Source organism: Rhamphochromis longiceps, linkage group LG3, assembly GCF_057381845.1.
Source record: "Rhamphochromis longiceps isolate RC_006_pf linkage group LG3, R_longiceps_female_GT1.1, whole genome shotgun sequence".
Classification (NCBI taxonomy): domain Eukaryota; kingdom Metazoa; phylum Chordata; class Actinopteri; order Cichliformes; family Cichlidae; genus Rhamphochromis; species Rhamphochromis longiceps.
In genome coordinates, this window is record NC_140559.1 from 9,404,058 (window position 1) to 9,476,146 (window position 72,089).

Below are 72,089 nucleotides of genomic sequence, written 5' to 3' on the forward strand. Positions count from 1 at the left end.
TTTGAATAGCATCTTTGTTAAGGGAAAACCTGAAATTGGGTATCCCACTACAACCTGTTCTGGGTTACCCTTTGAACAGACATAACAGTTACTGTTTCTTAAGTCACGAGCGGCTATTCTGGCATTTTCATACCAGGCGTTAGCTCCTGCTCTAGGGGGTGCAAAAAATGGTTTATTAGTGGCGTCTATGTTGTCATTTACTGATTTTAGGGAGCGTGAGGAGTGCATTAAGTAGGTGTCTTGCAAAATAGAGCATGAGGTATCGTCAGCAAAATATGACCTGCAGAAATGTGAACATGGTTGCAGTTTACAATACAAAATAGCAAAGAAAAATCCTAAGGTTAATGCGATCGATATGATAAAGAACCTAAATATATAAGAAAATATATAAGGAAAAACACAGTTCTTCAGTCGTCTCCTGGCCTGGTCCCAGGTTCGAGAGACATTCAATAAGCGCCGTGTGATGACAATGGGCATTTCATTTTCTCCATTATCAGGATGAAATGAGTCTAGCTTTATCAGATTAGACATCATGTGGTACTCTTGGCTTTCTATTCCTGCTGGATGCTCGAGTACCTTGCTGTGGCTCTTTCAGGCTTTGTGTGTTAATCAGCGATTGCATGTGTGTAGGTGGTTTGGATCCGGGCGCTGGCTCGCCTGAGATGTCATCCACCCGTGTGTGTTTATTTGTTCTGGTTCCCGGCGCTGGCCCGCCTGAGTCGTCGTCTGCTTGATCCGACACCTGAGGTGGTCTGATTGGGCTGGTCTTAACCCTGCTGGCGTGTATCCACTGAGGTTGTCCGTCCGTAAGGATGCTGGTTCTCGTCACTGCCAGTACAGTCTGGGGGCTGGAAAACGCGGCCTCCCCGAGTGTCCTTGGTTTTAGCGACTTCACCAACACCGCATCTCCTGGTCTCCACTGGTGCGTTGGAGCTGTGGGGGGAGAGGCTGGGAGAGACAAACTTTCTGATAGTTATTATTCAGTGTTTCTACCAGATTGTGAACATAGTCGGACAATGCAGTATCTACATCACCTTCTAATAGCGGTGCCCCTCTGGAAGCTGACCATGGTGTTGGAAATGGTCTTCCCATGATTATTTCAAATGGAGATAATTTGGTTGCTGCAGATGGAGTCATTCTAATCTCGCAGAGGACTTGAGGAAGTAATTTGATCCAGGTCATTCCTGTTTCTATCATTGCTTTAGTCAGGCGATTTTTTTATGGTCCTATTCATTCTTTCTACAACTCCTGAACTCTGAGGGTGGTATGGCACATGATATTTCCAGTCTATTTCTAAAGTTTTAGCACACTTTTGAATTACTTCTGATGTAAATGAGGGTCCTCTATCACTGTTAATCTGGTGAGGTATTCCAAATCTGGGTATTATTTCATTGCACAACTTTTGACAGACTACTTGTGCAGTTTCTTTTGAGGTTGGATAAGCTTCTACCCATTTACTAAATTGATCCACTATTACCAGTAAGTACTTGATGCTTCCTTGTGCTGGCATGTGTGTGAAATCAATTTGTAATGTATGAAATGGAAAATCTGGTTGTGGTAAATGCTGATGTTTTGCTTTTGGTTTTCCTACATTAGTTCGTGCACATGTTAGACAGGTTGCTAATATGCTTTTTACTGCATGCAATGTTTTCTCAATTACAAATCTTGATTTTATTGCCCCTATTACCCCTCTTTGTCCGACATGACTCACACCGTGAAAATGTCGGACAAGGACTGGCAGCAGGGAAGATGGGAGGGCAATCAAACCCTCAAGATTTTTGTATAGGCCATCCCTGTCATCTAAGGTACAGTCATTATTTTCCCAATAGGTGTAATCACATGCAGAGGCTTGCTCTTGTATGAATTTTAAATCAACATTTGTGTCTAAATAGTCTGGGAGTGTAACAAGTGGCAGCTGTAGGGGCACAGATAATACTTCCTTTGGAGGTGGGAGCTGTGACGCAGCTGCAGCCTTGGCAGTCACGTCTGCTAGGGCATTACCTGTTGCTTCGTCTGTGTCAGCTGTACTGTGTCCTTTTGTTTTTACAACTGCAACGGCCGATGGTAGCTGTATAGCCTGCAAAAGTCTTTGCACAAGATCAGAATTAGCAATCGGTTTTCCATCAGCAGATCTAAATCCTCTTTGTCTCCACAATGTGCCAAAGTCATGTACGACGCCAAACGCATAGCGGCTGTCTGTGTAAATCGTCACACGCCTATCCACATGGAGCTCACAAGCGCGTATTAAAGCCATGAGCTCTGCTTTTTGTGCTGAGTGAAATGGTAATGAGTGAGCCTCTAGTATGATGTCAGGCAATGTCACCACTGAATAGCCACAAAGAAATGAGCTGTCATTCGGCCTTGAACAGGACCCGTCCACATAAACCGTGGCTGAGTCTGGGATAGGTGTTTGCTCTAAATCTGGACGTGGTGCTGTGGATTCCTGTATACGCGTCATGCAGTCATGATCGTCAAGCCTGTCTGAGCCATCCTGTCGGTCAGAAGAACACAGCATATGGATCAATAAATGTGCTGGCGAATTGGGTGTGCTGCTCGCTTTTATGGTGAGGTTTGCTGTGGAGGTCAGTGTAGCTTCATAACCTGAGCGACGTTGTGCAGTCATATGTTGTGTAGTTATGTTTGCTAGAATGGTCGTGACCTGGTGATTGGTGTGTAGAATAGTGTCATGTGAGAGTGTGAGCTTCTCGCAGTCCCTTATCATGATAGAGCAAGCTGCTACTGCCCTCAGGCAGGCTGGCATTCCCTGAACAACCACAGGCAGTACTTTCGAATAGAAGGCTACTGGACGGTAGCCACTGCCATGCTCTTGGGCCAGTACACCTGTGCAGGTTGTGCCGTTCTCTGTGACGTACAGATGGAATGGTAAGTGGTAGTCAGGCAGACCCAAACAAGGGGCGGAGGTCAGCGCTCCCTTTAATGCATTGAAAGAGGCAGTCATTTCTGTGGACCACAGTATTCGAGGAGGCTTGTCTTTTTTTCCACACGTTCTGGATACGTAATCATGGAAGTCTTCACCGACTCGCGGGAGTGGGTTGCACGTAACCGGAAGTGGGAGGCGCACTGAGCCGTTATTTGAGACTTTATATTTTATTTTTTTTGGTTTTACAGTTGATTTCGATTTTTTCTCGGACCTGTCTGAGTTTTTTGAATTATTCTGACCCATGTTCAGTGATTTCCAGAGGGGTTTACACGCTTGAAGGATTTATGTTAGTATTTTGCTGTGGCACAGCTGAGGTTACTTTAAATTTATTGCTAGCAATTTTTGTTTGGGTGAGCAACTTCTCACTTAACGAGCAGCTTCTCGCAATACAACAGGCAACTTCCTGTGTCTTTCTGCTTTTAATTTACTTTATTCGGGGACTAAGGAAGTCGTTAGTGTATCTCTCTGGATCACTAAGTGAAACTTCGTCAGCATATCCCGTTTCTTTATGGATCGATCACTGAGAGAGGTATAATACGGTCTTATAAAAATATAAAAGACGCATATTTACCTTCGTCAGCAATCCCACTTCTTGACACCAAATTGAAGGGAAAATCTCCGTCCCGGGTTTCCTCCGTGGATCGGGTTTCCTCCGAGGCGTGAGCGATAAGCAGAGTTTTGTCCTTTCCTTATAAGACTCCTAATTATTCAAAGTAACACTCAGGTATGCCGTTCTGCTGGGTTAGTTACGACGTCGGGAGCAGTTAGGAGAACAAAGTGATACAGAGACTGTTCAGGTTGCTCTCCCACAATCAACTCAAAGGTTTATTAAGTATACAACAGCTTATATAGAGGAAAAAAAGGTTCGTGTGTCAGCAGGTTCTCAGTTCAAACCGGTACAGACCAAATAAGGAAACGTCTTCCTGCCTTCTGAGCAAAGAAGTATCCTTTGTGTAGTTTATCAGTTCAGCAACAATTTATGATCATCCCAGCAAAATACACTCCTAGACATAGAATACAGAGTTCTTTCATTAGTGAATTCTGAAACAAACCACCTGGCCTTTAACAAGCTCTTTTCTAAAAGATAAGGAAGGGAGGATGGGAGTAAGGAAGTGGTCTCGTCTCTGTGGTATTTTCGACCTTGGGGTACCAGCCTGTGATTCTTACACATCAATTCTTGGGTCAGAGAGAAAGAGAAAAACAACTAGTAAATGGGCCTTATTGAGTAACAGTTCTCCTGTATAATATTCCTACAAAACAATATCCTGTAAATTCTAACCGTAGTGCTAAAATTCACAACAGTTACCTACGTGTAGAAAACGGAATATTCCACAGCACTTAGGCGAGGGATCTTCAACTTGCGGCTCTAAAGCAACATGTGGCTCTCCGGCCCCTCCACTGCTTTTAAAAGTGATTTAATGTTTCTTAGGTTCAAATCTGTTTACTGTAATTTTCAAGTTGGTTGCCCATCTTTCCTAATTTTCAATTATTATGGAAAGGACTCACGTAGCTGGCTTCATTTTAACAAATACTTTTTTCCGTTATAAAGCTTTGATGATTCATTGTCTTATCAAATCTAAAAATAAACATTTTTATTTACATTTCCATAGCTTACACGATACAACAACTCATTTTCTAGATATTTATAGGCTCTTTCTTTTTCTTAGGCTCTAGACAGGTTTTGTAGCAGCAGGGGGAAAAGGGGCCCTTTGAAATGAAAAGGATGCTGACCCCTGACTTAAGCCACCAGGTAAACACAAAAGAAATACTGGAAAATTATTGACAGAAAAATGGAACAGTTACTTTCAAGGCTATGGGTGAAGGTGACTTGGTGTGTAAAAGCAAATATACATCAGACTGACAAAGAAAAGAGTGTTAAAATATTTTTAATTTAGAACTTTAACTTTATGTGCAAAACTGAACTTACTGATAACACACACTAGCCATTTGAACACATGTAACTGTAATGAACGAAATAAAACAGAAAAATGCAGGCAGCACTCAATATACTGTGTATAACACAGCATGGGGTTGTATTTTTTTCTTTTCAGATGCTCCTGTCACTCCATTTCCCAGGTCATCATAGCACTCCCACACACATGGAGCTCTCCTGCAGTATGCAGTGTAATGCCCCAAACCATCACTGGTCATCTTTCCATGGAAAGCAATTAATGCCCTCAAAGTGAACGACTTTCCTTGGAGAACCAGGTTGGAGGGAAATTCATTCAGTGGAAATTCTGTATGGTTTGCAAGGTCACTATCAATCCACACGATATCTCCAATGTTGTAGCTGTGAGTAACTGTCCCTGCACAGAGCTCATTTCCTGTGGTGCTGTCTTCTGTTTTGAATTCTGATGGACACAGAGCTGGATTGGAGAGTGGCCTGAGGCAGGTAGACTCAGGTAGGCCAAGTCCTGCTTCCACAGCCGTGCCAAGATGAGCCATACCAGACTCTTTGAGGACAGAGATGGCAGGAGAAACAAATGGCACTTCCCTTGTCATCCCTTTGCTGAGGTAGCAGTGCTGTGAAGAGCAGTGTTTGGTAAAATAAACACTTGAGATGTTCCTCATTGTCTTAGCAATTACAGCGGAGATATTGCACTGAGCATCAATTTGGATCGCAGCAGACCTCAACGAGACAGCTTCAAACATTACACTAAGCAGCTCTGCTCTCCTTCTGTAGGTTTGTTGGGTCACACTATCTGTGGCAATGGCTTTCACCAGCTGCAGGACTGGGTTTTCACTGTCTTTCAGAACAGCATTTTGAAATGTGCAGCTGTCACAGAAGGCACAACATAAGCACTGAAAAAATGCATCAAATGCACAGGTATTGAGCACAGAGATTGTCGATTCCCCTAATCTAATAGGCTTATGGAGGTTTCCATTTTTTAATAATCCCACTTTCACTCTTTTGGCCCCAAAAGTTTCATCTGCATGGAGCCATTCGGTACATGAAGAGAGGTAGGAAGTCCTCTTCCTTTTTTTCGGTGGAACAGCTAGGCCCCTCCAGTTCTCAACTGCATCCCCATCAGCCGGAAGAATGTTTGTGGTAGCATCAGATCCCACAAATGGGTGAGCATCCATTTTTATTTTGTCTTCTGCATTGTGAGTCGTCATGGATCCAGAATTGGCATCTGCGACTTTCAGTGATCCCACTGTTGCCTCATCTTTGGACTTTTCTTTTGCAGAACAAATCCGCATATTTCCCTCGATGAAGGAAAGATGACGAGCAATGAAGCGATCGACTCGAAGAGGCAAGTTGTCATGTTTGAAAAGGCCATGTTTTATGTTTTTGAAATCAGCTTCAACAGTGGCTGAACTTGCTGTGATGCTGGTGCTTTGGAAGAGAGGGACCATTATTCCTGTCCAGAGTGGCAAGTAACTTGCCAGTCTTATTATATGAGGAATAATCTCAGGGAGAAAGTGAATATTATCTCTATCCCCGTTTGCTGCAGCAAGTGACCTGCTCTCCTCACATATTTCTGTTACCCACTGTCGTAGGTCAGTCTGGATCTCATCCACTGAATCCACTCTCTCACTTTCCTCCGTCTGTTCATCTGGAATGATGATGGAGTCTTGAGCAATTTGGGCTTTCAAGTATTTCTTGCACCTTTCTGAAGGAAGAGGTGCTCCAGAACTGTCATCACCTTCTGCCTCACTGAGGGCCACAACAGTGATAGCATGTAGGAGCTGTTTTGCATGGTCCAAACATTGAGACTGAAGAAGTTTTGCTAATGACCTGACAAAGAAATCTTTAACACGATGTGTTTTCTTCTTCAGGCAATCCCACTGGCATATCATCTTGATGCAGTGCGCAACATCAACCCTGATATAACAAGGGGAGAGTTTGGCAGACTGGGTTCCAAGAAGGACATGAAAGCATTCATTAAGGTAGGACTTCAGATCAGGATGAGGAGTGAAAGCCTTGACCAGAGCTCCCAGAATTGCCAGAGAAAAGTCACTCACAGCTTCCTTTGGCACAGGTGCACCTGCACGAATCCATTCTGTCAACCAGTTTGCGATGGCATTAACATCATGTTTCTCTGACTGCATTTGCTCCACTGGGACACTGGGGCAATTGTTTTCTTTCAGAATACCTTGATAAAGGAAGATATGGCCAGATTTGCCATTTGGTCTCAGCAGTTTTTTCACAACTGAACCGGTTGCATCAAAACACACAGTTGGGGGAGAATTTTTTGACAATATCTTATAAACATGCATCTGTGTTTGACTCCAGTAGTGACAGAAAAACTTGTCCAGTCCAATATCTCGGATGCTACCACTGTGAGGAACACTATATTTTAACAATTGCAGAGATGCAATGGGGTCCTTATCTCCTAATTCCAATTCTTTTCTCTCTTGTTTGGCTTTTCGCAGAGTGGCCAAATTTGGAAGGTGGCTTGGCTCAGGATCTCCAACATCCATCAGATCTGCTGCCCTCGCTGACCTCCATACAGCCGGTTCCATTCTGCCCTCACACAGCTCTTTAGCGATCTGTTCACGCAGGTTTCCAGACATGAACCGCTTGGAGTGGCCAGTGTGCAGGGAGAAATCTGTATTTCTCATGAAACACTGGAGCACCATTGGACTATTAATTGCTGGCTGTCTGTCACATGACATTTCTAACTGGCCATGACACTCCTTACAGTTGCCTCTGATGTCCAGATAATTATTGTTGACAGTTGGATGGACCTTTGCTCTACGGAACACAAGTGTACATGTATTTTTGATATTCTTCCATATAAGATCGTTGATGATATGAGTCCAAGTGCCAGGTTTCAAAATTGTGTATTCCCTTTTTTGGGTAGGAGAAAACTAGTCATTGTATTCAACCTTTTCAGGAATAAATTTAACCCAGTCCTCAAAAGGGACTTCTAGTTCAAAAGCTTGACAGTTTTCTTGTCCAGGAGAAATGTAATGTGAATCTAACTCTCCTTCATTATTACTTTCCTGATCACTGATTTCCAAAGCTGACCAGATGTTGTGTCTATTTAGCTTCACAAAAGTGTACAGGGCCTTTGCTGACATCTTGTCTTCTAGCTGCTGACTCAGCTCTTTCCAGACTGATGCAGCTGGAGTGGCTATTTTGCCATTTTGGACTATGGCCTCTTTTGAATTGCAAAGAACTGCAAAAATGGAAACCTTGTCTACAGATGGCTTTCGAGGCATCTAAAAAAAAAACCACACTATGATTATGATGGAGCAAAATGTGATTTCTGAACTATATACACAGCCAGGAGCAACCCCTCCCCCAAGTTCTCCACCAATCTACACTTTCATATTTTGTGGAATTATTGTTTTTAAGATGGAGCTATTGAATTTGTGTACTGTACAGCACTTTAGTCCAGTGTGCTACATGTTTTAAAGTGCTTTAGAAACTTTTTTCTTGGACATTTTTGAAAATGTTTAACATTGGAAAAAAATCATTTTGATCCAGACAGTTAGCTATATCATGTATTAACTCAGTAACTAAAACCTCAGTATTTTAAATGTAAGCTTACCTTGTTCAGAAATCAGATGAACGCTGTTCTAAGAATCCTTCAGACACAGTAATGCCAAATAATAGTTTTTTCTGCCAGAAAATGTGTATTTGATGCAAAAGACTGCTAGCTTGTTCGTTTCTCAAAAAGTGTTCATGGGAGTGTAAAATGTTCAAATGTAGTTTTCAATAAAGTTTTTTTAATCCACTCTAAAAAAAAATAAATACTCAAGCATTTGCATCGTGGTTTTATGAACAAAAAGTGATTGAAGTAAAGAAATTGAAGTAAAAAAAAATACACTCATTACAAATTTAGCTGATTAAATACAACAAGAGGGTTTTTTTTAACAGAACTTTATTGAACAAGTGAACACACAAAGTGAAAGGTCATTTGAAAAAGACATTTTTCAGCAGTAAACCATAACAGGATATCTCAAATCATAGCAGCACAACCTCTAATTTTACCTGCACAAATCAGCACAAACGTGGCACTTAAAAAGTAGACCATTTTGGCCTGTTTTGGAGCAGTCTGGGGGGATGGTGACCTTTGAATGACCTATAAAATAAAGTTTAATATCTCGGAAACCGTAGCAGCACAAACGCTAATTTTACCTGCACAAATCTGCACAAACGTAGCACTAACCGCTCTGCCTATTTGCCTTTACGTTTCAAGTGGGTGGGGGGTCAGCTTCACTCTGCTGCTGAAGCGAGCTGTGACCGGGGCACACATGCACGCGCGTACGTCACCACGCAGCGCGCACACACACACGAACGCACACAGACTCAGATCTCACAGGTAGGAGAGTGAGATGCAAAATGACATATTTAATTTAAAAAAAAGGGTGTTTTGGGTGAAATTCAAAAGTATTTAACACAAATGTTACATTCGTCTGATTGACTTGATTTGCGTCTTATATCTGAATCATGTCGTCATGAGACTGTCAATGTATCTTAAACATACTGCTTCACAAACACTGTTGTGACAGTGATGTACACTGTCTCGTTTGTATATATGTATGATTTCTATACAGTTTACACCAGATTGTCACGGCTGCCGAGGCGAGCCGTGTGGATATAGAAGGAGGACCCAAGATGCAGGCAGTGGATGAGATACCGGTGGTTTTATTTACAGAGGTGTAGTGGCAAACAAACAGTGGGGCATAACAAACAACTAAAGACACCTAAGCTGGGAGAACTAAAATAACACACCTGGGAGCATATGACAACGGATGATGAATAGCAGAGAGACGCAGACGAGGAACAGGACACCGTGGAACACAGGGTAACAGACTGACACAGAGTTACACAGACTGACACGGAGGAACACAGACGAACCGGCAACAGGCAGGAGAACACACAGGGCTTAAATACACACACCAGTAATCAGGGGATGAGAGACAGGAGGGCAACACAGCTGGGAGGAATCTGGGCTGACGGGACAGGGGAAACGTAAACTGATCACACTCACATACGACACGGACCTTCACAATAAAACAGGAAACTCAGATACATGGAACCAGACAAGACATTGAACTAAACAGACAGATTCAGATGCAGACTCAGAGGCAGATCGAAAATATAACACACAGAACTCAAACAACAATAATCATCATCATCATAAACTAGAAAATGATAACTAAAAGCGCTGGGTCACCGACCCAGGACCATGACACAGATGACCACTTAAGGACATCTCCTGGTTTCATCTTCATGTTTCCCTCTCACCACATATCCAACCCGATATCATGACCAGCAGCTTTTATAGCTGTGGCTCCAACAAACATCAGCTGATACTAGAAATTAATATTAAATAAATTCTAACAACAGCTGATCAAGCTTAAACGCTGCTGTTGTTCATCGTGACATCTGCTTGTTTCCTCTTTTCGGCGCAAAGTGGGTGATAAACAAACAAGACCGACAGGACTTGCGAAAGAAAAGCCGATCAGCTGATCATTGATCAGTTTCATGATTGAAGTGGCAACAGGAGAGGGAGGGGGAGAGGAGGAGAGAAGAGGCAGCTGTGCAGCAAAGACAGAATAACTCCAGCTTTGTGTCAAATGCCCAGTATGCCCGATGGCCAGTCCAGCTGTGAGGTCAGCTGGTGGGTAACAGGCATCTTTGAAAATGTTAGAGCACTTTTGCAAAAATGTGATGTCCTGACAGCAACAATCTATCCTGAAAATATCTTTTTTTTTGTGACCCAGAAAGAAATATGTATATTTCAAATTCTGCGTTCCTCCACCACTGCCTCAATTTGAGTTGTGGATGAAATGCATTCTGGGATATTTGCCTGGGCTTAGCTACAGTAGCTAGCAAGCTGATTGGAGACCAAAACAGCCAATCAGAATTTTTGCATCCGAGTCTGTGATTGGTTGGTTTTGTGGCACGCTTATAACGGTGTACAGAAGCTGTCTCCGTTATCATGGCTACTCGGCAACAGAACTCAAAAGTCTGGGAGAATTTTCACAAAACAAAAGAAAAGAAGGTCCAATGCAAAATCTGCAAAATGGAACTTGCCTTGCATGACAGTATGACGGCGATGCATGAGCATCTGAAAAGGAAGCACGTCGTGTAGAACAAGCACTTTGCAATAATTTAGAGATCTCAGACCTACCATTTATCAGCTCAAACATCCAACGACATGAATGCTTTAAAAGCATCGACATCAGCTCTTCTCTGACAGCATGGTGGGAGTTTCTAAAATTGACGGCATCTTCATTAATCCCATGCAAACGTACACCTATCTGGAACAACCCTGACATATTACAAAACAATAATATGATAAACTTTTCAGATTGGAGTGGTAAAGGAATCAAATATTTAGAACATATACTAGAAGGAACAGAATTTATTTCATTTGACGGACTAGTTACACAATATGGGATCAACAAGAAAAGATTTTTAGAATATCAACAAATTAAATCCATAGTAAAAAAGAAATTTAAACCGGGTCAAGTTGAACTACAAACACCACCAAGTGCGGCACCAAGTGTGGTTCAATTTCTTACTCTTAAAACCCCCAAATTACTATCCAAAATATATAGAATGCTTTCTAAAACAGATGAATCAATATCACTTCCTATTGTAAAATGGGAAGCGGATTTATCAGTTAACTTAGACCAAAACTTCTGGTCTCAGACTTGCTTAAAAACCTTTCATCTAATCAGAAATCCCAGTCTTCAATTAATTCAATACAAAATATTACATAGAGTGCACTATACAGGTCATCGGATGTTCAAGATGGGCTTTACGTCTACCAACAACTGCTCACACTGCCAAACCAATTCACCGGACAATTATATCCACGCTCTTTGGTTCTGTCCACCAGTTCAGAAGTTTTGGCGCGAGGTATGTGAAGACTTATCAAAGTGTCTGAAATGTAACATTCCAACTTCCCCCTTAGTGTGTTTGTTGGGCAGCTTAGATAATGTCACTTCAGAAAAGAATATAGCCCATATGGTTTTCACTGCCCTATGCATAGCCAAGAAATTGTTACCCAAATAACAAGCCGTGGGTGACTAAGGACATCAAAGCCCTCCTCAACAACAAGAAGAGGGCTTTCAGAGGGGGCAACAAAGAGGAGGTGAGGAAGATCCAGGTGTTACTAAAGGACAAGATCAGAGAGGCTAAGGACAATTACAGGAGGAAGCTGGAGTGGAAACTCCAGCAGAACAGCATGAGAGAGGTGTGGAGGGGCATGAAGACCATCACTGGATTCAGGCCAACCAACAGCAGGGGAGCTGAGGGAGGTGAGAATAGAGCCGACGAGTTGAATCTGTTTTTCAATAGATTCGACACCACAGTGTCTGCTCCCACCCCCACAACCTCACCTGCAGTCAGCCTGGAATCCAGAGCCACACCACTGTGCCAGCCTCTCTCTTCACATGTTGCCTCCTGTGAGATTCCTGACACCCCTCCCCCACCCATCACCTTCACTCAATACCAGGTTGAGATGCAAATGAGGAGACTTCACTCAGGCAAGTCTGCTGGACCAGACGGAGTGAGTCCCCTTGTCCTCAAGACCTGTGCCCCCCAGCTGTGTGGAGTCTTTCATAAACTGTTTATGCTGAGTCTGAGTCTGCAGAGGGTCCCGGTGATGTGGAAGACATCATGCCTCGTCCGTGTACCAAAGACGCCTCGTCCCAGTGGCCCCCAGGATTACAGGCCCGTGGCACTGACCTCCCACATCATGAAGACCCTGGAAAGGCTCATCCTGGACCAGCTGCGACCCATAGTAAGACCACATCTGGATCCCCTTCAGTTCGCTTATCAGCCTCGTCTCGGAACAGAGGACGCCATCATCTACCTGCTCAATCGTGTCTACACCCATCTGGACCAGCCGGCGAGCACTGTGAGGGTCATGTTTTTTGACTTTTCCAGTGCTTTCAACACCATCAGGCCGACCCTCCTGGGTGATAAGTTAGCAGCGATGCAGGTGGATGCTTCTCTGGTGTCCTGGATTGTTTATTACCTGACAGGAAGACCACAATATGTACGTCTCCCACAGTGTGTGTCTGACAAGGTGATTAGCAACACAGGGGCACCACAGGGGACTGTCCTCTCCCCCTTCCTCTTCACCCTCTACACCACAGACTTCAGCCACTGCACAGAGACCTGCCATCTTCAGAAGTTTTCTGATGACTCTGCGGTGGTTGGATGCATCAGCAGGGATGATGAGACAGAGTACCGGGCTGTGGTCGACTCCTTTGTCACGTGGTGTGAGCAGAATCATCTGCAGCTCAACGTGGCAAAGACCAAGGAACTGATCGTGGACTTCAGGAAGACCAGGAAACACTTGACCCCTGTTTCAATCCAGGGGGTCAGTGTTGACATTGTGGAGGACTATAAATACCTTGGAGTACACATTGACAATAAACTGGACTGGGCTAAAAACACCACAGCACTTTACAGGAAGGGCCAGAGTCGTCTCTATTTTTTGAGGCGACTGAGGTCCTTCAACATCTGCCAGAAAATGCTGAGGATTTTCTATGAGTCTGTTGTGGCCAGTGCGATCCTCTATGCTGTTGCATGCTGGGGGAGCAGGCTGAGGGTCGCAGATGCCAACAGACTTAATAAACTGATCCGTAAGGCCAGCAATGTTGTGGGGATGGAGCTGGACTCCCTCAAGGTGGTGTCGGAGAGGCGGATGCTGTCCAAGATAAAGACAATGTTGGATAACACCTCCCACCCACTCCATGACATGTTGGTCAGTCACAGGAGCTCGTTCAGTGAGAGACTGAGATTACCGAAAAGCACCACTGAACGACACAGGAAATCATTCCTGCCTGTGGCCATCTCCCTGTACAACGCATCCACTTAACACACTGTTTGCTGCTACAACTACACATGTTTCTTTTCCAAATATTTATTTATAAGTGACTTATGTATGTATGTATGTATATATATGTATATATTGTACTATTCTTAGTTAGCGTATTGTCTGTCTTGTCTTAATGTTGGTTTAAAATGGAGCACTGTAACAAAAAATAATTTCCCCCAGGGATCAATAAAGTATTCTGATTCTGATTCTGATTCTGAAAACTGTCCTCATGAAAAATAAGAATAATCTTAATTCTAACCAATATAGAAATTATCTATTAGATTACATTAGTCTTGATACAGCCTCTGCCACCACACCAGATCAATTGCTCTGGGCTCCTTTGATCAGCTCCATCACCTAGTGGGGGTGGGGGGTCATAGTTTGTCCGGTTAGGGGCTCTGTTGGCTCTTTTCTGACTGTTTCCTCGTGGCTGCGTGCAGCGGGGCTAGGGGAGGGTCTGTGCTGACGGACGTGGGTTACTGACCTGGTAGCCTGGCTGCCCCTGGGTGGGTCCGGGATGGGCGTGAGGTTCTGGGGGCGCTCCGTCTCTGGGCTGGGGCCCTGGCCGGGCCTCGGGAGCTTGGGTCCTGGTTGGTGTGTTGCCGGGGTTGTGGGCGGGTGGGTGCATGGGGGCCCAGCCCTGGCGCAGGGTGCCGCCGGTGCGTCGAGCCACCTGGGGGGCTCTTCAACTGGTGGGGGAGATTGTCACACCTTGCAGGAGCTTTCCTCCCCTCAGGAACTCTCTCTGCAGGAGGGGGAGATACAGGAGAGGTGGAGGAAGATCTCAGCCTGGGCATCTATCGTCTTATGTAGTCTGGAAGATGAGTGGATGGTGGGGTGAGTGCAGTTTTCTCTGTGGTGGGGTTGGGTGGACTGTCCCGGGCTCTGTGGGGCCGGGGGGCACTGCTGCACTGGGCCCCGGTCTGGATGGGCCTGGGCCCCCTTTCCCTGGCGGGTCGCGGAGTATGGGGGTGCCTACTGGGGTCAGCGGGGGAGCTGGCCCCAGGGAGGGGTCACTTGCCCCTCCCTTCCTTCCCTCCCCATTTCCAGCTGCCTCCCTCTTCCCGCTCCACCACAACCACCCACACATGCAGGGCCTTGGAGTAGGGGTATGTCACCAGGGTGCAGAGGAGGCTACCCCCCCCCCCCCCCCCCCCCTCTGTCCCCTTCTGGCTGCCTCTGCCTCAATTTTATCCCACAACTTAGACATTCACATTACTCACACTCTCATTACACATACATATAGGATCTTGGGGGTGGGCACGACACACGGAGTCCAAATTACCATCAGGGTGTACACCTCACCCCTGGCGTCGTTGCCCACCTCTCAATTTTAAATACACGTAGACATTGAGGGCTAGCAGGAGGGACTATGCGCTTACCTGCTGCTCTCTGGCAGGTAGCTCCATGCCCTCCTGGGTTTTAAATGCACCTTAGAACACACATGCATCAACACTACAATGAGCGGGTGGAGGGAGGTTTGGAGTCTTCTCTCACCCCTGTTCTCTGCGGCCCGCTGGAGCAGGGGGGCTAGGAGGAGTTGGCCGTCCAACTACGGTCTGGGGTGTGGGGCCTCCCTGCTGCTGCGGAGTCGGGGCGGTCTGCCTCTCCCCACCGCAGGGAAAAGGGTAACACCACCTGGGTCTGGGTGCAGTTCCCCCCTCCAGGGGCAAGGGTACCTAGACCCGGTTCGTAGAGTACGCTTGGGGAGTGTGATCGTGTGTACAGCGTCTCTTTATGTCTGTCTCCATGTCGGTTGAGTGTGGTGTAAGTGCATATGAGAGCATGAGGGTGGGAATGGATGTTTGTGTCTGTGTGTGCCTGTATGTCTGTGTCTATATGTCAGGTTGGGTATCAGACGCCACCTCTCTGGGGACATCTCAGGCCCTCCAAGGTTTGGAGGCCTATCTCCCACCACCACCACTTCCCCTGCCAGTGGCGGACTCCCTCAGACATCGGTGCGTTGGTGGTTCTTTGTGTCTGGGGATGGGCGTCCGGGTACACACTGGCTCACTCCTTGGCGGCCGCTTGTCGGGGACTGGGGCTCGCTCGGGCCACTTCGGAGGTGGGGTGCCCCCGGCCTCTCGGCTGACTTCTTTTACTGAGGTTATATTTATCGGTGTTTCATTTCCTGATGTTCTTATGTGTCCTACGTGTTTCAGTCGCCAATTCTGAATTATAACTAACATTAAAAACATGTTTAAGGAGGAGAGAGAGCAAATAAATCTGTTTAACATCTGATCTTTGGGTTTTTGTTCAGTAATCAGCGTGACCTGTGTATAAACGCATAAAAGAGATAACGTTGGTGTTTCTGTCATGTAGTAACTGCTGGCTTTAACTGTACAAAGGTTGTTTGACACTATGAAACACATACAGACTTCATGATGTTCGGCTAATATTTTTATTGTGAATATTAATCATGCTGACCTCGCTCTGTACACCACGGAGCGAGGTCAGCAAACCTGTTCCGACAATTTGAGTTTGTATTCCCTCAGCTGCAGACTCGCTGCTGTTAAAATGTTTGAAAAGGAAGATTAGACATAAACAAACGTCAAACATAGACTCAGTCTGCCTTCACATTTGATATGAGGCCAGCACGTATAGTGGCTGTGTCCTGTTTTAAGATCATACGTGTAAAATTGTTGTCTGACCTCCGTCGATCCATTCGCTCAGAGTCCGTGGTTACCATGGTTACTGCATAAGCAGCTATAATGTTAACAGCTGGCACTGAGGAAACCTACCGGCAGCATGGGTGTTTATGTTTTTCATTGCAAAAGAACCGTCTGAATGGTTAACTGAAGTTAACTTGGATAAATTATAGTTAAGGAATATCACAGATAACGCCTACGTGAGCTGTGCGACTGTTCACCACTACACTGAAATCAGCAGGCTATTACTGAAATACACGTGCTATATCATAAACTATGATATAAATAGGGAGGTCCTATTAACATGTTTAGTTTTAAAGGACACCTTCCTGCCTTTAGTCTCCTTCATGAGCAGTATTAGTTTTCTTCTAACATCCAGAAGTCTGCACGATGTGTTTCATAGTTTGTAACAAGCCTTTGACAGTTAAACATAACATGACCGAAAAAGCAAAAAAAAAAACAAAAAAAAGAGAGAGAGAGAGAGAGTGTTGACATAAGAAGAGAAAATGCTCTCAATTATGGAGACAGGCAAATGGTTCATTTATGTTTGACGTGTGTTTATTCCTCCCTAAATATCGTCGGTGAAGTTTGCCATGCACGTCAGATTTTCCTGCGCATTTTTATACCTCTGCCAACAGAGAGAGAAAAAAAAATCACATTCTGACAGACAGCTGGTGCTTAGAATACAGTTGAATAACTATTAAAAAACAGATGATATAATATTTCTGTCCAGGTTGCAGACTTCATGATGAACATGCTGTTGCAAACCCTGCTCCTCTTGGTGGAAATGCACCTTCTCTTTCCGCTTTGTATAAAAACATTTTAAAAGTCAGTTTAATCTCAAAATTCACTGTTAAATCCAAAACACACCAGATAAAGAAAAGCGAATAGTTCAGTCTAACACATGTGCCAGTGAACCATTAAACATCTGTGAAACTATGCAGTTATGAAACGTAACTTTAACCTCAGCCAAACCGATTTGCTCAGTTGTAAATAAAACAGCGAAGTAAACGTGACCCGACAGACAGAACCTGAGTGAATGAAGTCCAGCGTTTAACCACTGAGAGCTAAAACTCAGCTGAGGTTTCAAAGCTGTGTGCCGGTGATTGGACATCAGCCGCTGATGAAGTGCTCTGTAAGGAAACGAGCTCCAGCAGCTCTGCGCTGGGGGAAAACACTATATTTACTTATCTTGTGCAGAAAAATGCGCTGACATTGCTTTATATCGAGCACCGGCTGCCAAGTTAAACTGTGACTATCACCAGGTAACGTAGGTGTGTTTCTTGAATTAGCAGCAGGTGTTAAACAGCTGACAGATGAGGAGGAGGATGCATGCAGGTAAACTGAGGGTCTGTTGAGCTGATCGCTGGTTTCGTGAGGAAAATGTCAGCTTGTTCTTTATGTTACAGAAGCACAGAGACACAAGACCAGGCGGAAAGAGACGATCGTTCGGTGAAAATGAGAATCTGCGAATGCAACATGTGGAACACGGAGAGTGGAATATGTAAACAAACCGGTTAACGTAACCCCCTGGGTGCACTCTGCATGCTGACTGTTAGCAGAGCTAGTGAAATCTCTGAAAACATCTGAGCACTTTTGCAAACATGTTCTATGTTGACAACCTGACCAGACATGCGGCGCGACATTCGCGGCTAAAACACTGTTAAAAGTGTAGCTGGTGACAGAAAAACGGGGTATTTTAAAACTACACCACCACCGTTGCTGCCTGTGATTTGATCTGCATTCTGGGATACCTGGCTGCCCCAAGTCTACACAAGCAATCGATTATCTAGGATCGACCTGTTTTGACTTACTTTGCACGGCAACCAATCAAATGTTAGAGAAGCTGCATGGGCAGCGTTAACCCCGCCCCCTGAGTTTGATGGGTGAGGCTGACAGATAAAATTATTTCAAGATGAGAGCCAGGCGCCAGGACTGCCAAAATGAAATAAATAAATATATCATTAAATAATTAATTAAATGTGTCAATAATTAATTAAATGTGTCAATAATTAATTAAAAGTGTCAATAATTAATTAAAATGTGAAATACATAAATAATTAATTAAATGTGTCAATAATTAATTGATTAAATGTGTCAATAATTAATTAATTACATGTGTCATAACTATTTATTTAATTAATTAATTCCAATTTTAATTAATTATTGCCATCAAAGTCAGGGGGCGGGGTTAATGCGGATCAAGTCAAAACCATTGCTTTGGTCTGGTGGGCGTTCATTTAGTGGGCTTTTCTGCCACGGCCTGCGTGGCAGACTATGATGAGGGGAAGGAGGACCCAAATGCCAACACGTTCTCACTCCCAACTCGTCAAATGTGTGACGCATGGTCAGGCTCCCTCTGCTTCAGGCACGTGCAGAGGGGGGGGGGGGGGGCTAGAGGGGCTTGAGCACCCGCCCCTTTCCTGATGGGTGCCCAAAGTGCCCTTTTGTTGAGGCAACTTTTTTTTTAAAAATTATTATTATTATTTTTTTTATGTGGGTGTGCGTGCGGAGTCCTGTCTGTGCCCCTCAACAATAATATTTAACTATTAATCACAGTTTTGCTAAATAAAAGGATCTGGCTCGCATCAGTCACATGATCACATTTAACCAATGGTCGCCCTTGGCGGCAGAACGCGCTGGTTACGAGCCGGGAACGAGCTCACAAAGAGCACGCGCATTTTTAGCGGTCCGGAGCTGTAGGAGAAACACAAGTGAACTCAGAGACGCAGACTGATGCGACAAAACCAGTAAGTAGGTGTACAGCGTACACTGTAGTGTGTAGCACCCAGGAGTATCAGCTTATTACGTACACGTTGGTAAGCTGTCTTGTTGCAACTGACAAACTGAAACAAACGAGCGTGCTGTGTGTGCAACAGCGCGACAAACCTTACCTGTCCTTTTATTAACTGTACAGGTAGTGCTGGTCACAGCTGCTGGCTACCTGGCTGTCATGGGTCTGTAGCTCTGTCACCGTTTTAGGGAACATATTTAGTTTTAAAGTAAGTTTCTGGGCTTTTCCTGCCTTTGTGGAGGGATTATATTTCACTAAAAAACGATCTAATATGCATGTCCACATAATTATGCATTATTATAATATTTTAAAAAACACACGCTGTATTTTAAAAAACATACATTAAGAAGCAGGTTATATTAGATTTATATTTTAAATAAGACAAAAGTTGGATTTTACAGCAGTAAAATGATTGTATCTCTACAGTTTAAACATGTAATAAGCTTTGCCCTGCACAGAGTGGATAGTGAAACACATGGAATCATCATAAATACATTATTTCATATTTATTACTTCCCCCTCCTCATTGCTTTATTATTGTAGCTCTAGTAATAAATATGTAAGGATTCTGGATCAGTGCGATGCCCATAGTATATACAGTATTCTGAAGAAGGTCTAACATGTCACTGTGTGTGCGTGCATGTGTGTGTTTTATTTAGATGGATTTTAAAAAAAAAATATTACTCATGATATAACATTGTGCAGACATGCCTGGTAAGGACATGAGGAGGAAACAGTAGGAGCTGTGTGAGGCTACTAAAGGCAGGGCTATAACATTTTTCTGTCATCATTTAGATTAAGTGCTGGAGTTGTTAGGTGTGGATTATTAGATTATAGTTTATTGCAATAGCAAGTTGTGCCTTGTTCTCACATAGACAGCAAGTGGAGAGTGATATATGAAATGATGGGATGGAAGGAAGAAGAGAAGCAAAGAGTGATTCACAGGCAGAGCCTAAATTATTTCTCACAGTTTTTTGTTGCCTTATGGTTCCAAGCGCTGTCACCAATCTTTGCATTTTGTTATTATCTCATGACACTTGTTTAATCAGCTACCACCTCTCCTATGGACTTTTTAATGTCTACAGTCTCAGACCAACACAGCCCTGCCCTCCAGCACTATCCACAGCAACCCCTCAACAGCAACATTGTACTGTGTGTAACCCCATGTTTGCCTACTGGCGTTGGTCAGAGGGCCCGGTGGCGCCTGTGTCCGGCAGCCTCGCCTCTGTCAGTGTGCCCCAGGGTGGCTGTGGCTACAATGTAGCTGCCATCACCAGTGTGTGAATGTGTGTGTGAATGTGTGAATGACTGAATGTAGTGTGAAGCGCTTTGGGGTCCTTAAGGACTAGAAAAGCACTATACAAATGCAGGCCATTTACCATGTACCCATCAGGTAAAACATCGGTGACATTTGCTTTGCCTTGTTGCCCATATTAGATTCTTGATGAATGTGTGTTGTTGTTATTCAGCCTGGTTCAATGTGTCCCTTTTTAACTTTGAGCACCCGTCCCTTTAAACCTCTCTGCACGGCCCTGCTCTGCTTCACTTATCGACGCGCGGGGTACATATGCTTAATAGTTTAACTAGATTTCATTTGTCAGTGTGGGACTGCTGAGTCACCTGAAGAACTCATTCATTCTCCACATGATGTTCATTTACAGAAATGTTTCACAGGAACTGATTCCTCCCAAAGGGTGAACTAGTGTGTTTCCATAGATTACCTCTGTATGAATGTACTTCTTAAATGAAGGCAAGTGTTTGTCCTTTACGTGATATCAAGGGCAGGCGGTCAACACTGGGGGACGACAAGAAGCAGACGTACTTCCAAGAGGGAGCTGCAGTGAGGACACAGCCAGGTTACTGAGGTCAGAGGTCAGAATCTGAAACAGCTCAGGTTTATATTTTAGGGGTTATAAAAAAATCAAAATGTATTTATAAAGAAACCTTTAAATAATAGTCATAATTATGATTATTATAAGAAATATCAAACATTTAAGTGGATTTTCTGTTACACATATTGTGTTAGCCCTGCGATAAACTGGCAGCCTGTCTTTGTCCTGTATCAGCTGGGATAGGCTTCATCCTCCCGCAACCCTGAATTGGATACATGAATTGTATTGAATTGTATTCCAATTATGTAATCTGATCATTTACAAACTCAAGGTATCTAATCAAAATGTAAGTAATAATTATAAAATGGGAAAGCAGAAATAAGTGTGACATGAATGTAAATGTGTGAGCTGACATAGAGGACAGCTACATGCAGTCTGAAAAACCTTTGTTGTCAAGTTTGCAGGTCTATCAGCACGAGACATTCTTACATAGAAGAGACTGTTAAAGTCTCTGACTCAGTGAAGCATTATTGGTCCCGTCTGTTTGGATAAATATAGTAAGCTGATGTTTGTCCATTTATTGACACATTTTCTTAAGTGCTTATCCAGTTCAGGATCACAGTGGAGCTGCAGCTGGATATGTTCAGTAAATAAACCTTACAAAAGTTAACAATAAACCTGCATCTCTGTTCGTTGTTGTCCACAGGATGAGAAAATCAAGCTGGAAGACTGTGGAACATGTTAATAAATGTTTGTGTTTATGCCTGTGTCTTTCACAGGAGGCGCTGGAAGGTTTCCCTAATAGTTCCTGGTGAATCAAAGCAGAAGCATAAAGGTTGCTGGACTGCATGATGGCCTTACCCCTGAGCTGTCATCCTGTTAAAGGAGGAACCAGTTAGAAGCTGTTTTCAAAGTAGCTGAGCAGATTTCATCTCAAGTAAGCGATTAACTGTTTGTTCGTCTGTTCTGCCACTTAAAGAGCATTTAAGGAAGTCTTTCGAGTGTCCAGTTGAATTAATTCTACTGGCTCTCATGGTCATTTGTTATTATAGACATATTTTTCATGTTCATCCAGCTATTTAGTAAATTCTATCTATTTAGTAATATCCGTCAGCTATAAAATGTAATATAAATATAAAAATATCTAAATATCTCCTGTCCTTTATGTTTTAATGATGTAAGTCTGTTATCGTGTTACATTAGCATTCCTCACATATCAATGAAATGCTGTACAGTACAATCCTACTGACACAGCAGAGGGATAACGACAGCTATTCAACATCGTTACACGACACATTCGAGCTGCATGACGCAGACAAAGTGACTAAATCATCTTTTTTGTGGTTTATTGTCTTCAAACCAGCAGACAAAGCCGATGGCAGAAGATGTCAGAGAAGAACTTCAGGCCGTGGACTGAAAAGGTATTTTTTTCTTGTTATCAAAGACATTTGGAGTGGCAGCTTCTACAAGTGGTTGTGCTGAAGTAAAGCTTACAGTCTAAGAAATCACAGTGTTGATATTCAGCACAAAGAGGAAAGCTCACTTGTTTGAATCAATTTACAATCATAGTTTTATAAATTCTGACTGTAAACAGCGTTTACAGCTTTGATATTGTTTGACACTCGATATCAGGTGATAGGGTTTAATTTAAAGGTTTCTGTGTCCCAATGAGCCATTTACACTGACCTGTGTCAGTTTAACTGTAACACATTCATTATTTAAATTCAACAAAGAAATAACTGAATGTAAAAATGGCAGCCCTCAGGCAGGTTTATAGAGATATATGCATGCATTATGAAATTTATGTATCCCAGATAATTGTTATTCATCTAGTCATGGCAGACCCACCTCTTCCTCCCCAGTTAACTGCAACCCAAAAGAACTAGTGGGGCTATTTGCACACTCACAGCCAGTGTGGGGTAAAAAGAGCCACCAAAAAGCTGTCAGCCACAGATGTGCTAGAAGAGTTAGAAACTCTACTTATGGAGAAACTTTCTAAGTCTAACAGAGGACAGGTACTCCTGCCCAAATAACATGATATAACCCCACATACAGCCCAGCCATAAAGTGAACCAAGTCATTTAGTTAAAGACAGCATGGGACCAAATGCATGTAACCAGCCTGCACCAACCTGGCATTTCTTCCTCCTGAATTAAATGAATGAATGGATGAAAGTTAAATGACTACAAACCAAAAGCCACTAGTTCCCACACTGGAGCTCCCTGACACTGTGTGCTAACCGTATTTAGCTTGTATCAACAGTTGTAACAGGCTAAGCCACCTGAGAAATTTCATTGAATGATTGTTCCTGTCTTAATGGTTTCAGCTCAGATGTTCTGCTTTTTCCTTTCAGTAGATCAAAGCAGCTCGTGCTCCTTCTGCTTCCAATTTAGAAGAAGAAGAAGAAGAAGAAGAAGAAGGTGAAGGCTTCAGCGAAGTGGCGTTCATGGTCTCAGTGAACAGTCACGGTCACACACTGCATGTGTTTTTAAAAGCAACATGTCTGTTCACCACAACAATGGAGATGTGTAATATTAGTGCAGCTACGGTTTGTTCTTGAACATCAGTTCTGTTTTCTACTTTGATCACTTAGACCAAAAAAGTGTTGTTTTCAGATTCTTTCTTTTACATCTATAAACCACCTGTTCATTTTTTTATTACGATTAGTTTCACATAAATGTTAGTGTTTCCTTTATGATCTTTTAATGCTTACACTACACTGTACACATCTACATTAGAGACATTTCTGTTCCCTGTTTCTGTTGACTCAGAGTTGTGAAATGTTCTTTTATTTGATGCACAATATGAAGCTCATAATTTTCTTACAAATAAAACTCTAATGACAAACATGAACAGCTGTGCTTATTTCTGAGACAAGAGTTTTTGAATGTGTTCATATTTAGACAGTGTGCATCTGTATGCTGAAACTGTGATGGTGAACCTGAGGTGATGGTCAACAGAAGGCAAATATATATCAATATAAAACAATATTGAAGTAATGTCTTTACCCTCTGCAGCGTGTGGACGCTGTGCACGCAATCACCTTATTCACTGTAGTAAACATGCACCGCTAGCTCACGTGACTGACTGTCTCCATGGTTACATCGTATATTATTAGCTATGCAAACAGCTTCCAAAGATGCCGCCATAGCTCTCTGCAGCTGTAACACTTTCACACTTTGCAAATCATTTCATGTTTTTGATAGTTATGAAGACAGAATATGTTTTTAAGGTCATGCTAGGCGGTTGCTATGGTGGTTGCTGTGGACTTGGGTGGATCGCGTCCGATTCCTGTTATTAGCTGTCCGCCGCAGGAAGGCTGCGTTCCATTTACAAGTAGTGACAGTCTGCCGCAACTCGAACTCAAACCCCGCTTTGTTCTGTAATTATAGGCCTTTTATAGCCGTTCATGACACGCACACACACACATAAAGCACTTTGCCTCACCATGAGAATGCAACTTTACCTAACCTAACCTTAAAGTATCTGATATAGGATAGAAAAATGAAGCAACCAGAGATTTAATGATGAAGACTCTGGGTTCTGTAGTTCACGTTTTACAGTCCTGAATGACTCTTTGCATATGATTTATTGAAGACGAGTTTAGAATGCACTTTACATTTAGACTGTTGCTGTTTAATTTTTTACATTGTTGTGGTGTTATGTCATGAATAAGGTTCACCTGCTGGGGGTTTGATGGATCAGCTGGACAATACAGTCAAAGACAGACTTCATTCATCATATGCAAGAATCCTAGTTGGATTTTTGTTGTCACTCATGTTTTTGAACCAAATATTGAAAACAATTCTGACAGACTGGATACCTGGTCAGGGTGTACATTACCTTGTACTCAAGCATCCCAGGACAGAGCCCTGCCCCACCATGAGCCTGGGTGGATACGTGGTTATAATATAAAAGGACCGATACTGAATATGAATATTTCATGAAAATTGAATTATAATACAAATTAGTAATAAGGGTTTCTCTGCACCCTTCTCTACCCCATACTCAAAGAGCTGCGGGCAGAGAGGGTGACAGGAGTGGATGGCACTGAAGAGAAGATGCTCGGTTTCTGGAGTCTCCTGCTCCTGTCAGTATTAGTAGGATGCATCTGCTGTGTCTTCTCGTGGATGCTCACCTACCTTGACTCGTTCCAGCCTGGTATGAATTTCCCAACACTGCGGACAGTGGCCCACATCAGAGACGTTTAATATTGATTACATATGTCTGAATTGCTAACCCTAACCCTAGCTCAACAGACCACAATGCCCTGGACTGTCAGTATTATTACATTCTGTGAACATAAGTACCTTTGATCACAGTTTATGTTGTAAAAGAGAAGGAATATTGAAAAAAAGATCAACATTGTGATATTATTTCTTCCAAACTGACCAGAAACATGCTTGTCAGACTCTCACAGCAAAGGATCAGACTCACTGTGCATGACGGCTCAGGCCAATGATGTCTGTTAGATTGTCAGTTGTTTAGTGCTTCTGTACAGTTAGGGTCACCGTCTCTATTTCAGAATAATTAATATGCTGAAAACACTAAAAGTTGATTGTCTTCCAATATTCTGACATAATTAAAAAACTTTGACTTTGCAAGTACATATTATTAGTCCTATGCCAGTATGAGTCTTCATAACTCCTGCTCCTGAACTTTAAAATTGACCTGATGAAAGATCATTTACAGTGGCACTCTGTCAGGATCATTCTGACTGTAAGATCACTGTATTAATCTGAATCCTTCTGAAATGTGCTGTGAATGAATGCTGATGCAACTCACTGTGGGAAAGCTGTTAATAAAATGAGACACATGCAACACATTCACAGAGGAAGAGGACACAAAGGGAGGACACGCAGAGGCTGTGTTGAAGTCAGAAATCCAAATCTTTATTAAAAAACAGGCGGCGGTTACAAACAGGAAGACAAGCAGTCCATCAAACAGTCTACAGGGTCAAACATACAGAGAATTCAAACAGCAGTAAAAAATAACGACACTGAAAAACTTAAAGCAATGTGAGACGCAATAAAAGGAAGCAGCGCAGTATATTCACTGAATTATCATCAATTACAAAAGAGAAAAACGACGATTTCTAAGGATTATTTTCTTAAATGCAGTGAGAGTGTGGCTGGTAAAGATGGAAACATACAGAATGTAAACTGTGTGAGTTTGTGAACTTTGTTAGAAACAAATGAGGTAAAAAAAAACAAAACAGACAAAACACAGAAAGAGGCTCTCAGTATTCATTAATAATTAGAAAGAAACATTCTGGTCGTGGATTTTTACAGTCTTAGTTCCGCTCGCTGTCATCATTATAATCATCATGATCAATGGCGAGGTCCTGAGGTGGGCGGGGCTGTCTCTGGTGATGTCACCATGAAGGAACAGCATCTGGCACGTGTTGGTGAAACATCTCAGTACGCTGGTGTAGTTTCCTCTCCAGCTGTTTGACATGTGACACTTCAACATTAAGGGGAAGAAGAAGAAACAGTGTTATGTCAGGTGACCACATGGTTTCTAAAGTAACTGACAGGAAGTAACCAGGCCGTAAGAAATGGATGGCATGTGTTTAGAGTTACTGGAGTTGGGTAACTCTACTTACCAAAAGCAGCAGCACACAGATGAAGGATCAGATGCTGAATGTTGCAGGAACATGCTCATGTGTGGTGGTCATTCAGTGCTGCAGGTCAGAAAGTCCAAGACTGACATGCTGCCCATCTGAGAGTTTGAAAACACACATGCAAAGATTTATTTTGTGTTACAGTCAAAGTTGGATGTTCATTTTTGTCCTTTAAAAATGTTTGTGTATTTGAAAGCACTAACATTTAAGGATGACTTGGATCGTCTCCTTTAAAGGGGAGACAAGTGTATCCTCTGATCTACGTCACTTTACCTGGATGATGACTCCTCCCCCCTCACTCAGAAACACTCCTAATATAACCAAGCAAATAAATAATATTGAAGATTTACTTACATCATTACAAAAACATCAAAAACATCTCCCTTTGATTCTATTTCTCCATTCCTGCTGAACATCAGGCAACAAATATCTCAATAAATCACAGTAAAATGTAAAGCACATATTTTCTTTGTCTAACCTCTGCAGAGCCTCTGTCAAGAAAACACAACTGTAAGCATAAAACAAATATACATTTCATAACACGTCACTGGACAAACCTCGGTCAGTTGATTTCCTCTGTGCAGTGCAGACGAGCATCAGTCAGCAAGTGACTCTGCTGGTTCTTCTGAGGAAACACCACCGTCTCTCCACACCGTCACCATCTGTGAGCACAAACTGCTGCTCTGCTCTGCCAGCATGTAGGAATCACATATCACACACAGGGGTGAAGAAACATCAGAGCTCAACTTTGGATACTTTAGATCAAACAGATCAAAGCAGCTCTTAGTTTCAACAATCAGTGAGCAGACAAACAATGATACCAAACTGATTCTGTATGAATACAATATGGTATTTTCAATACAGCTGTCAAATTAATTTATTAAAACTAATACAGATATATGTATATTTTTTTGATAAATTAGTTTGCTAAATTATAAGAATATATATATATTTTTTTCATTTAACAATTGCAACTGAAAGAAATTAAATATTGAACAAAAATATATTGTCACATTCTGAGCATGCTCAGCACGCTGACAGACTTGAAGTTGCTACAGATTTTAAGAAGTGATAATTATAGGGAAGAAACTTCTCTTTTTCATCCGTTTAATCAAACATTTGATGCCTCAGCTGTCTCAGTCTATAGCGTTCTGCAACTACAACTAACCTGAGGCTTGGATTTGGCTGCAGGTGCCCCTGTACATCCTTCTCAGCAGCACACATGTGGGTACCATTTAATCCCACTTCTTCCTGAGCTTTGCTTCATCACAAGACCAAAGGTGGCGTCCCGTGTCACAGTCTTATCATCATCCAGAAGAAACATTTGGAGAAACATCATGGAGAAGAAACATTTACGCGCCTCCTGGTTTTGTTTTCTGATCCTGCAAAAAGACTGAGGACAACAAAGCCCAGAGAACACGAGATACACAACATCCAACATTCAGACTCAACAGCCTCCATAAATGAAGAGCACCAGGTTGGTTCAGTTATAGTAGCTATAAGCATACTTCACATTACTGGGTATGAATAATAATGAGGAGGCAAACTTTGAAGATGCAGAGCATGATGTCCCATCATCAGACTGTAAACAAACATCCACCAGGCTTCTTTGTTGCCAAAATTGATGATTCTCCCATCAGGGATCAGTAGCGTGTATTAACCTGTGGTATAAGCAGCAGTCACTGAAATATTACTGTTTCAGATAAGAAATCTAGCACATAAAAGCCAGGGTGGGAGGGATCTCTGCAAACTGACTTACCTTTGCAAGTGTGAAGCTCAACAAAAATCTGACTCTCCAGTCACAGACAAACAAAAACTCCAGCTGGGAAATAGAAAACGCTGTCTGGGTCCTGCTGGATGTTGCTGGGCAGAGTCCCACATTAGCAGAGTGCTTCTTGGTCCCACTGACCCATGTGGACAGCGACTGTGGAGAACTGTTCTGGAAAACAGAGAAGAGAATTAAAATAACAAAAAGCCAAACAGGATTTCCACAAAGACTCTCTTGGAATCAGCAATCAAAAAATCACTGGTTCATATTAAATATGAACAGGTTCCTTAAATGTACGCAGTTCAGATCTGATTTCATTTAATTTCCTTCACACAGCACATTCGTCCAGGCTGACAGGTAAACATAGAACTAATCTCAGGTAACATGACTCAGAGTAGAGATTCAGTAAGAAAGGTTGCAGGCTCTAATATTATTACCACACAATCCAAGGACACACCAACAGCTCAGATTTGTAGAACTATTTAAACAAATGTCTTCTGAATATTCAATTCATGTTCACAGTGGGAGGGTGGGGGGTGTCGTGGAATTTTTTAAATAAAGTCTGCAACACAGAAAGAGCTGAGATCAAGCTTTTTATTACTGCGCCAACACACATCAAACATCACAGTTCAGTCATGTCAGCGCTGCCACAGAGGTCGTGCTCCTCCTCCTTTATGCATTCCAAGGAAGAGGCAGGAAGTTACAAACTGATCACACCACACTTCACGTGTCTCGCTATGAAACCTAACGCATCAATGGTTAAGCTGTTTTGTGCCCTTGGCCTTATCAGCACCTGTAAAGGGAGTTGTTTTCTCAAACTGCTGACGCTGAAGTAAGTTCATCTAGTTTTAGAAACTTTCACTGAACAGTTTATCACAACTAAGCATATGCATAAGCACTTAAATACTTTACATGAGAATAACGCAAAAAATTCTATTAAAAAGGCTAGAGCCTGTCCCAGTAGTAGTAGAGCACACCTGGACAGGTCACCAGTCTGTCAGAGGACTAACACAGAGACAGACATCAGAGTAACAAATCTATTTAAAATTAATGTAAGTTTGCTGCAGCTGTATGTATGAACATGTGTTTCTGTGCTCACAGTCCACCTCTCAGGAACCTGCAGTTCACTTTTAGTCAACTTTAAACATACCTCACAAAAGGCTGATGTGGCTGGATCAGTAGTCTGATTTAAGTACGATACCTTTGGCCAGGGATTCATCTGGTGCATCGCTTCACTGCAGTCTTACGTATTTTCCCCACACCTGAATAAAAAATACTGATATATACAAATAACAGCTTCAGCTGATGCAGCCTGACTCAATCCTAAATGTTCAGCACACAGAGACACAGAGGTGCCGTTTAAAGTTTAGTGTTAACCTGAGTCACTGATCATTTGCAGTATTACAGAGTCTGGCAGTCTTTGCATGATGTCCACGTCACTGTACGTTTCTAGCTGACTCTCAGGTGTGACAGGTGTGCCAGCAGGAAAGAGTAACAATAACCTGCATCCTGAGGTTTGTCATGCAGGATTAAAGGAGCCAGGCTTTGTTCACACAGCTAGGATTGTATTTTACACTGACCCTGGGTCAGTATAAGAATCATACAGTTTAAACGAAGCACTGAAACTTGCACATATTTATTACAGATGCACTGAAGCTAATCGAGATATTTGCTGTCAGTCTGTGGCTGCGATTAAACACTTTACTGGAAACTTTATTAACTAGTAACTTCATCAGTCATGACAGAAGCTAATATTTCTGTGCTAACATCGTTTAACCAGTAACAGCTTTACTCCAATATAAGCTAACGTTTACACCGTAACTTTAAGCTAGCACCATAAAGACGGTAAAACACGTAATAACATCTACAAATGCATCTTAAAGCTGTTATATTAGCACTCGGTGTATTACTAACATAACCACATTAACATTACTGACACTCGCTGACTTCTAACAGTCATTCTATAAATGCTGTCCGTTTAAACGGTCTTACCTGTACACACTGCATATCCACCGGATTCCAGCCAGAGTGGATTCTGGAGTCTTCCACGCTCCTGTTAGTGATCCTCCATCTGGATGGATGAGAACAACCTTCTGAACAATCTAGCAGGAGATGGCCCATATCTATGGGACTGGTTTGTGCTGATAACGCCCATTGTATGGACTGATAACAGCCGAAGCGGGTGAATAAAGTCACCCAGTAGCTAGCTGTGCCATTACCCAGCATACACCACTCCCTCCGTAAATGCAATAAACGATACAAAAGTTTCGTTCTACCTGTTGGTCAGGTAGTTGTTTACATTATATAATTTATTGTGTTCTGTATACGTCACTACAATGTGATTTGGAAAATGTCTAAATATATAAATATACCGACAACAGGCACTTCAATCGGAGGACCCTTCACGTCAATTCCCGACGGAGGGGGGTACCCTGCGCGTCCATAAGTGAAGCAGAGGGAGCCTGACCATGCGTCACACGTTTGACGAGTTGGGAGTGAGAACGTGTTGTTAGTTCAGCACACTCAGTGTTGCATAAAGACATGCGAACATGCCATCATCCATTCTGGAGCCTACTTTTAAAAAGAGCGAGCTGTTTATTCTGGCTGAGTAGCAAACAGAACCAACCATGAAAACCTAAACTGGGAAAACACTCGGAAACCTTGAACACTGGGAATATGGAGACACAGGGGGTAGGTGAACAGACACTCTGACAAAGGACAGAGGAAAACAGAGACAATATATATAAGACAAGAAGTAACACAGACACCCTTTTCGGTGACAAAAATGAGAAAATATCCAGTGAAAGGCAGTTCTCTTGGAAAAACTGCCTTATTGATGTCAACGGTCAGAGAAAAATGTCTGATAGGAAGGCAACCGTAGCTCATACAACCATTTGTTGCAACCAAAGAATGCAGAAGAGCGTTTTGGTCAGCTAAGAACAGGAAATTGAAGCTACAGTTCTCAAAATTTGACATGAGAAGATTGGATAAATGTTGCCTGGTCTGATGAGTCTTGATTTCTGCTCTGACATGCAGATGGTCGGGTCAGAATTTGGCATAAATAGCATGAAAGGATGGATCCATGCTGCCTCATGTCAGCTGTGCAGACTAGTGGTGGTGGTGTCACTGTGGGGGGGAGGGGCGGTATTTTCTTGCTGAAACGTTACATAGTGTGTGTGTGTGTGTGTGTGTGTGTGTGTGTGTGTGAGAGAGAGAGCTTGAGAGAAGCTGAACTTTATTCAAAGTGATTTGAAACAAACTGCAGCAATAAGGGCAAACTAGTGCACAGTTATGTTTACGTGAGCGTTATTTTGTATGCATTTGTACAGTTCCATAACTGTGAGAATACATTGATAGCATTTAACTCTAGTAACAGGCCTTTGTACCAGTAAGCATGAAAAAGTAGGGAAAAGAACTAGTATGTAAGCACTGACTAGTACTGTAAAGTATATGTGTATATAGGGCAATCGTGGCTCAAGAGTTCGCAGTTCATCCTGTAATGGAAGGTTGCCAGATTGAGCCCCGCCTCCGACAGTCTCGGTCGTTGTGTCCTGGGGCAAGACACTTCACCCGTTGCCTACTGGTGGTGGTCAGAGGGCCTGGTGGCGCCAGTGTCCGGCAGCCTCGCCTCTGTCAGTGCGCCCCAGGGCAGCTGTGGCTACAATGTAGCTGCCATCACCAGCGTGTGAATGTGTGAATGACTGAATGTAGTGTAAAGCTCTTTGGGGTCCTTGGGGACTAAGTAAAGCGCTGTACAAATACAGGCCATTTACTGTGCGTGTGTTTATGCTCAAGTGTATGAATAAATTAGTCAGTTTTAAACAGTTGCAATTTAAACAGTAGAAGAGTGGCACTATATTTATATATTTATAAAGAATTTCAAACAACAATTAATTGATGCTCAAAGCAGGTTTATTTAATTAATATCCAGATTTCCAATTAGTTCCCAATTCATTCAGCAGCAAATCACATCACCAGTCACTTCAAGGCTATATGTATTATTGTAAGGTAGACCCTACAATAATACATACAGAGAACCCAACAATCATATGACCCCCTATGAGCAAGCACTTTGGCGACAGTGGGAAGGAAAAACTCCCTTTTTACAGGAAGAAACCTCCAGCAGAACCAGGCTCAGGTCGGGGCGGCCATCTGCTGCGACCGGTTGGGGTGAGAGACGGAAGACGTTTGTTGTAGGTCTGATTGAAGGACTGATGTGATGGTAAGTTGTCTGCTGCGCCGCTTTGAATATTGAGAGATTAGTTGATGGATTTCAAGCCAAATTGTGCCCAAGTTTAAGACCACATTCATTGGTTGTTTTTGTTGATGTTATTGTTTTGGGCTTTTTTTCCACAAGAATTTCTAGCTCCCCTAGAATTCTGGCCACCCAAACGATGATTGCTGCTGAGAGAGCACAAGGTTTTGTCCCCCTGTACTATTCATGTCCGTGCAGGGGGTTCTCCTTGAGAGGCCAGGGTCGAAAAAGGGATGCTTCAGAACCTCCGAGGGTGTTATGCGCTGATTTGCATCCAAGGCCAACATTTCTTTGATTAGCCTTACAAATAATGATTGGCCATTTTCCGGTCCTCGCCTAACCTTCAGCAGTTGTTCGAGGTCATCGAGACGCTTAAGTTTTATATATCGAGTTTCCTTGGATCGATAATCTGTCTCGTATTGAAATTGTTCTGGGGTCTTAAATGTCCAGCGCTGTTCGTTGTGGTTATCCTCGATGAAATAGCTGTCAGTGTACAAGCCAGACTCTAGAAGATGATCTGGTAGCTGACCCTGGGTTTCAATTATGAATTTCAAAACGTCATAATCGTCTTCCCCAGGATAGAGAGGCACCCCTGTAGCAAGCTCCACAGCTACCAGCCCCAGAGACCACATGTCAATTGCTTCATCATATGGAATGCCAAGCATAATCTCAGGTGCACAATAACCAATTGTCCCCACACAGTCACCAGGAATCACTGCAGAGGTGTTACATGCGATGCCAAAGTCTATAAGTTTGACTCTGACTTGAGACTCACTGCGGTTCACAACCATGATGTTGACAGGTTTGAGGTCAGCATGCACTATTCCCACAGAACCCAGGTGGAATAGAGCATTTGCGAGCTGATGCAAAATTGGCCTGATTTCTCTCATTGGGAGACCTTGGTTATTCCGGTCCCCTATGTAGTCTGACAGGCTTTGGTCGAGGAGTTCGAAATTCAAGCAAATGCGCTCTCCATCGAGGAAATAGCCGTTCCATTCGACAATGTTGCACCTGTCTGGATCCAAGCGTCTTAGCTGCTCCAGGATGAAAATTTCCAGTTTTGCCTGGAGCAGAATTTCAGGGTCACTCTTGTTGACTTTAATAGCAACAGTTTGGTTCTTTTTTGTATCGCGACATTTCGTTACAACACCAAAGCTTCCTTCTCCAAGGAAAGCCTCCACCATGTGGTGATCTCCCAAAATGGTCCCTTTAGATATTCCAAGCTCATCTGAGCCGAAAGATGGGTTGGCTGACATGGTGTAATGTGTCTGTTTGCGCTGTGGATTGGTGAGAAACAAAACTGAACTTGTTTTGGTTTCTCTCGTAAATTGCTCTCAAAACTTCTCGAAAGGGTTTTAGTTGCTGCAGGTCAACGTCCGTTAAGCATAAAGTAACAGGTGAGCGCTCCTATTTATGGATTTTGGGATCAAAGCAAAGTTATGACGTCAGAAAGGATCAAAGCAAAGTTACTACGTCACAAGCGATCAAAGCGATTCTCATATGTGCGCATGCGCACATATGAGAAGCGATCGAAGGTTTCTAATATGTGCGCATGCGCACACACGTGCTTGTTTGTGTAATATTGTTCACACTAAACTTGATCCTAATCAATTTAATATCAGTCAATCAAAGAAAATGTTAGTTTTGGAAAATTTTAAAATGACATAACTGACAGTTAAAACATTTTTTGTTCATGTATTTGTATTTGTATTGTCTTCGGGGGGTTTTTTGCATACCATGTCAAGCTTTTCTGTATATAGTCATGTCGTAGATTTCGGAACAAACAAGAAATTGAATTGGATTTTAATATTGCAGTGCTTGGGTTTCGGATTTGGTGCTTAAAACTTCTTGAAACTGTAACCGTATTTCATTCACCACAAATAACTATCTGATTGAATAGTTTTCTTATCAGATAGAGAAATAAAACGAGTCGCAAAGTCTAAAAGCAACATTTCTCTGCCTGGGCTGTACCTCTGCACGTTAGTCTGTTTCAATGTGTGACCCCCCACCCCCTCCCTGATCAGTCGGGGGTGAGGGCGCTAATGTGCCTGGAGGCCGTTTTAATGAGTGTTTGCTGGAAAACGAAAAATACAAGAAGGATTTGTACGTTTTCACAACGGGGGAGTTTGCGTAAGTACTAGTAAATAATTTTCTCGAGTGTGTACGTTACACATGTTATTTGTTTAAAATTGGTATTATTATTTTGCTAGCTAGCAAACTCACGGGATAAAGGATTGAAGTGCACTCAGTGCGATACAATACGGTGCCGCTATTCTAACAGTTAGTTATTGCAGGGTAACTTGTAGAATATGCTGTGAATTGAACCAAGATTACACAGCAGTAGCAGTAATACGAGTTACTTCCCTCAAGTGAAAGCGTTAAACGTTAGCCCGATGCTTAACTAGCCAACGTCAGGCTTTCTGATTGAAGGCTAAAAGCGACGTTGTCACCAAGTAAACAGAATATTGATGATATTTTTGTGTATCGCTGCAGCCTTTTCAAGTATTAACCTGGTGTCTTTGGGAACACCTTAGGGGGAAATGACGGTAATATGACTGAACCGTATGGGAACAAAGAATAGTCACTTTTTTGTGCTACCGAAGTTTCCTCGCTTTCATTCAAAATCTGTTTATCATTAAACAATTGAAACATAATGGCTTCAAGCTGACATTGAGGCCTGTGGGGCACTATCAGCCACTGAGACAGTAGACAAGTGACTATTTCACACTTTAAGGCTGCCTGTTTATTTAAGGGAGATGAACAGTACATTATAACTGTACATAATAATATCAATGATGATAGATTAAATAAATGGGTTTTTGAAAGACGCTTGTGCATTTTTAAAGTCTAAAGTGTTGAATTGATCTGAGTATGTCATCTGTTCAAAGCCTCTCCCAGTCAGTGCTGTTCTCTATGCCTGTCTTACTCTACATGATGTTATTAGCACAAACACTTTAAAGGTGATAATTAGGTCTACAACAATAACACAGACTGCAATGTAGTTAAGCGTCTTACAGTTAGTTTTGAATGAATGAACTTAAAAAACAACACAAGCAAAGATCCTTCTCCTCCTGTTTTTTTGTCACATAAGAAAGAAGCATCAATATCTGATGAGAAGACATTAATTTGGCCTTTCACGTGGTCTTACTCAGGTGATGCGAAGTGAAATATGCATCCTTTTTATGGTAATGTGCTGGAAAATGTTGAAAATGGACATTAAACGTGCTCACAAAGTGCTTGAATTTGACCCTGAAAGGTGTATGAAGCCAGAAAAAGTCACACTTGGAGTAAAAACCTCTCATAGCAAGTTAATCATATTCAATTGATTTGATGCTTTCAGCACAAAATTTAGCCACACAGTCAGGACAGCGTCTGATTTACCTTCATCGGTAAACCTGTTTATGCAGTACATAGTAACAGTGTGGCTGAGTCCTCTGGTTCAAATCAGTTCCAGTACATTTGGAGATGTAACGGTGTGTTCACACCGAACGCGATGGACCCTAAAAAAATGTCCCAAACGCCCCTAATTTGACGCGTGCACATTCGCACCTCTACGCGTGTCCAAGAAAAATCCATCGCGCCTCAAAATATCATATTTTCTCGCATGTGAACCGGAAATGTGGGAGGGATGTGGGAGGAAGTTGTGCCAGACCGGTATCTTTGCAAGATGGCAGCTGTCGAGCTAGCGCTTGAAGAGAGAGTCTCCTTTCTCTATGTACTGTGGAGAGCAGAGCAGCGGCGTAAAAGACGTCCTCGCTGTACCTGAGTCCATCATGTCCTCCAGAGGCGTGAGCAGTTTGGTGAGTTTCACCATTTGCTCCAGGACCTGCGCCTGGATGACGGCCGGTTCCAGCGATATCACCGTCTCTCACTCGGCCAGTTTGAGGACCTGCTTTCCCGCGTCGGTCCCAGAATCGCCCGCCTAGACACCAACTACAGACGCTCAATCCCACCTGCAGAGCGCCTGTCCATCTGCCTGAGGTTAGTAAAAGTGTTTAATACGGTAGTCCTTTATTGATACCTGTGCTAATATGCTAAACCATCCAGTTATACACTGCTAACATGGATGTGCTATGCTAACAGTGAATGCTCTCGGTGTTCACTGGTAAGGAGACGACTGTTTATAATATTTCTAGTGATACTCAGCTCTCATCAAGTCCTGATTTAATTCGATTTATGCCGTTATCAGTGTTTGCAATGATAGCATGGCTATGGTGTCACATCAATGTATGCGCTCGGTGTTTGCTGATATCAAACTGTAGCATTAGGACCACTGAGTTAACCTTTGTAGTGATACTCACTCCTTTTTATTTAGACCTGGTTTGATTCTGAGATAGTTGAATATTTGTATATAATCCCTGCAGCTGTCAGACTCTATAGCAGGGGTCACCAACCTTTTTTAAAACAGAGTTAGATAAAACTGAACAGTTTGGTTCATCTTGGTAAGCTGTCTTATCAGATTAAGGGCTACATGTCAACATACAACTCTTTATTTCTATTAATGTCTTACTTCATTCCTACCTGATTGACATGTTTAGGAATTATGAGTGATTGGCACACTGTAGTTGTAAAAGTTGCTACCAATCAAATTATGATATGTTAAAGTTAAAACAAAACAACTGTTTTAGATATGATCTAATATACATTTTGTGATTATCCTTATAATTACAAAATGTTTTATGTAAGATTTAAGTTTTGTGATTTAAATCTGACATCACAAAAGTATTTTGGAATTTGAATAATGTATTTTGTAACTGCAGTACACATAATACTGATTTTGAACAATTTTGTCCAGGTTCCTTGTCACCGGGGACTCCTTCACGACCAAGCGTTCAGTTTCAGAGTCGGTGTGTCAGATCACCCCCCAGACAGCGACGGCCATCTGGGACTGTCTAGTGGACGACTTCATGGCTGTGCCTTCACCTGGAGACTGGCGGTCCATCGCAGAGGGATTCCAGGAGCGCTGGAACTTTCCTCTGTGCTGTGCAGCTCTGGATGGGAAGCACGTCCAGACAAAGGCACCCCATATATCATATAGGAGACACACATTGATATACACTAAATATTTATTTCATTTATTTTTTGTGGTGCCCAAATTTATGCACCTGCTTGATTTTGTTTAAACAATTATTGCACACTTTCTGTAAATCCAGTAAACTTCTTTTCACTTCTCAAGTATCACTGTGTGTGTCTCCTATATGATATTTAACTGACATTTTTTATTGTAACAACCAACGATTTATACAGGAAAATAATGGCTTTTAACAATGTTGCCCAAACTTTTGCATCCCACTGTATTAGTATGTTTTGTCATTAGTATAATATGAAATAAATTCTACATGTGTCAAGTCGTGTGCCAACATTTGCTGTGTAGTAGAACTGAGACATTAGTCATTATAAACATTTATTTGAAATAATATTAAAATTCTCAAACAGAAAAACATTAAACATAAATATAAGTATTTACAGAGAGACAGGAATAAAAAGGACCAGCTGCTCTCCAGAGCAGGAACAAGGCTGAGGAGGAAATGCTCCATTGGAGACTGGTGTGGCCTCTTCAGGGACTCCAGGATGGCCAGCTCCAGCGCCGATGGACCGTCCTGGGACCCGTCCCTCATCTGCCTCGGAGTCGTCCTCTTCTGTGGGCCTGTAAAACAGCACAAAACACAAAGAAATGAGAAGACTGCTACTAGATTTTAATTTCAACATTGAAAAAACAAAAAAACAAAAACAGGATATAATCAGAAGCCTGTCATGCTTAACTTTTGAGAATAAAAGTAAATCTTTCTTTAAAAGAACTCTGTCCTGCTTAACTTAAAATTATATAAATTAATAGAAAACAATAGAACGAAAAATATTCTTGTAACAGTGCACATTTAGTGCATTTAGTGCAATTGGCTTCAGTTGAGGTATTATTTCAGCTTTTCTAATGCTAATCAGCTGCTCCTGTTTGTAAACCCGCTTGTTCCCATGATTACGCATCATAACTCATCATCATTATTCATCTATGTATTACTTTTATGTATTAGTGATCTATTTGTTGTAATCATCTATCCTTGCAGTTGTTTATTACACAAAATAAATTATATTATCACACTTCTGGCCACATAGCGCTGATATTCACTGCACATGCCCATATTAACCTTAACCAGAGGGTTTAAAAAACAAACCAGTGTTTACATACCATATCTGCTTCTGCCGTGGCCTGGTGGACAAGAAATTGGTTAAGGGTTCCCCGAGCTTTCACGCCCCTCATGTTCTTCATGTGCCCATTAGAAGCATGCCTATGGAAAAAGTGCGCCGGCACACAGTGCAGTGCGCTTTATAGGTGTTATGGTGACCTTTTCCAGCCAGGTGTTTCCCTTTTCCCATTCCTCCCTGTACTTTTGCAGCCTTTTTTTCTTTCTCTGAGCGAACAAACATTGCTGCTCTAATGCTGGGCTCACACTGTGCGATTTCTGGCCCATTTTGAGACGGTTTTTGAGTCGTGCGACCGATTTGGTGATCGGCCCGATTTTGGCCTTCATCGTGCATCGTGTAGTATACGTGGGGTAACGAGAAGCGATTAACACCTCGAGCAGCTCCCGATCATCAATCGCTCGTGAGCCGCTCACACTGCTCACGCGCAAACACGTAAACGTCGGTGAAAAAGACGGAGCAGCACGGCTGTGCAGCGTGTGATCTGGACACAAGCGATGGAGGCACAACTTGTAGAACTTTGGAAAGCTCATCCGAGCCTTTTCGATGTGGCATCACAAAATTATCACGACCACAACAACCGTGAAAATAGTTGGATCGACACTGCTGCTCAGTCACAGCTGCCTGATCATGTTTTTCATTAGCAATTTAGCAAAGTTGATGGTGGTGGTGTGTCTGTGTGAGTGAAAGACAGAGAGAGCGACAGATTTTCTGTTATAACCTTCATGTTATGGAGGCACAGTGTGAGCACTCGGGTCGCATCAGAGCATCGGGCGGTATAGTGTGAGACCTGCATCGTGACCTACCAACTTCTAACCCCTGCGAGTCAATCGTGCAGTTTGAGCAGGAGCTGAATAACGTGACTGAAAAAATCGCACAGTGTCTGCCCAGCTTTAGGTGTACTGTCGTCCGAGACTTGCACCGCAGTGTCGGCGTTTGTTTCCCTGTTGGCCATGCTTCTTGTTGTGGTCATCTGTTGTCTTCCGGTATTTTCTCCGCAAGCGACCTTTCCTCGACCAATGAGATGAGCGGTAATCTGAATTGTCATACTCGAATTGTCATAAGTGTGCTGTCAGCTCATTGGTCACAAAGCAGGAGAGGGGCTGGGAATTATGCTTTCAAACAAAGCGTTAATTCCATTAACATTTATAGACTACTTTTGATTCTCACTGTATTACGGGACAAAGTGCGTCCCTTATTAGCTCAATACGGGACGTGTACTTTTGTTTCTAAATACGGGACAATTCCATTTTTTAAGGGACGGTTGGTCACCCTAGTTAGAGGAGAGCCGATTTCTATTTCATCTCACTCAATCTAGGTGGGAATTTTGACCCCACGTCTCAATTTAATTACAGAGCACATTGAATGTCTGGATGAGACTTTAGTAATGAATTCAGGACTGTGTGTGTGTGTGTGAGATACACAATTGGGGCTGCAGAGATTGGAATAGTTTACCTTCATTTTAAATATCACTGCCCTGTGCACATTGTCGGCTTTAAAATTCAAACTTAAAGAGTTTGTAAGTAAACTGGCTGAGATGAGACAGACGATGCACCGGGTCCTCGTCTGAGTGCTGGCTTTCAGTTGTGCTGTCTCTCTTGCCCAGCCATGCACACACAGACACTGTGCTACACTTACACAGTGAGACAGATGCTCACAGAGACGTCCAGATACATTTTTTCCTTGCTGGAGGTCATCTTGTGTTTTTTGGCCCACTGTAGCCTCACACCGAGCTCCTGCTGTTTTTTGAACACTTTAACAGCTAACAACTTTTAGCTTCCTGTTGAACACACTTAAGTGGTCACTCACTTCCTGAGCCCTGGGCAATAAGAGACGTTTTGTGTTTTAAAATTTATTGATATGTTTGATCCTTTCTGAGCTGCGTTAATGAAGCAGTCATTAGAGCACCATGTCCGCTATAATAGTTCTGTAGTTTGATGCTTGAGTCGTTGCAGACTTGTTGAAACTCCCTCACCCGTCAAAGCAGCGTCTTTGTTATTCGAGTCCAGCAGATGGCAGTGTTTCACTGTCTGACGGCTGTCTGAAGCTTCAGCTGGATTATTCGTTTAAATGAGATCGTTTTATAAAACTTACAACAACAGGCCTGAACCTGCTTAGCTCCAAAGAGCTGGCTAAACGATGGGGCATGTTCAGAATCTTCCTGAAGTTTAACAATTTCCCAAAAAGCTACACAAAGTGAATTTCCATATAAGACAAGAAGGAAAGAACAGGGTGTGACGTGGAAGGGGCACTCTGGCAAACAAATTACTGCTTTTATTAAGTTACAAAACTCGCAGTCTTGTTCACGAGTGATCGGAGAAGGGAACAGGAGATCGACAGATGGATCGGTGCTGCGGCTGCAGACTCTTTACCAGTCCCTCTTTACCAGTCGATTTACGTCCTTACCCTCTGTCACAACGGGACTGAACGGACTCACGCGTAGGCTCTGAGTAGGGAACAATAAAGGTTTTTTTATTTACAGAAGCACCAGGTGATCTATTTACACAGTGGGGAAAAGACGTGTTCCGGGAATCCACACACGAACAGGAGGGGGGAAAGACACTTGCAGTCCACACACGCTCCAAAGTCCTCACTCCATCCACGCTCCACGCTCCTCTTCACACTCCACAAGAAGCACAAAAGCTCGCTCCAATCCTCACACACTTGATCGCTCAGGTAACACAGGGGCAGGTCCAGGGAAATCTATTCACAGAGATGCAAAAGGTTACTGTAAGAAGAGGGCAAGGGCATGAGCCCACAGATGAGCTCCGCCCAGGCAGTGAGAGAAGGAGGGAGGGAGAGAGCGGGGACAAAATCAAAACAAAGAAACACATGTAGCCACACTGAGGCGACCGGGTAGACACAGGGACCCTGACACCCTCGCCTTTTTCAGAAATGTCATGTATGAAAATCTATAATAACTCCAGTTATACGGATATCAATATCCTCATAAGTGAGGATATTGATAAAACTGATTTGAACTTTTACTGATTTCTGTTTAGATATAAATTGATTCAAAGTGGTCAGATATGCAGATTCTGACCTTTCCTCTGGCAAATATATAAACTCACTGAAAACAGTTTGACTTTTCAGAGAGTTTCCTGTCTATCTGTATTTTTACTTTAATAGTTAAGCACGATTAACATTTAGGAAACAAAAATAAACAAGTTAATAAATGAAATGAAATAATACTGATTTATATATTCACTCTGTTTACTTTTTCGATATAGAAATACAATGAAGACTTCCATTTTCCTGCTGGTGGCGCTCTCTGGCACTGTGCTCTGCATGACTAACGGACGTGTTCAGAAATTCGAAAACCAGCATATCATCAACATGATCCCACAAGGGGGATGTGATGATCTGATAGCAAACAGAGATAATAATGGTAACTGTAAGCGCAAGAATACCTTTATCATTGGTGACTTTAATCAAGTTAGAACAATTTGTGATCCAAGCAATTGTATCAATGCAAATAGAAATCTTTATAAAAGCCCCACAGACGTGCACATTCTGTATTGTAAACTGCTGGGACAAACAACCGATACCCATTGTACATCCAGATACAGATGAAAAGGCGTATTGTAATTGCATGTGATAAATCAATCATTTCCTTCAGCCTGTGCACTTTGAATGTTGCTCTTGAGTTGAGAGATGCTGTGAGCTTGCTGCCATCTTTAAACATCACTTCATGATGCTGGTTTAGATGCTTTATAAGACTTTGTTACGTTTCTTAAACAGTGATGAAAATAATAAAGAGGAAATATGAGAGAAGTGATTTTCAGTGAATGTTGAAAAAATACCACAATAACAAAAATGATGGCAACACTGCTACACTTTGCTTTCTTAGCTTGCATATTGTACATTTTCACAGTTGTTTCTGATTGGCTCCATCTTCTCTCGTTGTCACAGCTGTTGCTCAACTTTCAGCACTCATTAAATTAAAAAAACAACAAACAAAAAAACCAAGCTGCTGCTGGTAAGGTTGGCATTCTTGCAAGACTCAGTAACACAAAACAAATAAAAAAAATGCACATCCCATGTTTATCCCATGTTATTCCAGGCTGAGTTTATGCATTTATGCTTATTTGTTTATAAAATATTATAAGCTGGTCTGAGGTCATTTGTTACTAAAGAAAAACAAACAAACACTGTGTCATTATTTAATCCACTAAAACTAAGACACAATGCAGAAGCAGTGTGTGAAAACTAAGTGCACCTTCACTGGTGTAGCATCTGCCTTAGAAACAATGAACTCAAATGAAACAGTTTAATCATCTCTATGTGCTAAAGGCTCATTTTAATGCAGCATTAATCACGTTGCTTTAACAGTGCTGCATTTTAATAATGTTTATCACGTTCTTTGTAGATTTTAATTATCACCATCGTCGCTGTGATAACATGTCTGGTTGGAGCAGGCGGCACTCAGGGATCATGTTGTGTGGAAGAAGAGTCATGTGATTGTTTTTTAAAGCTTTTTTTATATGAGTGCACAGAGTGTGAAACAGAAAGATAGGATTGACAGAGAAAGCTGATCATGTCTGTTGTGACACCTGCAATCTCTGACTAGAGTTTTAGGTTTTGTCAGGCAGCTAACACAAAGAAAGCCTGGCTTCATTGTACAAATACAACTTACATATACAACACATGACATATTACACAGAGTCATTATTTATTCAACAAAAACTAAGCCAGATGCAGTTTTTGGATTTTATTTCAAAATGTTCTTATTCTGATTGTTTACTTAATATATTTAGACACATTTGGTTTATTTCTATAAAAATGATATTTTACACAAAACTTCAAATAGCTGCCTGCAAACATGGCTCTTTATTGTAAAGCCAGGTATGAACAACAACCTGCAGCTGCATGCTGTTGTGGTCATTGGTGTCACATTAGGTTCTGAACCACAAACAGAGAAGTTTCTTAGAACTGCTGGGCTAGTAGTGATGGGATTTCCGGCTCTTTTTAGAGATCCGGCTCTTTCGGCTCCCAACCGGCTCTTCAGGTTGTTTTGTTGCTTTAATTAATTTATTATTAACAATAATATAAAATTATGCACAAAAGGAATTACTAACGTAAAAAAGTGGTTTTATTTGTATATGTTTATATATAAATATATGCAGTGGCCCCTAGAGACAAAACACGTACAAACTCCAAAACACATTTCTAGCATGAACTGAACTTCCAAAGCAGAGCTACTAGATCACTTAAATTACACAATTGAAAGCATGTGTGTATTGTTTGTGTATTTATACACAGGCACTCATATATATTCAAATAATTTAAAAAAAAAGTTCATCTACCTGTTACTATCACACACCAAATCCGGTTGTTGGTACTTGCTGGCTTGTGTAGCCATTAGGTAACAAAAGCTCAACACTGCGCCCAGCATCCTGGAGCACTTCTGTTGTCTTTTGTACGTGACTTGAAGTTTGTATGTGCTTTGTCTGTAGGGACCACTGTAAATATACTTTTATTTATTCACTCCACATAAAATGTAGTAAATAAATCATGTAATACAAAAATCAACTATTCACATTTCAACTTTGAACTATTTAAATTTTCAGCTTTTTCCTTTTACAAATTTAAAGTGAAAACAACACAAAACACTGCAAACCACAACCCAATTAAATATAAATTAAAATATGAAAACATAAAGAACGGTGGCCAAACGGAAGAAGACAGTCTATATTCTTAGCAGCATGCACAGCATGGTTCAGACTGATAACACTACCAAAAGGAAGCCAAACACTGTCACCCTTTACAACAAAACAAAGTGTGGCGTGGATGTGATGGACCAGATGGTTCGGGAGTACACTGTCCGCAGAGGAACACGGCGCTGGCCAGTTGCCGTGTTTTATAACATGATTGACATGGCAGCACTGAATGCACATGTGCTGTATCAAGCATGCACCGGGACGAAGGAAATACGGGTGGACTTCCTGGTGGCGCTTGCAACAGAGTTGGCTCGCTCTCATGTAGCTGCGAAGAAGGCAAGAAAAGAACAGTTGCTTCAGACACAACCCTCCACAACGAGCCCTGGAAAAAGAGCCACGTGTCAGGTCAAACACAAATGCAAGAACAATCATGCCACTGTGCGATGTGTTCACTGCTACAGATACACATGTGGTAAATGCAGACTACAGATACCATGGCAGTGCCAGGATTGTGAGTGATTGCTGAAAATGTTGAAATGTACTCACTCACTTTTTATTATTATTTGTACATATGTGTACAAATGGTTGGTTTTTTGTACTGTTTTTATCAATAAATGTCAGCAACAAAGGACCTACACCCATGTGTGTTGATTTCTCCCTAAGATGGCAAACTGAAACACTCCACTCCCCCAACCCCTCAATCACTCACCCCCACTCCCCTCCCTCCAGAATTCCTAGTTAACAACCTAATATACATATGAATGACTAGCCAATTTAGCTTCCACTTCCAGCATTTGACTGCTCTCCGGCTTTTAAAGGTAGAACGGTAGAAGCCTGGCAATCCCAGTGATATGGCATGATGACAGTGTTTACAATTTTGGCAGGAGAACAAAAGATAAATATTATAAAATACAAGACATGAAAATCTCAGGGGTCAGGGGTCGGGGGCCCAAGAAGTCTGACCCGCAGATTCCAGGTCTGACTTCGAGTACATAAAATATCATCTTTCTTGTGGGGAAGGAGCCTGAGTTAGAGCAGGAAGTTACACCATATTGATATTGTTGGGGTAGCCTCAATGCCAGTGTTGGACTCTCCAGTTTCCTTGAAGGAGGTTTGACTTTGTGCCATCGTTGGCTGGACTCTGTGCTCATTGATATCCCAGTATCAGTGAGTTAAGACACCATGCATTTATTTTCTGTGTGGCACACAACAAGAAAACAAGCCAAGAGAGAACACATCAGCCTCCAATGACAGTTTATTAAAAGGTTTATTGGAGGTTATTTGTTGTGTTATTGAACCTGTGTGCTAATGAAAGAGTGTCCTTAATAAACGTACTCCATAAGGAAGTGTGTTCACAAGTGCACAGAACACATTAGGGCACAGGTCAATGATCGATTTTACAATTGTATTGTCAGATCGATGGACACTTTCGGATACTTGGATATTCAGGTGATTAGAGGAGCAGAGATGATCAGCTGATCAGGATTTGGTGGTGTGTTGGATCAGGTGGTGGAGAGATACAGGACAGGCCTGACATACACAAACGTATAGTGAAGGTGCAGAGGCTCAGATCTGTGACATCGTTAAGTCCCAGCTCAGTGTCCATATTTGCTGTATCATCCATGTGCTCTCTGGCAAACTTCAGACGGGCCTGGACATGCACTGGCTTCAGCAGCGGAACACGTCTGGCACTACGGGATTTGATTCCCTGCCGTTGTAGTGTGTTACTGATGGTGACCTTTGTTACTTTGGTCCCAGCTCTCTGCAGGTCATTCACCAGGTCCCCCCGTGTGGTTCTGGGATCTTTGCTCACCGTTCTCATGATCATTTTGACCCCACGGGATGAGATCTTGCGTGGAGCCCCAGATCGTGGGAGATTATCAGTGGTCTTGTATGTCTTCCATTTTCTGATGATTGCTCCCACAGTTGATTTTTTCACACCAAGCTGCTTCCTATTGTAGATTCACTCTTCCCAGTCTGGTGCAGGTCTACAATACTTTTCCTGGTGTCCTTCGAAAGCTCTTTGGTCTTGGCCATGGCGGAGTTTGGAGTCTGACTGTTTGAGGCTGTGGACAGGTATCTTTTATACAGATGATGAGTTCAAACAGGTGCCATTCATACAGGTAACGAGTGGGGGACAGAAAAGCGTCTTACAGAAGACGTTACAGGTCTGTGAGAGCCAGAGATTTTCCATGTTTGAGGTGACCAAATACTTATTTTCCACCCTGATTTACGAAGAAATTCTTTACAAATCCTACCATGTGAATTCATGGATTTTTTTTTCACATTCTGTCTCTCACAGTTGAAGTGTACCTCTGGTGCAAATTACTGACCTCTGTCATCATTTTAAGTGGGGGAACTTGCACAATCGGTGGCTGACTAAATACTTTTTTGCCCCACTGTATGAATGACAGGAAGTGTCCAGTGTCACGTACCGATATTAATGACAACAATGATGGGTCAAAGCAACATATGATGAACATTTATTACGATATCCTGATAAATGTAATGCAGCGGGATAACTTCTACAGTTATTATGTTAGTGATGATGCCTCTTTGCTTTTCATTTATTCACAGCTTTGTGGCGTACGATGGAGTGTCAGGGCCACATTAAGATGATAACCTGCCACGGCTGCAGTACCCTCTACAACACGGCTTGTGTCGATGATTTAGTGAAGCAAACTGATCGGCTGTCTCATTGTGTCTTTTGTGTGTTTGGTTTTGTGTTTTCATTGAATTGAAAGCCCTCTTTAATGCACGAGGGTGTGACCATCCACATTCTCTCATCTGTCCAGTGTCAGCCATTCATTTTGTGCAAATGGTCAAGTCTTCCAAGTGTGCGTGCTTTTCCTTCTGACCAGATGCAGCTTTTTGCACCATAACTTTATTGTCCTGATACTGATCCCCACACTGTGTATGTGCACTAAAACAGCAATCATTTCACTGCTCAGGTTACAAAATGTCATAAGATGCTGCATGGCCGTACAAGATAGACTTTGGTTAGCAACAACTCTCTGAGGCCTCAACTGTGAAGCAGAACGCTGTCTTATCCGGCTAACTTCAAGAGCCAAGTTATCCTTTGAACCTAATCTGCTCCAAAGCAATTTATGTTCCAAATGTGAGATCACCAGGTACAAAATCACCACCTACTAACCAGTAAGACCAAAAAAAGAACAAAATAAATAAAATCCCCGATCCTGGAAGGTCCCTCAGAGCGCTGTGTGCAGAGAGTAGGAGGGTGTAATATTTTTCAGCAGAGTCTGACGTCTTTGTCTTTCCATGATTAGCAACGATAATGAACATAGATTCTCTACAACTTTACTGTTTTGGAAGTATTAATATATGATCCTAAAGCAGGACACCTGCACTGTAATTAATGACCTCACATCACATGTTTAAATTATGCTTTTACATTTAACCTTTTAATCAGACCAACAAAAAGCTCATACTCAATTTTAGCAGCAGTCATTGTGACACTGATGATAAAACTTGTGTAAAATTGCAAAACTGTAAAAAGAAATTAAAAAAAAAAAAAGCATTTTTGTAGCTCAATGTTGAAATTACAGTTAACTTCACTGGTTGGCTGTTTCACCTGTAACACTTCAAAATAACATGCTAAGGTTTAATAGGTTGTAAGGAATATACTCTGAGCCCTGAGCAGTGTTGTGCTAATAAGAGACGTTTTGTGTGTGCAGTGAACCAGTAAGTTTCGTATTTCATAATTTATTGAGTTTCTATTATCCTTTCTGACCTGCGTTAATGAAGCAGTCATTAGAGCACCATGTCCGCTATAATAGTTCTGTAGTTTGATGCTTGAGTCGTTGCAGACTTGTTGAAACTCCCTCACCCGTCAAAGCAGCGTCTTTGTTATTCGAGTCCAGCAGATGGCAGTGTTTCACCGTCTGACGGCTGTCTGAAGCTTCAGCTGGATTATCCGTTTGCTATGTTTGCCATGTTACAGTGGGGAGGAAAAACTCCCTTTTAACAGGAATATCTAGACATGAGTGATTACTGCAGTGGGGCACTATCTGTGCTATCTATAAGAAATGTTAGCAACAATAAAACTCTGAGGATCAGGGCTCCATTTCACTCCAGTGTTCAGTGGCATTTTAAAAGAGTGAATACCGACGCTGAATGTCTTTGTAAAGCAAAAGCACTTTGTTAGCCTTTACAGAGCAAAGCTATGGATCAATGTGCAGTGAAGAAAAAAAATCGAGGTGGCCAGTCTGTCCTTTCCTAACCAATCACAGAGCTCCTTACATTGCACCATGTGGCTAATTTGCGTTTTACTGATATTGCTGGGCTGCTGTCAATCATTTTGTCTTTATATTACAACAGAGCATTGACCTTTAACCTGTTTAATTCATACTGAGTATTTAAAAAAAATGTATTGTCATAATAAATTCTGCCTCACTGAAACACCATTTTGCATTAGCCTCTATCACCTGACTTGTCACTGATGATATCACTGCATGAGCAGGCGAGCGGTAGCGGCGGGGGGGTGTAGGTGAAGCTTGTGAAGAACAAAATTCTGTACGAGCGGATGCAGTGAGTCCAATAACCAGGGGTAACTGGAAATAAGGTGTTGTAGGTTGGCTTCCACAGTGTAAAGAGACACTTCTCCCTCATGCTCTAACAGCTGGTAAATCAATTTAGAAGCAGAGTCGATAACGGCCTCCTGAAGCTCCCTAGGTGGGGTGACTGCCGCTGGATCCATATCTGGCTGGTCCGTACTGTCACGGCGGGTGAGGAGAGCCGTGTGAAAATAATAAATGAGGATCCAATCGCAGGCAGTAGTGGAGAAGTGAAGGTGGTTTATTGAACACAAAAATAAATATGGACAAACAGCAAATGGAGCACGAACTAAACTAGACTGGAAACAACTAAACTACAGAGCACAAACCTGGACAAGAACGAGCAGAGGAGATGGACAGCAGGGAGAACACACGGGTGAGACATGGTGGATACACAGACGGACCAGCAACTACAATGACAGAGGACACGACTTAAATACACAGAGAAACACAGGGGAATTACACACAGGTGGTGGACACAGCTGGGAATAATCACCAAGACGAGACAGAGGTAAAACTGAACACACTCACATGAGACGCAGACCTTCACAATAAAACAGGAACAAGAAACCATCACACTAAGACGCAGACTCGACATAGAGAGAGAGACAGAAAATGACACATGGAACTAAACTAAACCTGCAAAAACATGACAACTCAAAATACTGGGTCAAACTGACCCAGAACCGTGACAGACTTTCTATAATGTTTTGCTTGAGCATGTCCTGCTTTTCTGTAATGTTATTTCTACAGTTTTAGCAGTTCTTCTCGAGGGAAAGAGAAAGATGTAAAAATCTTATACGTTATATATGTTAAATAACATGTGTAGTGCTCACATGTAATGCAGATGTTAGCTTTGATCTAACCAATAAATCCTGATTGGATGTTGTTAGCGTTAGCACTTGTGTTTGCTTCCCTGCTGTACAACAGCATTACCAAAATACAACTGAAGAAACAAACTCAGTTATGAAAAGTTTGTGTTCAGTTTGCAGTCGCTGAAAATAATTACACCTTTGGGAATGACATGGAAATGCTCCCACACTAAAGATTGGGTTTTGTTTTGGGGATTTTCCATCTTAATTTATCTGTCTTATTTGGCTACATCTACGACACTGCTATGCTCTCTCTTGCCTATGTTTTCGTGGCTGCTGCTATCTGTATTTTAATATATACATATATGCAATGAAAATTCCCATCTCGCCCCTCCCGGCAGTCTGTATACTTTAAGCTCGGGTCGTTTTTACACAGGATACGGGAGGATTATTGAGAAGAACCTAAGCAAACACGTGACAAGTTTTCAACAGGAATGAATGACAGTAAAAATGTTACCTCACAGATCGTTTTCATGCCATCAGTAATGAGCTGGTTTCAGCTGGACTGGACACACTCAAATGGCAAAGAAGGTTGTGTAGCCTTTGCAGAGAAGATGAAATGCATTCATGTAAATCAAAATGCATCTTTTAATTGGGGTAGAGGTTTGTCAGAGATATTATTCTCATAATGTACCTTTGTCCCAGCTGATTACCTTCATTAAACAGCAGGTTGCAAAACCTCTTGTGTACCTCTTTTCAACCACTGGGAGGCGCTACAGCTTCATTCCTTTCACACTAAGGCAGCGGTAGGGAACTCCAGGCCTCGAGGGCCGGTGTCCCTGCAGGTTTTAGACGTTCCCTACCCCTGCACTAAGGCCTTTGAAATCTTCATTAACACTGAGCTTGAAATTTCTATCAGTCGAATGCAAAGGAGTCCTGTGGTTGTAGGACAGAGGTAGGGAACGTTAATCTGCCATCATTTAGATTATATGACAACAACCTTCAAATCTGAAGTCTCAGAAATCTGCTTCATGTACAAGTTCCTCCAATAATCAGGGCTAATATCACCAAATTGTACATAAACAGACTTTTACATGTTAAATATTTCTCAAATATGGGGAAAAAAAACAATATAAAATACTATATTATTAACAAAATATCTTAAGATACAGCTACAAATTGCTTGAAACATTTGCAATGAAATATATAAAACAGCTTTATTGTCAGTGAGGACAAAGTTATAGTGATGCTGTGCTGGAGTGTTCAAAAGAAGACAGAGACATGAAGTATAAATATTGTATAATATTAAATATAAGAAAGAACAAAGTTATAAAAACATTAATAATTGAAATCTGCAACAATATTCACATAAAGTGTAAAATACAGAGTTAACTGTTTAATAGGTAAAGTTTAGGTCTTGCAGTCGAACAATGATCCCAAACACAGCAGCAAATCTACAGCAGAATAGCTGAAAAGCAAAGTCCAGACCTCAACCTGGGACATTCAGAGAGCTGTGCTTAAATAAATGCCCACAAAGCTCAAAGAACTGAAGCAACGTTGTAATGAAGAGTGGGCCAACATTCCTCCACAACAATATGAGAGACTGATAAAGTCAAGCAGAAAACAATTAGCTCACATTTGTGCTGCTAGAAGTGTTTCTAAATGGCCTGCATTTGTATGGCGCTTTTCTAGTCCATAGGACCCCAAAGCGCTTCACACTACATTCAGTCATTCACACACATTCACACACTGGTGATGGCAGCTACATTGTAGCCACAGCTGCCCTGGGGCGCACTGACAGAGGCGAGGCTGCCGGACACAGGCGCCACCGGGCCCTCTGACCACCACCAGTAGGCAAACACGGGGTTAGGGTTTGGCATGCAGCCAGGAGGCAGCCTGGGATCGAACCACCGACCTTCTGATTAGTGGCTGACCTGCTCTGCCACCTGACCCCATGTTTCTAGTTATTCACAGGACTGTAGTTTGAATTTAAAGAAATGTGAAAGTGCACTGAAATTAACATAAAGTTATTGCAATTTTAATTTAATTAAAATTTAATTTAATTTAAATAAAAAACAAAGTAATTGAGATCTCTCAGTCTGGAGATGCAACGTCAAGATGAACAGAATCCAGTTTCTGGGATCCTGAAGGAGAATGTCTGGCCATCTGTTCACGACCACAAGCTGAAGTGCACTTGATCCAAAGCACACCAACAAGTCCACCTCTAAGCAGCTTAAGTAAAACAAAATAAAGACTTTGGAATGGCTTAGCCAAAGTTCATACGTGAATCTGATTGAGGTGCTGTGACCTTGGAAAGGTGGTTCATACTCAAAAACCCTCCAGTGTGGCTGAATTACAACAATTTTGCAAAGATGAGTGGGCAGAAATTCTTCCACCACCTCGTAAAGGACTCATTGCCAGTTATCCCAAACGCTTTATTGCAGATGTTTCTACTCAGGGTGGCCCAACCAGTTATTAGGTTTAGGGGGCAATCACTTTTTCCACACAGGGCCATAATAATGGCCGCCTTAATAATAAATGCCTTGATTTAGGAACTACTTTTAATGTTTACTTGTGCTATTTTGCAAAAAATAAAATCTCTGCAAAAACATCAAAACTGCTGACCATCTGACCTCAATATGAAATTATTAATCTTTTGACAAAAAACATTTAGATTTGTAAAAATAAAGAAACCATAGAGGAACAAACAATGTTGTTTGCTACGTTCTAACATGGCAATCTAAATAACAGTAATGCAAACATATATATTTATCAATAAAAACAGATCGCCTTTTCACTGTTACAAAAGTCAAGTATATCAATGTTTGTTCAGCTTTCATAAATGTAAGTTTATAAGTACATAGTACATTTTTTGGTAAAGTCCAACTTCTTTTAATACATGCAACACATTTCAGAACATTTGGGACAGAGACAACAAAAGACTGGAAATACTTCGTAAAAATCTGGTGAAACACTTTAAAGCCAGTGGGATTAAATGGGAAACATAAAATTTAATACTAGACAAAGACCGATTGAATCATGAAGCAAAGAATTAATAACTAAATCACAAGTAGAAAATGTTATGCAGATATTATTGGATAGATTTTGGTGTAGAAAAAAATGACAAGAAATGAAAAATGAAAGTTATCTGGTCTTTTTCTTTAAAGAGTAGCCTACTGCAGAGCAGCAACACTGACAAACACCATCATCACCAATACTGCAGCTAATACAATGATCCAGGAGGAAACTTGAAAAAGCAGGAAAAATGTGACACTGATCAAAATGAATACATCAATTATTGATCAAAGAGAAAATGCATACTACCACAATGCATTGTTATTGCATCTCAGTTTCTCACCATCACTGATAATCTGACGTCTGCTGGACCTCAGGAATCGTCTCCATCACCTCTCTGTGAGGAGCAGAGAGCACTCGTGCTGCACATCCCACCTGTGTGCTGTGTTTACGTGAACCTGAGAGCACAGCTGTAGTGGTGACAGTGAATGTAGCGTTGGTGTTGGACACACTGACAGTGTTGTACTGTGAGAAGCTGAGGTGTTGTTGTGAGACACTGAGTGTTACAGTGGGAGCAGGTCGACCAGTGGCTGAACAGGAAACAACCCACTCTTCAGCAGAGTTTGACTCTCTGACATCAACAACAGGTTCATGCAGCTCTGTGAAGGATCAGGAGATATAAAATAAGGAGTATATTGTTAAAGATACATTGACTTCTAACACATGTAACGCATTAAGGTAAAATTTCTTACCATAAGGATGTGTTACACAATTTATAAACCCCAGTTTGTTAATTATTTGTTCATTATTCATAACTATATACTTAATTTTTTAAAAATTAAGTGTTTTTGGTCAAATGGAATTTCTTTTTGGGTAATTTTAGCCCCTTTTAGCCCTCTGCCAAAATGTTTTAACCTTTCTGTCTCTAACAGTAAAACATCGTTCCTTTATCTTCTGTGTCTGGTGTGTTGGTCAGGATTAGCTAGCTTGGCAAAAAGTTCACATTAAACAATTAAAGTGTGTTACTGTGAGGTGTGTGTTCGTACTATGAGTCACAGCTCGAGTTTTCTTGCGGGTGAAGGTTTTTCACCTCGCTGTCATTCTTGCATAAAAGTGTTTGACCCCTTCAGAAAAAAAAACGAAATTTGGGATTATTTTTTGTTTTGTTCATTGTGTGTATTTGTTTCTACTTTTTACTTTTTCTTTTACTGTGTACAGCACTTTGGTCAACCTGTGTTGTTTTTAGACATGGTGATTGATTGATTGATATGTCTTTTATTAAAATACAGCCTACTCCACATCCTCCAAGTTACAGAGAAGAGGAACCATCTGGGGTGAACTTGTGCACTTGGTATTGGCTGTCATGGTCCCTGTGCCTCTCCGGCTCGCTCATGTTGGCCACAGGTTTGTTTTGTTTTCTCTCCTGCTTCCCTGGGTGGAGCTCATTGTGGGCTCTCACCCTTGGCCCACGTATCTGTGGTGATTTCTACACCTGTTGCTGATCAGGCGGCGTCCCCCTTGCCTATTTAACGCTGCGGCACGGAGTATTCGGCACTGGAACGTTGAACCTCCCATGTTCGTGCTCTCAGCTCTCCTAAGACAAACTCTCTCAGTGTTGTGTGGCGTATTGATCTAATTGGACTCTTTGTGTTTAGATCTCCCCGGAACTGGTGGCGGACCCTGACCTGTGATCCCTGTGTGTGTCAACATAAGTGGAAATTGGAGCGAGAGTGGCTGTGGAGAAGCGAGTGTGCATAAGAAGAGGAGTGGCGGAGTTTGGGCCGAGTGGAGAGCGAGTGTGGATTCCTTCCCCTGGAGCCCTGAAGCCCTGCCCCATTCACTGTATATACACATCACTGTGGTTTCCCTTCTGTGTTAATAAATTGTCAACCCTTTGCTTGCCAGAACGCTGCCTGCGTCTGAATCCATCTGTTAGCCCTGACATTGGATACCTGGAAATCAGTGAAGGGACCATTAATGCTTAAACTTGTACACAGGTTTGAGAGCAACCACCCAAAAGCTTCTGCTAATAAACACTAGTCTGTGTTTGTGATGCAAATGTTTCTGGCTGTGTTCACAAACATTTAGTAAGGTGAGTGAGGAATATTAATACTTATTATTAGATCATTAGCAGACTGTAGAACTTGACTGCACGCCAAGGTGGCAGTTCAGCCATTTGATTCATGTTGCAGCAGCTCATGAGTGAATGAACATCGTGCAATAAAAGTACTTCTAGAAGTAAATTTTTGCAAAAACGTACATTGTGGAGGAATGTAGGGAAGACACGAGGGAGCCCAATATTTTACTCAAACGTTAATCGCTGCATCACACAACTGAACATTCAAAGCGCCAAAACCTAACCCTCTCACTTCCCGTTACACTGGGTACGAGTGGAGCTACCTGGTGGTATGTACTTACATTTATTTAAATTTACTTGAGTAGGGTAGAGTCATGCTAATGACCTAATAATTTTATTCAGGTGTGTTGCAGCAGAGATACATTTAAAAGCTTCAGGACGCTGGCTCTCAAGGCCTGGAGTTTGACACCCCTGCTTTACACAAAGATGGGTTAAATCACAGTGCAAAGAATGAATGAATAAATGAAATATAAAAAATAAATAATTATTAAATAGTCTTACACATCAATGTCATTGGTTGACTTTTGAAGTATTTGAATCCTTATTGGGTTCCCTGAGTGACAGAAGGATTAAAACACTTTAAAATCAGTACTGAAAATATGTGCAGACATTACTGGATAGATTTAGGGTTAGAATCAATAAATCACTATCATGTTAAACGCTCTTAGAGTTCAAACCTTCGTAGAAACATAAGTCCAGTATTATGGAATGAAACCTAAAGGTGCATTTGAGGGTGCAAAACGTTTCGTCGGCATTGTTGTGTTTGTTTGGGAGAAAACGTACAAACATACAGTGCAGCACTTCAGAGTTACACTGCTAGCGATCGAAGATTTATGTAAATTCGACAAGCTAAACGCATTCTGTACTGTACAGCAGGAGTCCCCAACCTTTTTGCACCACAGACCACTTTAATGTCAGACGATATTTTCAGGGAACGACCTTTAAGGTGTCGCGGATAAATACAACAAAAGAATAAAAAAAGAAACTGTGGTATTTTGTAAATATAATAATAAACGTGACTTGAGCTGTGCGCCAACAACAATGACAGTGACATCCTCCTCTCTGCTTTTTAATGCTCTCTGGTCGCTATGGTAACGCGTAAATAGTTCTTTCAAAATAAGACACACAACTACAACCATACATTTCACACCGGAGGATCAACTCTCGCGGAACGGTACCAAAAGACTCACGAACCGGGACCGGTCCGTGGGCCTATTGGGGACCGCTCCTGTACAGGAGACACTGGATTAGATTGATTGACAATGGTCTACAGCAATCAGAACGCACAACGCGATGTACTGTAAAAAAAATTATAAATCAGCGAAACAGCAAGTGTCACTTTTGGCCACGAACAATTTAGGGGATTTTTCTGAACAAACCCAGAGTGTTAAAAAAACACTTAAAACCATTTTTATTTATCAGCAGCATCAATAGTAACAAAAACGCAATTTAGTTTTCGCTGTCAAAGTCGATTTAACTGAAGTTACGTGTTTCCGGTTACTGTGGAGCTCCACAGCGGCTGCAGCCAGAAGCTGTTTCTACAGGATCCTGATGGACACTCAAAGCTTTTAGAAAATGTTCTCATTAGTTGTTTGCAGCAGAATATCAACCGATGTGAACCAAAACAACAAAAGTGCTCTGCACATGTGTGTGAGACTACAGATTCTAGAATCAGAACTGCTGATTTCATTACTCTGAACTTTTAAAGGCAGGTTTTGTATCTGAGAGCAGGGACACTTGCTGTGTTCAGTGTGACTCGTCTCTGCAGAAGGTCAGGGCTCTGATAGTTGCAGTTAGCGGGTGACTTACTGGGCAGGTGGATCCTGAGTGTCTGTTGGAGTCAGGGTTCATTATGGTCCTGGTTGCTACTGGAAATAAAGAAACAAAAGGAGGGTGTGATGTTCAGGAAGTACAGACTGTAGCTCAGCAGGTAGAATTACTGACTGGAAGGTTGGAGGTTTGATCCCTGGCTGCTCCAGTCTGCACGCCACGGTATCCTTGGGCAAGATGTGGAACCCCGACTTGCTCTCCGATGCATCCATCATAGTGTCATTGTTAGAAAAAGAAGTGCTTGTGTGAATGAAGCACGCTGTATAAAATGCTTTGACTGCTCATACAGAAAAGCAGCTCATAAGAACTGGTTCATTTTCCAGATAATTCCACTATTAAGACAACAGACATTTGGGAGGCTTTCTCTGAGAGTAACACTGAAAGTCTTGCTGCTCCTCCACAAAATGAACTTCAGATTAAAGACACAGCTCAGCTAAACACAACTCAAACTAATCTACACTATTTTTCTTTATTACGCAGCGTTTTTATAACTATTTCCAGAAGTTTCTAAAGATGAAAACAGAATTAAACTCCAGCCTGATGCGTTTCTGAGGTTCCTGACTCTGACCGTCCCTCAAACGCCTCTCTGGGCGTTTCCTTCCGTCGCTTTCGTGAATGTTGTGGCGCAGTTGATCGTCTCGAAGTTAAGGTAACGTTAGCAGTCTGTACTGTTTTCCTGGCTGACATCAGCTGTGTGCAGCTTAGTTTCAGCATAAATCTGCTTCGTTTTATGTGAGATCAGAGTCTGGGAACGAGACAGAAACAGTTGATGATCAGCAGCTGAACTCGATGTTACTGTGGATCCACTGACTGATGTCTGTAGGCAGCTTCTCCTGCCTCCGTCAGTCTGTGGCTGTATGGGCTCAAATTGTGGTCATAAATATTTTGTACTTGTAAATCAGGATTTGTAGGTGTAAAAATAATTTGTGTGTGGACTTAGCCAAGCAATACGTGTGAAACTCTGCACTCAAGTTTCAAGTTACAAGTACGTCCCTATTTTTCTGCCTTTCATCTGATTGGCCAATGTCATGTCAATCACAAATTTAACAATCCAATCAGAGAACAGGTGGGTTTGTTCAGGGTTCAGGGCCCTGTTTCAGGAAGCCGGTTTAGTGCAAACTCTGAGTAAGTATACCCTGAGTTAATGAAAACTCTGGGTTTTCGGTTTCACAAAGCGAGTTTAGATTAATCCTGAGTGAGTCACTATGACGACACACTCCGTGAAGCTCACCTGCCCCCTAGCAGGTTTACTTCAACTAACCCTGACTTTCTCCGCCTCTGTGTCGGAAACCTGACTGTAGGAAGTGTCAGACATGGCGTGCCCCTTCCTTGAAGAGCCAGTAGATCAGGGGTGCCCAATCCCGTTCCTCGAGAGCTACCGTCCTGCAGCTTTTAGATGCATCCCTACTCCAACACAGCTGAATCAAATGGTTTGATCTCTTCAGCATGCCATCATGTTTGGCAAAGGCCTGATAACAAGCCATTCATTTGATTCAGGTGTGTGGGAACAAGGATGCATCTAAAAGCTGCAGGACGGTAGCTCTCGAGGACTGGGATTGGGCACCCCTGCAGTAGATGTTGAAGCCCAAATTCTCCGCAGAGCTCTCCGCCGGGAGAGAGTGATCAGAGCGCGTTTGGACATTTTATCATTTCCTGATGATTTTCTGTGTGAACGTTACCTTTTTTCAGCACAATCTATAAGTTATTTGAATAACATCCTCAGGCCTAATATTGCTCATGTGACACATCGCGGACATCCTCTCAGTTCTGTACATATTATTTGTATTGCACTTCGGTTTTTTGCAAACGGGAGCTTTCTGTATAATATTGGCTTTACCGCGACCTCGGCACCACACCGTGGTTATATTAACTGCACTCCAGATAAGAACCCGCTACACTCTTTTCTTATTCATTCACACTCTCTCCTTTAACATGAGTTTAAGCTAGTAATATCAATATGATGTCATAGCAGATATAACACCGTCACCCTCCGTAATTGCTTTAATTGGAATGTTTCCGTTTCGTTTCTTTTTTTTTGTTGTCGCTCACAGTTCATGTGGTTTCTTTCTTTCTCTTGTCTTTCACTGCTGTGGTCACCTACTTCCCCACTCACCTACAAACAACACCCTCTATTTCTCCATATTTTCACAACACGATCACGCAAACACATCAGCTCAACGGCAGCACATTCACAACAGCCTCACAGCACGCACAGACTTGCAGGACACATAAGCAAGCCACGCTTGTTCATATTAGTGAATATTCACACACATAGTCAGACTTATGGAGTCTCTCACCACACTTCTTTTTCTCTTTCTATTTACAAACAAGGGATGTTTCCATATTCTCTCCACCTGTCTAAACGAAACACCCAGCATACATCATTAGACATACACGCACAATTAAGGGCATGCTGAGGTTTGTCACATGGAATGTAAATGGAGCTGGCACCAGAGGAAAGAGGTTAAAAATATTTAACCAGCTTAAAAAACTACAGGCAGATGTTGTTTTATTACAAGAAACTCACAAACCTGTCACAGGTTTAAATGAACTTAAAACACCTGAGTTTCCTAACGTGTTTGCAGCCGGTTATAATTCTAGACAACGGGGAGTAGCAATTTTAATACATAAAAATGTTAATTTTACAGTACTCGATACAGTTATAGATCCAGAGGGTAGATTTCTAATTATTAAACTATCAATATTGAACAAAAAACTATGTATTGTTAGTATATATGGTCCAAATGTTGATGAACCCTCATTCTTCCACGGTTTTTTTAGTGCACTCTCTGAACACCTTGATTGCACACTCATTCTTGGCGGTGACCTCAACCTTGGACTAAATGAAGAAATGGATAGGCTCAACACAACAGGAAGTCAGCGTAATTGGCAGTCCACAAATATAATCAAACAGTATATGAACGACTTTGGTCTTTGCGATGCATGGCGCTCTCTTCACCCCACCACTAAGGAATATACTTTTTTCCTGCATGTTCATCACTCTTACTCTCGTCTGGATTATTTTTTGGTCAGCAGCTCACTGCTGTGTGACATTTCAGACACTGAGATTCATCCTATAGCTGTCAGCGATCATGCTTCTGTATCTTTAACACTAATGCACAAGAATAATACTACGCCAAGTAAAAACTGGAGATTTAATATATCACTACTTAAAGATGAAGACTTTATTAAATACTTTAAAAAGGAATGGACTTCATATTTAGACTTTAATGACACTCCCGGAATATCTGCTTCTGTTCTATGGGAAGCAGGGAAAGCTGTGATGAGAGGTAAAATAATTTCTTTCTCATCACACAAAAAGAAAGAAGAAAACAAAAATATTCAGGAATTAGAAAAAAACATCAAATCACTAGAAGAAGCCTACGCGTCCCACCAAGATCAGGAAACATTGAACAAAATATGCAAAACAAAACTAGAATTAAATGAAACTATTAATAAAAAAAACACAATTCCTTATACAAAGACTTCGCTTGCAGAATTTTGAACACAGTAACAAATCAGGTCGATTTCTAGCTAACCAGCTAAAAATAAATAAAGAAAAAATAACTATATGTGCTGCTAAAGATTTATCGGGGAACACAATATATGATATGGAAGAATAAACAACATTTTTAGGGATTTCTATGAAACTTTATACTCACCACAAATAAACCCATCTAAAAATGAAATTGATCTGTTTCTTGACAACGTAACTCTTCCAAAATTACTAGACAGTCAAGCAATGGAACTGGATTCGCCACTGACGCCAAGTGAACTCCAGGAAGCCCTGATAAGTATGCCCAATAATAAGGCTCCAGGTCCAGACGGCTTCCCTGCAGAATTCTACAAAGAATTCTGGACAATTTTGGCACCAGTATTCCACAGCATGTTGCAGGAAATCGAGGAAAAGGGCAGACTACCACCAAATATGAATTCTGCCAACATTAGTCTCCTGCTAAAACCAGGCAAAGACCCTTTATTTCCCTCAAGCTATCGTCCAATTTCTCTTTTAAATGTAGACCTTAAAATAATCTGCAAAGCTCTCTCAAAGAGATTAGAGAAAATGACCCCCCTCTTAATTCATCCTGACCAAACTGGTTTCATAAAAGGTCGGCACTCCTCAACAAACACTCGTAGATTACTTAATTTAATAGACTACTCATACGATAAAAACATCGAAACCATAATATTATCTCTAGATGCAGAAAAAGCATTTGACAGAGTTAATTGGAAATTTTTATTCGCAACTTTACACAAATTTGGTTTTGGAAACTCTTTCATAAACTGGATAAGAATATTATACAATTCCCCAACGGCTCGTATCAGAACAAATGACCAGACATCCTCCAGCTTCTGTCTCCTGAGGGGCACCAGACAGGGATGCCCACTCTCCCCTTCACTTTTTGCAATTTTTATCGAACCTCTAGCAGCAGCATTTAGACAGGCTACAACAATTAAGGGCATAAAATGTAAGAACATAGAACATAAAATCAGTCTCTATGCGGATGATGTGTTGCTTTTTCTGCAAAACACACAAACCAACCTCTCTGAGGTAATTACTTTAATAAACTGGTTTTCAAGAGTTTCAGATTATTCAATTAACTGGCCAAAATCTACAGTTCTCCCCATTAACTGCTCCTTCCATAATTCTTCCTCTGCCCCACTGCAATCCGGAAATATTAAATATTTAGGTATTAATGTCTCTTCTAAGCTTTCAGACTTAACTAAACTAAACCACATCCCACTTCTAAAGAAAGTAGAAGGCGATCTGACTAGATGGAAATCTTTACCCATATCACTCATGGGAAGGGTCGCCACTATAAAAATGATGATCTTGCCAAAAATAAATTACTTATTTTTGATGATCCCTAACAAACCATCACAAGATTGGTTCAGATCTCTGGATTCATATATTTCCAAATTCCTTTGGAAAGATAAACCCCCGCGTATTAGCTTAAAAACGCTACAAAGAACCAAGGATAGAGGAGGATTAGATCTGCCTAATTTTCACCAATACTTCTTAGCCAACAGGCTTCAGTTCATCTCAGAATGGTTAAAACATACCTTCTTAGTTGAGCCCTGGCTAGATGTTGAACAGGCACTATGCAAGGATCTAGAGATTTCAGACCTACCATTTATTAGCTCAAACATCAAAAGACATGAATGCTTTAAAAGTATCAACATCAGCTTTTCTCTAACAGCATGGTGGGAGTTTCTAAAAATAACGGAGTCTTCATTAATCCCATGCAAACGTACACCTATCTGGAATAACCCTGACATATTACAAAACAATAATATGATTAATTTCCCAGAATGGAGTTGTAAAGGAATTAAATACTTAGAACATATATTAGAGGGAACAGAATTTATTCCATTTGACAGACTAGTTGAACAATATGGGATCAACAAGACAAGGTTTTTAGAATATCAACAAATTAAATCCATAGTAAAAAAGAAATTTAACCTCAGTCAAGTTGAATTACAAACACCACTAAGTGCGGCACATTTTCTTACTCTTAAATCCCCCAAATTATTATCTAAAATATACAGAACACTTTCTAAATTAGATGAATCAATATCCCTTCCTACTGCAAAGTGGGAAGCAGATTTATCAGTCAACCTAGACCAAAACTTCTGGTCTCAGATTTGCTTAAAAACTTTTAAATTAATTAAAAATCCCAGTCTGCAATTAATACAATACAAAATACTTCATAGAGTGCACTATACAGGTCATCGGATGTTCAAGATGGGCTTTACATCTTCCAACAACTGCTCACACTGTCAAGGCAATACACCAGACAATTACATCCACGCTCTTTGGTTCTGTCCACCAGTGCAAAAGTTTTGGCGCGAGATATGTGAAGACTTATCAAAGTGTCTGAAATGTAACATTCCAACTTCCCCCTTAGTGTGTCTACTGGGCAGCTTAGATAATGTCACTTCAGAAAAGAATATAGCCCATATGATCTTCACTGCCCTATGCATAGCCAAGAAAACAGTCCTCATGAACTGGAAAAATAAAAATGATCTTAATTCTAACCAATATAGAAATTATCTATTAGATTACATTAGTCTTGACACAGCCTCTGCCACCACATTAGATCAATTGCTCTGGGCCCCTTTTATCAGCTCCATCACCTAGTGGGGGTGGGGGGTCATAGTTTGGTCCCGCCTTCACTGTTGTGATTGGTGAGGGGGTAGGGACAGGCTTAGGGCGTCGGGGGGTTCCCCGGAGGCATCTTCCTTGGGGGGCTCAACCCGGGGTAGCGGTCACGTCCGGTTGGGGGCTCTGTTGGCTCTCAGGTGACTGTTTCCTCGCGGCTGCGTGCAGCGGGGCTAGGGGAGGGTCTGTGCTGACGGACGTGGGTTACTGACCTGGCAACCTGGCTGCCCCTGGGTGGGTCCGGGATGGGCGTGAGGTTCTGGGGGCGCTCCGTCTCTGGGCTGGGGCCCGGGCCGGGCCTCGGGGGCTTGGGTCCTGGTTGGTGTGTTGCCGGGGTTGTGGGCGGGTGGGTGCATGGGGGCCCGGCCCTGGAGCAGGGTGCCGCCGGTGCGTCGAGCCGCCTGGGGGGCTCTTCAACTGGTGGGGGGGATGGTCACATCTTGCAGGAGCTTTCTTCTCTTCAGGAACTCTCTGCAGGAGGGGGAGATACAGGAGAGGTGGAGGAAGATCTCAGCCTGGGCGTTTACCGTCTTATGTAGTCTGGAAGATGTGTGGATGGTGGGGTGGGTGCAGTTTTCTCTGTGGTGGGGTTGGGTGGACTGTCCAGGGCTCTGTGGAGCCGGAGGGCGCTACTGCACTGGGCCCCGGTCTGATGGGCCTGGGCCCGCGGGTCGCGAAGGGTGGGAGTGCCTACTGGGGTCAGCGGGGGAGCTGGCCCCAGGGAGGGGTTACCTGCCCCTCCCTTCCTTCCCTCCCCATCTCCAGCTGCCTCCCTCTTCCCGCTCCTCCACAACCACCCACACATGCAGGGCCTTGGAGTGGGGGTATGTCACCAGGGTGCAGAGGAGGCTACCCCCCCCCCCCCCCCCCCTGTCCCCTTCTGGCTGCCTCTGCCTCAATTTTATCCCACAACTTAGACATTCACATTATTCACACTCTCATTACACATACATATAGGATCTTGGGGGAGGGCACAATCACGGAGTCCAAATTACCATCAGGGTGTATACCTCACCCCTGACATCGTTGCCCACCTCTCAATTTTAAATACACTTAGTCATTGAGGGCTAGCAGGAGGGACTATGCGCTTACCTGCTGCTCCTTGGCAGGTAGCTCCATGCCCTCCTGGGTTTTAATTGCACCTTAGAACACATATGCATCAACACTACAATGAGCGGGTGGAGGGAGGTTTGGAGTCTTCTCCCACCCCCATTCTCTGCGGCCTGCTGGAGCGGGAGGGCTAGTAGGAGGAGTTGGCCATCCGACTGCGGTCTGGGGTGTGGGGCCTCCCTGCTGCTGCGGAGTCGGGGTGGTCTGCCTCTCCCCACCGCAGGGAAAAGGGTAACACCACCTGGGTCTGGGTGCAATTCCCCCCTCCAGGGGCAAGGGTACCTAGACCCGGTTTGTAGAGTATGCTTGGGGAGTGTGATTGTGTGTACAGCGTCTCTTTATGTCTGTCTCCACGTTGGTTGAGTGTGGAGTGAGTGCATATGAGAGCATGAGGGTGGGAATGGATGTTTGTGTCTGTGTGTGCCTGTATGTCTGTGTCTATATGTCAGGTTGGGTATCAGACGCCACCTCTCTGGGGACACCTCAGGCCCTCCAAGGTTTGGAGGCCTATCTCCACCCACCACCACTTCCCCTGCCGGTGGCGGACTCCCTCAGGTGTCGGTGTGTTGGTGGTTCTTTGTGTCTGGGGGTGGGCGTCCGGGTACACACCGGCTCACTCCTTGGCGGCCGCTTGTCGGGGCCTGGGGCCTGGGGCTCGCTCGGGCCCCTTTGGAGATGGGGTGCCCCCGGCCTCTCGGCCTGGGGCTCGGTCACTCAGGCACAGCTGGGGGCCGGCGGAGCTCACGGCGCGTCACTGCAACTCCCCCTGACTTCTGCTCCGCGGCTGCTGGGCGAGCCCTCATCTGGGACTCTCCTCAGCTCTTACTGGAACAGTGGCGCGGCTGCCCCTCTGTTGGTCTTCCATGGTCTCTTGTGTTCTGGGGGCCTCTGGATGTCTGGAGTTTTGATCTCCTCCATACCCGCTTCACACCCTGGAGGACGGGGCTGTGGCCCCCCCACACTCCCTAGCAGATCATTACATGGAGAAACCTTTGGAATGCAAGCATGCTGATCCACACAGGTATGCACACATGGGTATTCACAGACGCGGACTAAAGCTTTCTTGGCTGCTGCCTCAAAGCACACTGTGCGCTGTCTATCTTGCGTGCTGCACAATATCGTTTATTATTTAGTAAATATTGCCCAGATAGCAAGGAAACATTGAAACAATGTTGAGTCAATATCAGGCTGTGTCATTGAATCAACGTTGAAGTGTGACGTTGACCTAACGTCACTCTTGCACCCTTTTTTAACGTTGAAACAACGTCAGGTTTTGATGTTGAATCAATGTTGAAACCTGACGTTGATTCAATGTTATATTTTCTAATACTGCTGACATTGAAACAATGTCAGATTCTGATATTGAAACACTGTTGAGCTATGGTGTTGATTTTCCACCTCTTTCGCATATTTGCTTTTTATTAAAACAACAGTTAAATCATGACTGGAAATCTACCTTTCTTTATAGGTATTTTAACCAATACTAAACTACTGCATGTTTCCATCAATACTTCAACCACCTAAACACATAATTGTACTTATTCCTTAAATTGGACACCCTTTATAAAAAAAAACCCAAATGTCTCACAATGTATCATGTCAATATTAATATCCTAAAATAAGAAAGCATTGCATGTGATGTAAGAGAGAAAAAAAATAAACAAAAAAAGGTCAATAGGCATGTTTCGTTTGCTAAATACTTTATTAAAAGACAGTTTCCTATTTACGTTTATATGATTCACAGAAGTTTGTAATTTTTTGCATGATGTGCGTCCTGCACCACCCAAACGATCTGGGGCGTATCGGAGCCATTTCTGCACTGCTTGTGCAAAGACAAACTCGGACATAGAGTTTGCCCCTAACTGCTGCGTCAGGCTCCAATCAAGGCAAAGCGTCTCACCTATAGACACATTTTAAGAGATGGAATTAGCGTGTCTCATGTCTTAAATGTGTATGCAAGTGCTTGTGTGTTTAACCAACAGGCCGTTGTTATGTATTTAAATCACATCTGACAGCTATTACACTTTATAGTTACAAAGTGTACATAACCTTTATATACTTACCATTGCCTTATTTGCCTCTTGTGATTGAAGAGCTGGCTCTGCATTGTTTAGCTCCTCAATGTTGTGCAAGGGCAAATCCAGAGGCAGTACCCCAGCATCTACCGATTCATTGCAGCCGGTATTGCGGATGGCTCTGACCTCCTCACGGAGTTCGTTAACAGCTCTCGTCAGGTCTGACAGAAAAAGATAAATTTTTTTTAAGTATTTAAGAATACAGACAACTTATCAAAAGTTTCCTTGTGTCACACACAGATATGTACAAAGACACTAGACAGTATTTTATTACCTGGTATTTTCACTCGAGGGGCCTGGGGAAACCATTTCTTTGTGGGCTGCTCATCCTCTGAGTCACTATATGTGTACAGGGGATTTGGTCTAAAGAAAAAAAGTTGAAAACGGTCATAAGTAATTACAAATGTGCTTTTGGAATATTTTTTCCTAAAGTTACAGTTTGATTTATAACAATACACACAGGAAACGGAGATGTGCAAGAAGGTACAGTATACAAGGAATTTTTGAAGTGCACAAGTGTACACGGCTTTGCATTTATAAAAAGTTTACAAGCTTCCACTTTTTGGACTATATTATGTGGTGATATTGCAGTATGCAAGCACCACAGATATGTATAAAAGACAAGATCATAAATTCTTAGCAATCAAAGATATGTTTGTGAAATAAAAAAAGTTTTACTTGTGCTTTCTTTTATGACTGGTCTGAGTTTCAGCTTCGGACTGAAGGTCAGACGTATCACAGTGTTCACTTAGATATTTCTGAAGACTGCGTTCTGCTTCGTGAAATGTGTCTGGAAGTACAAACACAATGTATGGCCAGACATAAATTAGGACACGAAAAACTTGTTATTGTTACATTTATACAACACCAATCCAGATGATACCCACCATGGCTTATTAGAAGTCGGACTGGTGCATAGGTGAGCCATGTTGCACCAGGATGAACTCTCCTCTTTACTGCGTCGTGGATCCTGAATGTGTCTCACGGAGGATATGGAGGCCATGACAATTTCTCCCCATTTATCCATGATCTAGGGACTATTTCTGTACCACCAGTGCTAAACTGCACAATGCACCAGTCTTTGATTTTTATCTTTTTTTTAATTTGGAGTCCTTTTTTGCCCTGTCTAGCATAAACAGGAAACAGATAATTACAATATATTTCATAGTCACTACAAAACTTGATCTATTGATTGAACTAAATAATAAATAATAGCTTAAAATGTATATAGGCAACAATTACAAGCAAACCCGTATATGTAAGCATTTAAACACTGAAGATAATAAAATTAACAGTATTTTGTCTAAGTCTGCCATTGTAGGAATTCATGGCACCGAGACAAAAACTTGGCGCACAGTGTGGCGTCAAAATAGGCGCACACCTTTGACGCTGCGTTTTCTCCGTCTTCCTCGTCCACACGTAAATGCTAAATGCAGTTTACGTGTGGACAAAAGGTGCAAACGCAAGTTAGGTGAGTGTGCAGCGTAAAGTTAGGTGAGCGTGCAACGTAAAGTTTGAATTGAGTGCGAATCGAATCGGGTGCTCTCCAATCATTAAAAGTAACAAAGTCATTGAACACATTTATACAGTTACCTTTACGTTTATCAATCATATATCACAGATTTACAGTTTTTTTGTAGTACTATGCTAAAAAGCAACCACAGAGCGAAAGTCTGGGTCAAGCGCCGAGGCGACGGCAAGAACAAAGGAACCCTCGAAGCGTTAAAGCTAGCTTTGTAAGGGAATATAACGGAAAAGTATGAAACGAAAATGTTTTCTTTGTTGATAGACTTTGTTTGCAGTGCAATTTATTTGTTGCCGGATTGTAAGATGAAAGTAGACACAATTTCGGGCTCCCACATTTTATCCGAAACTTTACATTAACAAGTTTTTTTTTTTTACTGTTATCCAAATGCAACCGTGGAAATAACGAATAGAACAAAAGTCATTCATTCTTACCTTATACTAATCGTGGTGCAGGCCAGTGCAGTGCATGAACTGATGCCTTCTCCGGTCAATTCCGCTGAGAGTAAATCTAATGACCCGCTCTACTGTACAAGACAATGGTTACCTGGAGGGATGTACCAATGTGATAGGGGTGCTGCGGAATAGTCCAAGTGGTAGCAGCTTTAATTTCCCGCTCAACCATAAATCGATGGTTTTTCAACGTGATTGTTGTCACCTTGTCAACTATAAATAGATCAACAATCAACGATGACAGAACAACAGTGAATCAATGTTATTTCAATGTCAGTGTAAGGTTTCATCAGTATTTCAATGTTGTTTCAACATTGGTTTTGTGTTGACATTTCAATCCTGACGATTCTGATGGTTCAGATGGAAAATCAACATCTGTTCAATGTCTCCTTGCTATCTGGGTGATATCTATGACTAGCTAGTTTATTGTGATGGTGCTTTGTTTTCTCTATTATTATGTTGCTCTTTGTTGTTTGCTGTCTCCTCTGTTTGTTTTTTTTGTTTGTTTTTTTTTTTCTCCATACAGGTGACCCAGGAGTTCTTTTTTTTTTTCTCTCTCTTCCCCCCCCTTCTCACCGTCTCTTCTCCCCTTTGGTTTTCTTTCTTTCTCTCCCCCTCTTTCTCTCATTCATTCCCCCTGTCCTATTTATTAAAAAAAAAAAAAAAAATGACAAAGGATGAACTGAAGCTCTGCCATCACGTAATGTCGCATACTGCTGTTTCTGATGTCATTTAAAAAAAATAAATAATAATAATAATAATAATAATAATATTGGTGACGCTGAGCACGTTTCCGTCGGGCAGTCAGGAATGGTACAGTTGCACTGAAACGTCTCCTGCACTCGTCTACCGCGGTAAAGTGAGCCGTCATTTGTGAGCCGCGGTCAAGCCAGCCGCCTCCTATCCGCCGCATAAATTTCCTTGCGCTTTTACACCAGTCTTTACGGTAGCGCCTTTTCGCTTTATGTGCCGATTGAAAGACTATACCCGCGCGCGCACAAATTACAATGTAGCAGCCCGATACAGTCAATACAATTATGGAAATGTCAGAAATTCATTAAAAATCATCCTGAGTAGTTGAGGTCCAACTTTCAACACATCCCTCCTCTAGGACACCTACTGTACCTGTGTGCCAAGTTTCATCCAGATTTACTGTAGATTTCCTCAGAAATTAATGGAAACATTTATTCAATCTAATACAGCCAATACACAACAATTGTGTCAATTTTCAAAAATTCATTAAAAATCATCCTGAGTAGTTGATGTCCAACTTTCAACAGATTCCTTCTCTGGGACACCTACTGTACCTGTGTGCCAGGTTTCAGCCAGATTTACTGTAGAATTCCTCAGAAATTAAAGGGTACTTGTATTCAATGCAATACAGCCAATACACTATAATTATGTCATTTTTCAAAAATTCATTAAAAATCATCCTGAGTAGTTGATGTCCAACTTTCAACACATCCCTCCTCTAGGACACCTACTGTACCTGTGTGCCAAGTTTCATCCAGATTTACTGTAGATTTCCTCAGAAATTAATGGAAACATTTATTCAATCTAATACAGCCAATACACTACAATTGTGTCAATTTTCAAAAATTCATTAAAAATCATCCTGAGTAGTTGATGTCCAACTTTCAACACATCCCTCCTCTAGGACACCTACTGTACCTGTGTGCCAAGTTTCATCCAGATTTACTGTAGAATTCCTCAGAAATTAAAGGGTACTTGTATTCAATGCAATACAGTCAATACAATAGAATTATGTCATTTTTCAAAAATTCATTAAAAATCATCCTGAGTAGTTGATGTCCAACTTTCAACACATCCCTCCTCTAGGACACCTACTGTACCTGTGTGCCAAGTTTCATCCAGATTTACTGTAGATTTCCTCAGAAATTAATGGAAACATTTATTCAATCTCATACCGTACATTACCAAATCTCCATTTGCACTATTTGCCTATTTGCACTACTCTGCCTGGTTTGCACTCAATGTCATTTACCCTTATATTGTATATTGTATAGCTTTCTTGTTATATGTAAAATTGTATTATATTATTTAATTTTTTTTACTTTAAAATATTTTACTTGCATTTTTAATCACTCTTATATTTAAATGTTCATTTTCTATTTTATCTAGGGATTGAGAGTAACGAAGTTTCTATTCTCTGTATGTCCTGTACATGTGGCAGAATTGACAATAAAGTTGACTTTGACTTTGACTTTGACTTTGACTCAATCTAATACAGCCAATACACTACAATTGTGTCAATTTTCAAAAATTCATTAAAAATCATCCTGAGTAGTTGATGTCCAACTTTCAACACATCCCTCCTCTAGGACACCTACTGTACCTGTGTGCCAAGTTTCATCCAGATTTACTGTAGAATTCCTCAGAAATTAATGGAGACATTTATTCAATCTAATACAGTCAGTACAATAGAATTATGTCATTTTTCAAAAATTCATTAAAAATCATCCTGAGTAGTTGATGTCCAACTTTCAACACATCCCTCCTCTAGGACACCTACTGTACCTGTGTGCCAAGTTTCATCCAGATTTACTGTAGATTTCCTCAGAAATTAATGGAAACATTTATTCAATCTAATACAGCCAATACACTACAATTGTGTCAATTTTCAAAAATTCATTAAAAATCATCCTGAGTAGTTGATGTCCAACTTTCAACACATCCCTCCTCTAGGACACCTACTGTACCTGTGTGCCAAGTTTCATCCAGATTTACTGTAGAATTCCTCAGAAATTAATGGAGACATTTATTCAATCTAATACAGTCAGTACAATAGAATTATGTCATTTTTCAAAAATTCATTAAAAATCATCCTGAGTAGTTGATGTCCAACTTTCAACAGATTCCTTCTCTGGGACACCTACTGTACCTGTGTGCCAGGTTTCAGCCAGATTTACTGTAGAATTCCTCAGAAATTAAAGGGTACTTGTATTCAATGCAATACAGCCAATACACTACAATTGTGTCAATTTTCAAAAATTCATTAAAAATCATCCTGAGTAGTTGATGTCCAACTTTCAACACATCCCCCCTCTGGGACACCTACCGTACCTGTGTGCCAAGTTTCATCCAGATTTACTGTAGAATTCCTCAGAAATTAATGGAAACATTTATTCAATCTAATACAGCCAATACACTACAATTGTGTCAATTTTCAAAAATTCATTAAAAATCATCCTGAGTAGTTGATGTCCAACTTTCAACAGATTCCTTCTCTGGGACACGTACTGTACCTGTGTGCCAGGTTTCAGCCAGATTTACTGTAGAATTCCTCAGAAATTAAAGGGTACTTGTATTCAATCTAATACAGCCAATACACTATAATTATGTCAATTTTCAAAAATTCATTAAAAATCATCCTGAGTAGTTGATGTCCAACTTTCAACACATCCCCCCTCTGGGACACCTACTGTACCTGTGTGCCAAGTTTCAGCCAGATTCACTGTAAAATTACTCAGAAATTAATGGACATTTATATGCAATTCAATACAGCCAATACACTACAATTATGGAAATTTCAGAAATTCATTAAAAATCATCCTGAGTAGTTGAGGTCCAACTTTCAACACATCCCTCCTCCGGGAAACCTGCTGTACGTCTGGGCCAAGTTTCAGCCAGATTTACTGTAATATTCTTCAGAAATTGCAGGGAACTTATGTTCAGTGCAAGAAAGGCTGAAAGACGACCACCACTGAACAAGACACACAAGCTGAAACGTCAAGACTGGGCCAAGAAATATCTCAAGACTGGTTTTTCTAAGGTTTTATGGACTGATGAAATGAGAGTGAGTCTTGATGGGCCAGATGGATGGGCCCGTGGCTGGATTGGTAAAGGGCAGATAGCTC

General features: G+C 41.9%; 2 protein-coding genes and 3 long non-coding RNA genes across 8 annotated transcripts; 2 read left to right on the forward strand and 3 right to left on the reverse strand.

Moving 5' to 3' along the window:
- The first annotated feature begins 5,636 nt into the window (after positions 1-5,636).
- Positions 5,637-7,727, forward strand: LOC146672830 (uncharacterized). The gene is made up of 5 exons (XR_014908526.1): positions 5,637-5,768; positions 5,866-6,013; positions 6,130-6,624; positions 6,722-6,832; positions 7,319-7,727. It is a non-coding gene; the product is annotated as an uncharacterized LOC146672830 (long non-coding RNA).
- Positions 7,728-21,337: 13,610 nt separating this feature from the next.
- Positions 21,338-23,664, forward strand: LOC146672831 (uncharacterized). The gene is made up of 4 exons (XR_014908524.1): positions 21,338-21,571; positions 21,794-21,951; positions 22,378-22,435; positions 23,368-23,664. It is a non-coding gene; the product is annotated as an uncharacterized LOC146672831 (long non-coding RNA).
- Positions 23,665-26,736: 3,072 nt separating this feature from the next.
- On the reverse strand, positions 26,737-30,620 carry LOC146672832 (uncharacterized). 4 transcript variants are annotated; one of them, XR_014908520.1, is made up of 6 exons: positions 30,398-30,620; positions 29,607-29,681; positions 28,397-28,576; positions 27,806-28,298; positions 27,195-27,325; positions 26,737-26,948 (listed from the first exon to the last, which is right to left on the reverse strand). It is a non-coding gene; the product is annotated as an uncharacterized LOC146672832 (long non-coding RNA). The 4 variants fall into 4 exon arrangements; XR_014908521.1 differs by lacking the exons at positions 28,397-28,576; positions 29,607-29,681; positions 30,398-30,620 and having other exon boundaries at positions 27,195-27,315; positions 27,806-28,386; XR_014908522.1 differs by lacking the exons at positions 28,397-28,576; positions 29,607-29,681; positions 30,398-30,620 and having other exon boundaries at positions 27,195-27,320; positions 27,806-28,386.
- Positions 30,621-32,776: 2,156 nt separating this feature from the next.
- Positions 32,777-33,916, reverse strand: LOC146672833 (homeodomain-interacting protein kinase 2-like). The gene has a single exon (XM_085400905.1). The coding sequence runs from the start codon at positions 33,914-33,916 to the stop codon at positions 32,777-32,779; it is 1,140 nt and encodes a 379-aa protein (XP_085257031.1).
- Positions 33,917-65,842: 31,926 nt separating this feature from the next.
- Positions 65,843-68,383, reverse strand: LOC146672834 (uncharacterized). The gene is made up of 6 exons (XM_085400906.1): positions 68,320-68,383; positions 67,122-67,214; positions 66,913-67,024; positions 66,509-66,597; positions 66,223-66,395; positions 65,843-66,059 (listed from the first exon to the last, which is right to left on the reverse strand). Exons 1-6 carry the CDS (start codon positions 68,381-68,383, stop codon positions 66,030-66,032), a joined length of 561 nt encoding a protein of 186 aa, XP_085257032.1. The 3' UTR covers positions 65,843-66,029.
- Positions 68,384-72,089: the final 3,706 nt, after the last annotated feature.

Excerpts from the sequence above, each read along its gene's own strand:
- LOC146672834 (XM_085400906.1), bottom strand. The coding sequence starts at position 68,383 with ATGGTTGAGCGGGAAATTAAAGCTGCTACCACTTGGACTATTCCGCAG. Across the intron at positions 67,215-68,319 it reads GCAGCACCCCTATCACATTG|ACACATTCAGGATCCACGAC; the intron begins GTACATCCCTCC and ends ATCCTCCGTGAG. Across the intron at positions 67,025-67,121 it reads CCGACTTCTAATAAGCCATG|ACACATTTCACGAAGCAGAA; the intron begins GTGGGTATCATC and ends TTGTACTTCCAG.
- LOC146672833 (XM_085400905.1), bottom strand. The coding sequence starts at position 33,916 with ATGTCAGCCAACCCATCTTTCGGCTCAGATGAGCTTGGAATATCTAAA.